This window comes from Cibotium barometz, chromosome 56 (genome assembly GCF_041138505.1).
Source record: "Cibotium barometz isolate CiBa-2024 chromosome 56, ASM4113850v1, whole genome shotgun sequence".
Taxonomy (NCBI): Eukaryota; Viridiplantae; Streptophyta; class Polypodiopsida; order Cyatheales; family Cibotiaceae; genus Cibotium; species Cibotium barometz.
In genome coordinates, this window is record NC_141101.1 from 36924676 (window position 1) to 36996764 (window position 72089).

The window sequence follows — 72089 nt, forward strand, 5'->3', positions numbered from 1 at the left end:
GGTGGCCATTCCAGTATATCCTTGACCTTGGCAGGATCTACTGATGTACTATCTTGGGACACAATGAATCCAAGATAATCTATCTAATGAGTAAAGAAGGTATATTTGCTCTTCTTGGCATAGAGTTTATGTTTACGCAACAATTGTAGAACTCTACGCACATGCTCCTCATGCTCTTCCACCAACTTGGAGTAGACCAAGATGTCATCAGAAGACATACAAATTCATCCAAGAAGGGACGGAATATATCTTGCATTAGGCGGTTTAAGGTTGCAGGAGAATTGGTTAACCTGAATGACATTACAATAAACTCATAGTGGCCATAACGGGTATTGAAAGCTGTTTTGGGTATATCTGCTTCCTTGACTTTGATATGGTAGTACCCAGACCTCAAGTCTATTTTTGAGAAAACTTTTGCCCCATGAGGCCTGTCAATAAGCTCGTCGATGCGAGGAATAGAATACTTATTCTTGATAGTGACCTAATTTAGCCCTTGATAATCTATGCAGAGACGAAGAGTGTCGTCCTTCTTCTTTTGGAAAAGAACAGGTGCTCCCCAAGGAGAGCTATTGGGGCGTACAAATCCTTGCTCAATGAGTTGGGAAAGTTTCTCCTTAATCTCAATGGCTTCAGGGGGGAGAGACATCTTATAGGGTGTTTTTGAGACAGGTTGAGCACCAGGGATCACCTCGATTTCATGATCAACTTCTCAAGAAGGCGGTAGCCCTATAAGCTCGTCAAGAAAGATGTCAAAGAATTCTTGGAGCCAAGAGGGCTCTGATTCTTTACTCAGTTCAGTAGCTATGTTGAGCTTAGCTAGGAAAACTTGTTGTCCCTTGCGTGCTCCCTTGAGAAGATGCTTTGACTTAACTACTCTAGACTTAGGTTTACTTGTCTTCCCCTGAATTGATACCACTTGGCCATGCTCATTTTTAAAAGTGATACTCCCCAAGTTACAATGAATACTAGCATTGTTTGTAATTAACTAGCCCATCCCAAGAATCCCATCATAAATTCCTAACAGCAAGACTCTAAAATGGCCATGAGTTTACTCACTAACCAATTCAAAATCAAGGTTTCCTACAAAGTGTTGAGATACTACTTCCTTCCCACTGAACTAGTTCTATAACCATTCTTCTAGTTGGTTTTTGACCCAAGTTTAATTTTTGTAAACACCTTGGAGAAAGAAATAAATGGGTACTACCTCAATCAATCAAAAGCTGGAATGGCTTACCGTGATGAGTGGTTGGGGTTTGAATAACACCAAATTGTTGATTTCGACCTTGATGTTCTACCATCGCATGCATGAACGGTGGCAAGTTCTTCTTCAGCCATCTCCACAGTTGGTTCTTTACTTATAGCATAGGCGGTGCGAGCAACTACCATGTCCACCACCTCTTGCACCTTGGTGCTTGACCACTTTGGGGAAAAGATGATACTAGCTTGGGGTAGTTGGCCCTAAGGTGTCTCGACTCATTGCATTTGAAACACAGAAGGGCTTCTCTAGAAGAAGTAGCATATGAGCGGGGAACAAAGGAGTTGGTTCTCCACTCGATTATAGTAGGGAGCATTTTGCTAGGGCTTTTTGTAAGACTGAGCTTTAGGGTTTACTCTGTGGCCTCTGCCACGTCCACCATCTCTTGCACCTTGGTGCTTGACCACTTTGGGGAAAAGATGATGCTAGCTTGGGGTAGTTGGCCCTAAAGTGTCTCGACTCATTGCATTGAAACACAAAAGGGCTTCTCTAGAAGAAGTAGCATATGAGCGGGGAACAAAGGAGTTGGTTTGCTCCACTCGATTGTAGTAGGGAGCATTCTACTAGGGCTTTTTGTAAGACTGAGCTTTGGGTTTGCTTCAGGGTAAGATCTCTTCTGAGGCTTAGCTTTACCAGACTTCAGCTCTTTCACAAGAGGCTTTGCTCGTATGAGAGCATCTTGCAATATGTTCGGCCTCATTACTTCGAGGCGGGAATCCAAGGGTTCATTCAAGCCTTGGCAGAAATAAGCCACTAGCTGGGGCATACTTCCGGAGAGTGATGAATTTAGAATAGTATTCTTCCAAGGTTAAACTGAGCTACTTGAGACTAAAAAACTCATTGATCTTGATGGATTCATGAGATGGGGGGAGATATCATTCCTTCAAAGTTTGCTTGATATCCTCCCATGTTTGGGCGTGTTCAGTGAGTCCCTTGTCAGGGCACCGTTGCTTCGACATCCTTTAAGGGGGAAGGTTCAAAGATTGAGAAGGATGTCGAGGTTTGGATTGAAGCAATGGATGATTATTTCTCAGCTGTCGGTACTAGAGCGGCAAGCCAGTCCATGCTTGCGCGCACGATTTCGTCTCACCGGGGATGCTAAACTTTGGTTACGCAAAGTTTAGCATCCCCGGTGAGACAAAATCGTGCACAAGCATGGACTGGCTTGCCGCTCCCGACAACTGAGAAATAATCATCCATTGCTTCAATCCAAACCTCGACATCCTTCTCAATCTTTGAACCTTCCCCCTTAAAGGAGGGAGGTTGCATTTATTTGAGTAGGAACTTCTTCTCCTAGACATCTGTATATAGTGCATTGGGGAGTGGAGGCTGATTGTCCTGGCCATCATCGTAAGATTAAATTTTAGGATTACGAGATTCATACTTTACACTATGCTCATGCTTTTAAAACTAAAACTTTGAAATCATTTTATTTCTCAAATATTTACAAGGACAAGTTTTATTACAAAGATTTGAGACTAATATAATTAGTCTTATTCATCATAAAAGAAAATCCTAGGCTCAACTAAGGCATGAGACTAGAGCGGTCCACATAGGTGAAATATGGGGGTTCTGTCATAGTTTCTAAGACACGCAAGATTGATGGTAAGGGTGGTAGACTCTGGATTGGGTTGTGTCCCATAAGGCGAGTAAGACCTACATTACTTGGTCATATACCCAGTGATCCTGTGGTATGTGATCCCCATCTATGGTTACAGAGTTGTCGGATTTGGGAGTACCCATGAACCAAAATAAATGGACCATCTTCAGCTTTTCGATCCAACAAATCTGCTTTAAATCGATGGTGAGGTTCCCAATTCAGTCCGCTCTAATGAAAAAGTACCCTGGCCCACAATTCCAAAGGTGATCTCTATCCCACTCTCTTTGGATACGAGAGGGATGAGGGAGAGACCACCTCTCAAGTATCCTCACCATAGTATCACGGAACTCAAAATTTGAAGAGTGACAAGCCATCTGGAAGATGCATTGGAAGACTAGGAATCTCGAGTAAGCGTCACCCTCTTCCTACAATCATTCAATCACCAATTTAAATTATTCTAGTAAGTTATTTTATCAATCAGCATTAGGTAAAACATACATTCCAAAACAACCTTAATTGACAAGTCCTAGGAACTAAGATCGGCTTTGATACCAATTGTAAGGTCTCTCCCTTTTTAAATAGAGGAAACCTTATAATAGTCTACTAAGTCTAACTTGGAAAAATTTCTTACTTGTCGACACCTTGACCATGTAAAGAAACAAGGATACGATTAGTAGGCTAGACCTAGTTCTATCCCACAAGGGGAGCGTGGTCTTTCTAAATGATTCCTAAAATCAAACCACTCATAGAGTGATCGACCTTAGTTCTATCCCACAGGGGGAGCGTGGTCTTTCTAAATGATTCCTAAAATCAAACCACTTATAGAGTGATCGACCTTAGTTCAAGCAACCTCTATTCTTGACTTCTGTAAAAACAACACTTTTTTCCTCATCTATGCAAGGCACAGCCGCGCTGACCTAATCCTCTAGAGTAGGGTTACCCAGGGACCTATTTATCTAACATGGAACTTAAAAAATTTGTTGAAAAGCTACCTGACTAATCAGGTCTACCTATCCATAGGATGTTGTCGTAGGGCATTCCATCCTCCCACTTTCCACCCATGTAAGATTCCTCCCTCCAGCTTTTGAATTGTAAAGGCGTAAGAACCTCCCCTTCTATTCTTGTAATCATCCCCTCTATGAAATGGAAGAAAGATCTTGTTTTACCCTGTTTTGGCCTAGAGAGAGAAAATATCTAGAGAGAGATAATTCAAACTTGAGATATCTTTGGATACAAAAATTCTCCTAATGTCTAAAATGGATTCCCCTGAATCAGAAGTTCAAAATGAACTTTCTAATGTGCATTAGGAATTAATTGAAAATGGTATAAGAGACCTTAGCCTAAGGGTCTACATTTTCAGAAATTTTTGGAATATGGTCCAATTAAGGTTCCAATGGGCCAATTGGATTAATCCAAGTGTTGGGATGAGATAAATCCAAAGAATAAAAGAAAATACCCAAAAATGAGTAAATGCTCACATAAGATGAAGAGTTGACTCAGTACAAGGTCTATTAGTTAAAAATTAAGAGATATTACTAAAAAATGAGATATTTTAAAGAAATGATGCATTTTTTACACCTTGGTAAGGAGAGGGAGACTCTTGAGGTAGGTGCTTTTTTCACATGTGTGGTTGGGTTTTTTAATTCAAAAAAATGTGATATTTTTATCTCTCCTGGAGCAAACTAGATCAAAAAGGGAGCCAAACTGATCCAAATCTTGTCCAAATTGAGTTAAATTGAAGCTGAAAAATTCTAGAACCCAGTTGGACTTGGTTAGTGGCCTCCCTCACCTATAAATAGACTCTCATTCCTTTGTATTTTCATATTGGAGCTATACCATGCCATTATTATCTTAGAATAGTCATATTTCTATTATCCCTTAAATTTTTCTCTCTCTTGGGAGCTTGGAGCTTCTCTCTCTCTCCAACAACTGTTGAAGTTTGCTCTTCTCCTCTTGGTGACCAATTGATTAGTTGGGGGCTTCACTGCTAATTAAGAATCAAGCCAAACTTGGAGGTAAAACTAATTTTTATGGTTTTTCAATTATCTCAATGACTTTCTTCTTCTCAACCCCTCTCAAGCTTGAGAAGCTTTCAAAATGTTGGTTTTTATTCAAATCAAGCTTTCCCAAAGATTCTTAATGTCTAATTAGAATTAAGTTAATCTTTATGCTTAATTTTAATGCTTTCCTTAAGTAAATCTCTCTTAAAAAGAGTAGTCATCTTTATGGCTAAATCTTTTGAAAAAGGATGCTTCCCAATGATAGTCTCTTGTTTTAAATCTAATCTCTAAGCTTGATGAGCTAGAGGATGGGAATTGATATTTTCATGATTTTGAGTAGTAAAAATATGGTTAATCCTTTTTAGATTGTTTATGAGTAGACAAGAATTACTTTAACTCATTCTAAAAGGGAAGTGGATTATTCTAAAAGGGAAGTGGATTATTCTAGTGATTTTGGAAAGGAGGAATGTTTAATCAAGGAGAATAATCATAATTATGCTTACAATTATGGATAAAATTATGATATGTATAATCATAATCATGCTTACAATTATTGATAAAATATTATATGTATACATAGTTTGATTTTAAGCTTAAAAGAAGAGCTTCTATCATATTTTCATTACAAGTTTTTATTTAAGTAAAAAAAAAGAGAATTATCAGTAATAGCAGCGAAGCTATGGTAAAATTTTTAAAAAATAATACATATCTTATTTTTATGCATAATGCTAAAAGAGGAATTCCTACCATATTCTAGGATTAGATATCTTATGCAAAAAGAATGATTTTCATCATATTCATGGAAAATATTTTTTAGTATTTATGCATAATTATTTGATTATGAGAAAAGAGTAATTTTTTATAAATTTATTTTTATGCAAAAAGAGGAATTCCCATGATATTCAAGATCCAAACAATTAAATGTAAAAAAATGAATTTTTGGCATAATTCAAAATATGAGTATTTATCAAAAGTGAAATTCTGAGTATTATCATTTTTATTGAGAAATATGGGTAGAATTGATTTTTGTAAATCACATGAATCTTTTATTCAAAAAGAAGAATATTGAATATATCTTATTTGAGAAATTTGAGAAAGAATGTGAAAATATCCATCGAGAAAACTTGGATAATTCTTAATTCAGAAAAAGGGAATCTGGAATCATGAGAGGATCAAGGATCCAATAAGTAAACGGAAGATTAGAATTAGTCCTCATCATTAATGAAGCTTAAGGAATGAAAACACAATACGTAAATGCTCTTTTTGAGTTTTTACTATATAATTCTGATAAGGTTTATTTTTCCTTTTTAAACCTTCAACAACACTCTGATACTTAGATTTAATGGGATCGAGAAAAAGTGCATTTAACTAAGCCAAGTAACTAGCAGAAACTTAGAAAAGTCCTATCAGTATCGAAAGTAGAGAAACCGTACAAAAAATGGATGTGATGATATGTGAATGGATGTGATAAGATGTGAATGGATGTGATGATATGTGAATGGATGTGATGAGATGTGAATGGATGTGATGACATGCAAACGGATGTGATGTGATGTAAATGGATGAGAATGAGATGTGATGAGAATGGATGTGATGATATGTGAATGGATGTGGATGTGATGCTATGTGAATGGATGTGATGATATGTGAGTGGATGTGATGAGATGCAAATGGATGTGATGTGATGTAAATGGATGAGAATAAGATGTGATGATATGTGAATGGATGTGATGAGTTGTGGATGGATGTAAATAGATGTAAATGTGATGTGAATGGATGTGATCCGGATGGATGTAAATAGATGTGAATGTGATGTGATGAGATGTGGATGGATGTAAATAGATGTGAATGGATGTGATGAGATATGAATGAATGTGATGAGATGTGGATGGATGTAAATAGATGTGAATTCACTGTGGTGAGATGTGGATGGATATAAATAGATGTAAATGTGATGTGATGAGATGTGGATGGATGTAAATAGATGTGAATTCACTGTGATGAGATGTGAATGGATGTGATGAGATGTGGATGGATATAAATAGATGTAAATGTGATGTGAATGGATGTGATGAGATGTGGATGGATAAATAGATGTAAATGTGATGTGATGAGATGTGGATGGATGTAAATAGATGTGAATGTGATGTAATGAGATGTGAATTGGATGTGATGAGATGTGAGTGGATGTGATGAGATATGAATGGGTGTGAATGTGATGTGATGAGATGTGAATGGATGAGATGTGATGTGGATGGATGTGATGAGATGTGGATGGATGTAAATAGATGTGAATGTGATGTAATGAGATGTGAATGGATGTGATAAGATGTGGATGGATGTAAATAGATGTGAATGGATGTGATGAGATGTGAGTGGATGTGATGAGATATGAATGGGTGTGAATGTGATGTGAATGGATGAGATGTGATGTGATGTGGATGGATGTGATGTGATGAGATGTGGATCTGAATGAATATAAATGGATCTGAATGAATATAAAGGGATGTGATGTGATGTGGATCTGAATGAATATAAATGGATGTGATGTGATGTGGATCTGAATGAATATAAATGGATGTGATGTGATGTGAATGGATGGATGAGATGTAATGTGGATGAATGTGATGTGATGTGATGTGGATCTGGTAGATGTGAATGGATGAGATGTGATGTGGACATATGTGATGTGGACCTGGATAGATGTGAATGGATGAGATTTGATGTGGATGGATGTGATGTGATGTGGATGGATGAGATGTGATGTGGATGAATGAGATGTGATGTGATGAGGATGTGACGTGATGTGATGAGGATAGATCTGGATATATGTGATGAGATGTAATATGATGTGATTGGATGAGAATGGATGAAGGACGATGGGAGTAGATATGACTGGATGTGGAGTAAGCAATGTGAATTGATGTAGAAGAATGTGGAATAACGAGAAATGATGTGGACAATGTGGAAAGATGAGAGTTCGTTAGAAACTATACTTATGAAACCTGTTTTTAAAAGACTATTTTATGTCAAGAATGCTGGGGAAGCATTTTGACCATCTTGTGAATGAGGTCGTGGAGACCTAAGTGAAAAAGTTACAACAGGTGACGGAGGCAAGGTCGACCGAGGTCTTGACCAGCCTTAGTTCGATTTAAATGGTGAGCTTCCGGTACAGCCTATGAGTGAAGCATTAGGTGACTTGCGAAGGAGCCTAGAGGGTGCTAACCATACGGTGCTCGGGCTCTAGGTCACCGAAGATACCCATGCGTGCGTCGAGGAAGAAAATGGAACAATGAGTTGGAGTTGTTTTCTGAACACAGGCATGGATCTAGTTGATTGGTCTTCTTGGTCTTTAACGGATGAGTCCATGGCTCTTTTATATGGATCTGTTGGTTGATCTTGTTGATCTTCAACAAAGAGTCCATTTGGATTTTCTTATGTGATTATTATTTCCGGGTACTATGAGCTAGGAACTATTGAACAGGCCCTTGAGTGAGTAGGTGGTGAGCGTTCTGGTTGCCAATGATGATGCCATAGGTACACCGATGAAGGAATGATTGGAAATTGGAATTCAAGCTAGATATTTTGGAGGATTATGATCAGTGATACTATGGTTTCATTAAAAGATTGTTTTAAAGATAGCTGAATATGTGAAAAAGACAATTTCATATTGGGTGTGTAAGTGTGGGTGTGTAAGTGGTGTGACTATCTTGAATTTTACTTGAAGCGCCGGCTAGGGGACCTGGGAACTCTTTTCCCTGGTACTCGAGGCAAAACATAACCAAAATTTCTAAATGGATCCTATCAATACAATGGTTGGGCAGTTGGCTAACCCATGGGATTGGATGGGATTAGGCTGGACTGATGGATCCCTAAAATAAGACTCAATTCTGTTATGTTATGATAGTTGAAGTAAAATCACAGATAATCCTTGTTCTATGGAAAAGAATCAACGGTTGTGCCACTTGAGGAGGAAAAAAGCGTCGGTCTCTATGATCCAAGTGCAAGTCTCTCCTTGATCTGACCATGTGACTTACGGGTTCGGTCAGATCAGTTTGGTTAGTTAAGAACTTGACTCGTTAGAATAATTTTTCCTAGAGAAATCGCATATGCTTTCTGGGCGAGGGAAGGTTTTTCGAGTTCGGTTTTGGAAAAACCAAGGGATTAGTCTCTTGTCCGGATATCCGTGGGCGAGGCCCCGAGTGAGAGGCTCTACCCTGCACAAGAAGTGCTACTTTCGTTGCTAGCACCCCTGAATTCGTTGCGCGGAGTGGGCAAGGATCTTTCAGCTGTGGTAGTATCAGAGCGAATTGGCTAAAGTGGATCAACCAAGAAGCAAGAAATGTCAAAAATTTATGAAGTACCAGTAAAAGATTGTAATTGTGTGATGAAATTCATACAAATTGATCTTCTGAATGAAGATTCATAAATTAGGAATTGGGTCTTCAGATGGAAGTACTGTAATTGTGTGGAATCCTTGACTTGCTTGAGGCCTAGATATGATGGTATTTACCTTATAGTTCCAAGGATCGTGATTACCCGTATATATACCATGGGTATAACTGCAACTCTTTACTGGCAATATATACCATAGGTATAACTGCAACTCTTTACTGGCAATATATACGAGTAAATTAAGACCTTGAAATTATAAGCAAAAGTGCTATTCAGATGATGAATTCAAATGCTAGTTGATATGATTTTAGAATTCTGGTTGAGAATTGATGAATTGATTTGGATTTTGAGAGATGATGATTTCTGAATTCTTGTTGAAAGAAGATAAATTGAATAAAGCCACAATGAGGATTAATAGTTAGCAACAAGACGGGCAACATCAGTAAGTCGATGATGGCCATGGGCATGCAACAACAGCCCCGATAGCAACAATTGAGAGCGCAGCAGGGCGATGAGCTGGGCACTAATGAGCAGGGCAGTAGGGCGATGAGCACGCTCCAACTGGGCACTAATGAGAGCAAACCAAGATTTGAATCACCATCCTAGGAGGTGTGAAATTGGGGAGCTCCCAATGTGAGGGAGGCGTGAAACTGGGGTGCTCCCTGGCTCCCACGTGGAGTGCCTCCGCATTTGCCACATGGCATGTCAAAAATAAGATATAGAAGATTGGATGTTCACATGGCACTCTACATTGACACAAACTACACTGACATACCCTTCTTCAAATGTGGCATATCAACATTTGGATCAACATTGATGGCAGCATCTTTGAGATCAACATCAAATTGGATGGGAGCGAGTTCTTCATCGAGTTTTCCCTTTGTGATTGTTGTAGCCTTTGTAAACGGTCATGTTGTGACCGCGTATGAACCATTATTTGGGGGACATGTGTAAAAAGCTAGTTTGGGCTCTCAGGTTCGCTATGTGCAAGTAAGTTATAAGGGGGTGGCTCCCACCTCTATTTATGTCTCGCTCTTGAAGTGTAAGATATGCCCATTGTCGTGTGCTAGTTAAGGTTTTGAAGAAGGTCTATAATCTAAGGCAACTCATGTAGACTACTCTAACCAATGAGTATGGAGTACATGGGAGAGCACGCATGAGTGCTAGGGGTATCCATCTCACTAAGGGGGAGTGTTGAGAATTATGGTGATAGATGTTGTGTCTTTGAGGGGGAGTGTGCACCTTGATTATTTGGTATGGTTCTTATGTGGTTTTAAGGATTATGGCAATGGATGTTGTGTCTTTGAGGGGGAGTGTGCACCTTAATTATTTGGTATGGCTCTTATGTGGTGTTGAGGATTATGACGGATGTTGTGTCTTTGAAGGGGAGTGTGCACCTTGATTATTTGGTATGGTTCTTATGGGGAAAAATATAAAAGGGTAAAAGGGTTGTCTAGAGAAATTGCCAAACAGGTGTGATTGTATAGAAAGCTCCTGAGTTAATATGGTCAACATGTGGATAGAGACAAGATGAGTATGACTCAATTTGGGCCGCTTGTGTGGCAAGTGAGGTGTCAACTTTATGTGGTGCCTATACAAGCTCACTTGAGCTATAAAGATAGGATGTACTTGTTTTTTAGCAATGCAATGAGATTATCTTTTGTGCAATTAGTTTCTTCATTTTGTAGAAGTCACGTTTATCTATTAACCTTTAATTAGATATTTGAATGATATAATTATTTACTTTCTATGAGCCTCCCTAGGTTCCTAAAATTTCCACATTGATGACATGAAGGGTGGTCTTGTTCACGTGGATCAAAAGTCATTAGGGAGTGGTCATGGATACGAAGTTGTGGTGGTGGTGGTGTTAATAGCAAAATGAGTGTATTATAGGTAATTGAAATGGGGGGTGTGGGTGTAAGAGTCTATGAAATAACAACAAGCAAGTTTATCCAACAATAGATTAAGGATAATATAAAGGTGTTTTATAAGATCAAATCATTTAACCTAAAAAGACATACTTTAAACATAATCGTATACTAAATACAATCACAAGTAAGGGTCAAATGCTGCAATCTCTCAAACCATGTTGAGAAATGTAAGAGATCTTGCCAGATTGAAAGAGATGTAATTAAAAAAGAAGTAACAAGCAACAATAGCATCCATCCTCTATTAGTCTAGATCTCATGTGACATTCAAAGTCCTTAGTGACTCCTCATGTGAGTGTGATAAATGACCACTATGCAGCAGTGGAGCATTAGCGACGACCACAATTAGCCCAAAATGGAGAAGTTGTATTAATTCTACTTCCTAGAGTGACTGACAAGTAGCCACGCCATTCTCACTACTAGAATCACTACTATTAGCCCCAAGTATAGGTTATTAAATTTCGTCAAAAACTTCATATCAACCTCAGGCATAAACTAAGAGTAGTGTGCTCACAAATAACAATGCACTACTCTTTCTATCATTCTTGTCATGCACTCTAATTATTGCACATGGGTTAAAGCCACTTTCAAGTTTTAGTGTCTATTTTTTTGCTCTTCAATTAAGCAAAGAACATTTTCTTTGTGAATTGATTTGCTAATAGTTGTGCACCTAAATTTTATCCCAATTATGCTCTTTTTTAGTCCCAAATTTATAGCTCAAAATAAACCCCAAATCTAAATATCTTTTTAAATGCTAAATCCTACTCTAAATTTCCTTAAATACTCAACTTTTCATTTTTCAACATGAATATCAATATAACACATAAGGTAATAATTAAAGTGAGCTACATATTGTGTGTGTCACCTTCTTGCTAGCTTCTCTTGAGTAATGGTTGGAATTAAATGAGGGAGTTGGTCATTAGGCTCTTAAATGGTGAATGGAACCTCTGACTATCTCCTCACTTTCATCATAGTCTGAATAGATTCCTGGATCTGTTCTGTAGTTTGCATCAATACCATGTCATCCTCCAAGATATCACTACTGAATCTGGCCCACCTATAATATGGCCCCAAGGAAAACTAGTAGCATAGAGCACAAGGGATTTACGAGCATGGTTAAGTGAAAGCTAGAAGCAAAAGGCAATATAAGTGAGTTGAAAGGAAGAGCAAGATGGAGTTGAAAGTAGAAGCAATGTCATCTAGAAAAGATGAAAATAACACAATTTTCAAACTTTGATTTCTTATAGGTACTTAAATCCTTGTGACACTGTAATGCGTGATGCGAGTGTCACTAAGAGTCCTTGTCTTGTGACACAAATAACGACACTCTAATCGTGGTTTGGAGTGTGGCAAAGAGGCACCCATAAGCTATACCTAGAAATAGATGTTTAGGGGTTATTGATAATAGGTTTGAATATATCATGTCGCCTATAACCCCATTTTGTTATAGTCACGGGAAGAGTAAAGACAACAAGGATGGTCTTGCAAGAATCTGTTGTATTTAATTTGATGGTATTATATTTAATGATAGAAACTAGGAAGAGGAAAAACAACGAGGATGACTTCTAAATATTGTTATATTTAATAAAGGGTATTCTATTTTCACTAACCTAAATTACACTTATGCCTTTGTTGATTTGAAAGTTTAGGTACATGCATTTTATGGGAGTGCAAAGCACTCAAGACACCATGTGTACTTCTTATGATTCATAATCCAATCACTAACTTCTATGATTTCTATAGATTGTCCAATGTGTTAACCCATTGAGTTATTTTGTCACTTGTCGGTGGGTGTTAGCTTTGTGTTGTGTTCTTTTTGTGATCCTCTGTATACATGTATATGAACACACACATATCTGTGTGTATATATAGTTATATGTGTGTGTATGTATAGTTGTATGTGTGTGTATGTATTCTCTCTCTCTCTCTCTCCCTCTCCCTCTCTCTCCCTCTCTCTCTCTCTCCCCTATCTATATGCATGTGTGTGTGTATATGAATATATATTCTCTCTTATCTACATGTATGTGTGTATGTATATATATTTGTATGTGTGTGTATATACATTCTCTCTCTCTTTTATATGTGTATATGTATAAACCACACATACACACATATTTATATTGTGTGTATGTATGTGTGTGTATATGTGTAAACCCCCCATACACATATTTATAGTGTGTATAGTGTGTATATCTATACTATATATTAACCATTGACACCTTTGGGACAAGGAGAAGAGAGAATTGAGAAATTGTGGAACATGGAGCTTTTAGGGTAAAAAATTTAATTTCGAATCCAAAGAGGGCATGTTAGCATGGGAGCGGAAGGGGAAGATATCGTCGTGGGGATCTGAATCGAGGTTGCGGCTCTGCCATATATTAGGGCATGTTAACTAAAGGTGTTAAATAGAAGAAATGGCGTGGGAGCAGAAGGGGAAGAGATCGTCTCGTGGGGATCTGAATCAAGGTTGTGGCTCTACCAAAGACTCAATGAAGAAGAAGCAGCATCAACCACCAAAGGCTGGACCTGGCTAGCTCACAACTAGGTATAGTGCTTCTCTTACATTGGGTCCAAGAAATAACTTGACCTCTCTCTACGCAGAGCCAAGTTTTTTTCTCTTCTCACCAACAAAGAACCATTCTTGTCTCTTCTCTTTTGTGTTGAACCAGTATATAGCCATAGCGAGCACCTCATCGTAGCTATGGTGGTTGGGGCACAAACCTCTCACATAGACATAGCATATCTCTTCCATTTGCATTCAATAGCCATAGCCAGACTCACTTGCTTGCTTCTTTTTGCAGGCTGTACATGACAGACACCCCCGCTAGGGCAAGATTTAGAAACTACGGCAAAGGGAGGAGGTAGAGGAATCGCATTGGAATCTTGAGGGGCAGATGAGGACAAAGCGACAGAAAACAGAAGCAAAGGGAGAAAAAAAACAAAGGGATACATGGTGAGGTTCATGAAAAAGCAATGTCTGGCTATGGCTATGATTATGACAATGAAAAATATTATTATTATATACAACACATATGCATATACACATATATAAAAGATATACACACACAATATACATATACACATATATACACACACAATATACATATACACACACATATAGACTATATATGTGTTTATTATTATATACACATATATAAAAGATATACAACAATGCTGCAGCATCGTGTGGGCCCGTACTAGTATATATATATATATATATATAGAGAGAGAGAGAGAGAGAGAGAGAGAGAGAGAGAGAGAGAGAGAGAGAGGGGGGGGACACAAATGCATGAATGTTGCTGAAGGTTTTGACATGATCATATACATACATATACACTTTTTTTTTTTTGGGGGGGTAAAATTCACTGTTTCATTATAATTATACCTTACATATACACAGACACACATAAATATAAATGGTCATATGCACACTCACGCCTTCGCTGTTATTAGGGTTTTCGGTGTATCAGACCAGTAGAAGAGGCAAAAGCAGCAGCAGGTGAAGACGAAACAATGGCTGGAGTTGGCCCTCTCAATCAAGACTGGGAGCCGGTGGTGATCAGGAAGAAAGCTCCCAACGCCGCGGCTAAGCGAGACGAGAAGGCCGTCAACGAAGCACGGCGCGCTGGAGGGCCCATCGAGACTGTCAAGAAGTGTGCGTCGCTAGCTTCCTCCTTCTCTTGTCCCGATTTATCAAGGATGCGTTTAAAGGCTTCTTTGTGTGCGACCCCTCTTTTGCGCACGCGCACAATTCACAGGGTGGGAAAAAATTGAACAAGGGTATGTTGTTGACCGATACATTATAACAAATAGTGTGGCGTTCCCTTGGTTTTTAGGTATGTAACGCCCTGATGTAGAGAAGCATTGTACAGTTGTGATAGCAGAGTAGGAAACGAGGGCAACCCTGAGAACTAGAAAACTAGAAGTACTGGCTGTCAGGTTTAGTTGTATGTATCATCTAGATTCTTGTCGTTAAAATATTGGAACTGTGTGTCTTTAGCTTGGATGACAACATCCAATGTTTTAATACATTCTTCTAGGTGGTGGGTATGCTGTAACTTGAATGAAAATTGCAGCTTGTTTACGTGAGAGACAGGTTGATTAGCTGCCTGTGAGGAGCTCGCACATGTATGCCAAGCACACTGTGGCATTTGTACCATGTCGCAGGAAAGAACAACACATTGATAGGATTCCAAAAGCAATCATTTGTGATGTTAAACACCTTAATAAGTGTCAATTTGTACCGTATGTTTTACATCTAGTGGTTCTCAAGTTACGCAGAGAGTCTGGCAACCAGTAGAGTAAATTTGGGAAGTTTTGGGGTGTACTTTAGCCTTGTGTTTCTTATAGCCCTTATCGGAGTCCGTTATGCTAGAGAGGTCAGGGTATGTTTGGATGCAGTCTGTACACAACTTTGGTTTCTGTGCGACAGTGTGACAGCCTTGTGCCTTGTGAATGTGCTCTTATTGCCATGAGATGAAAAGTTAGCATGTAGATGTTGAAGAGTTGTTTTGAGGCTACTGATCCACTTGCAAGTGCGAGGCATACATGGCCCGTGTGGCTGCAGCGTGGGAAGCCCACACTCAAGGCTTATGTCCGTAGTAGCACGGACTCAGTGCTGACAGCCCACAATGCAGTTTTTGTTGGCAGGATGAAGGTTAGGGTTACGTGTTAGCTGCTGCTGCTCAGTGATGAAGATGGAGAGAGAAAGTGAGCAAGAGGGAAAATGAGTGAGAGATTGAAAGGGAGATTGCACGATAGATTTGGCACAAACTCATATGCTCGTGGTTGATTGGAAGATGCAAGTACAATGTCTTTTTGTGTAATATGCAGAAGCTTCGGAGAAGGATCGGTACTTCAAAACTCAGAAATCAGCACTCTTTTCGCGACGGAATTAACGCACAAACTGAAAGGAGATGTGCAGAAAATAGAGAGAGAAGGGGAAGATGGAGAGGACACAGTATTGGGTCCCAATTACCCTCTGTAGGGTCCCCACCACGGATGGTGTATTTGCTTTATTAGAATGATGTAAATCTGAAAACAAATACAGAAAACTTGACCTTTTCTTGGCTGGAAAATCTTGCCCTTGACCTTCAGAAGTCCACCCCTTTGCTTGGCAATCTCCTTGGCTTGACTGGCCCTTGATTGGCTTGAGCACTTGGTGAAAACTGAGATGAATGATGGGATTTAGGCCTACCCTATTTATACTCCTCCTCAGGAGCAGTCGGCCAGCTGAAAAACAGCTTATTGTCCCACGACTGGTGAAATTCAGCAATAAATGCTGAATTAAATCCCAAAAAATACTGCCTTTTTTCCCTAACAAGTTGAAAGTGATGCGCCTGCTTCTGATTGGCTGGACACTACTTTTGTCCACAATCCCAAGGCTGGGCAGCCTGTATGGGCTGCCCCATACATGCCCTACAGCCATCTAAAGGCTGTAATCCCCTGGAGATTGCCTGATCTGTGCCCTAGGGCTGTCCCATAGCCCCTCCATGGCTGGTGGGTTCAGCCTGCGCCTTCCTGGCCCTCATGGGGGTGGTTCTACACCATTCCCGTGCCCACACTCAGATCCGGGGTAGCCCTATGGGCTGGCCCCTTGTCCTAATCCTAATCTACTCAGTGATCTGGCATCCGGTACCATACCAGATACACAGAACCACTGACATCATTCTAGAGGGAGACTCACAGCGCGGACTGGCCCTGTTTCATGTGCAGGACAGTGCACACCTGACCTTAGACTCCTGTGCAGGACAATGCACACCTGACCTCGGACATCTGAGATAGATCCCTGGCTGACTCGTCCCGGACTGGGCTCACATGGGACCAGTTCACTATTCGAGGTCCGGCACCTTCTGTACAGAAATGTCTACATGGCATCCAAGTGCGGGATGCACGTGACATCCCCTTCTGCTTAACTTGACGGAAGCTGCATAGCCTCCAAATAATCCGTCAATAATGCCGGATAGTCTTCGAAAAATTCTTTGTCGAGCCATATCGCTTCATGAGTTCCTCGGTCCTGAAACTTCGTGAGGAACTGTCGTAGTCTTCGGCCTGAGCCATGCTTGAAACGGTGCAGAAGGATCTGTTCTGGAACCATTACTTCTGCTTCTTCAACAATGTTTGGTTCCGCTTCGTCTTTGACCTCTGAAGGGGGTGGACCTGCATATGGCTTTAACCAACTGACATGAAATACATCGTGCATAGTCTAACTCGGAGGTAGCTTTAACTGCATAGACACCTCATTTATCTTTTTCCGGATGGGAAATGGTCCGAAGCTTCTGAAAGACAACTTTGGGCATCGCTTGCCCACCTGCTTCAATCTTTGCTTCATAATCCGAAGATACACCCAATCCCCTTCCGAAAACTTCATGTCCCTTCGGTCTTTATTGGCCTGTCGAGTGTAGGCCTCTTGCGCTTTAGCCAATCTGTCTTTAACGGACTCTAGGATCTCCTGGTAAGACTCCGTCACTCTGTTCGCGTCCGGTACTGAAGACGAAGTCCTGGTTAACAACGACTGGAAAGGCCTTCCAAACGCTGCCTCATATGGAGTCCTGCCAATAGCTGAAGAAAAAGAGTCATTCAAAACAGCTTGAACTAAAGGCAAAACGATTCCCACTTACCTTGTTGATCGTGGACATAACACTTCAGCACATCAAAGGCCAACTGGTTGTATATCTCTGTCTGGCCATCTGTCTGTGGGTGGAATGCACTGGAAAAATTCAACTTAGTACCAAAATTATCAAACAATGCCCTCCAAAAATGACTGGTAAACTTGGCATCTCGGTCTGACACTATGGTCCTAGGAATCCCGCCAATCGAGTACCAATGCCGAATGAATAGCTGGGCAACATCCTCGGCGGTCACATTGGCCCTGCAAGGAATAAGCATAACAAATTTGCTAAACCTATCAACACTAGTTAAACACTGCGTATTACGCTTACTCGGACTGGGAGGCAGATTCGTGACAAAGTCCATCGAAATGTCCTGGAAAGGACCCTCAGGAATTGGCAAAGGCTGTAACAACCCTATCTTCTTTCCACGAGGAGCTTTCACCTTTTGACAAATGTCACAGCGTTGAACATATGTAAACACATCACGCCTCATCTTTGGCAATAGTTTTGCCGTTCTAATTTCTCCAGAGTCGAATTCATGTCCCTATGACCACCTGTAATGGCGTCATGGGCATCATGGAGAAGAGCTGCCCGGAATGACTTCATGACACATAGTCGGCCTTTGTAGAAAAGCCAACCATCGCGTATCAGAAAATGGCATGGTCCTGTGGCATCCAATGCCTGTTCCCACTGTGTACCGAATTCCTCGGAATCCGCGTACGTGTGTTTCATGTCTTCTAGTCCTGTACCAACAAGGTCAAGTCTAGTGGTCTGAATCGCAGATACTTGTCCCTTCCTGCTCAAAGCATTGGCCACTGGATTGGCCTTTCCTGGAAGGTACTCAATCATGCCACCGAACTGCTGGAATATCTGACTCCAGCGGTGTTGTCGATCACTCCACTGTGCACTTGGCATCGTCTGAATCCAGCGCAATGCCTGATGGTCAGTGCGAACCTCGAAGTCACGGCCATACAGGAAATGTTTCCAATGTTTCAAGGCCTGTATAACTGCTAGGAGTTCACGATCATAGACTGAGTAGTTCTTTTCGGCGGGCAGTAACTTACGAGACATGTAAGCTACCGGATGACCATTCTGTTGCAATACACCCCCAATTGCGATGTTACTCGCATCGGTGATCACTTGAAATGGTTCGTCCCATGAGGCAAGGGCTAAACAAGGCGCTTCTGACAAAGCCACCTTGAGGTTTTGGAATGCCTCCAACGCTCGTGGAGTCATTCGAATCTTTTGCCTTCTTGTTTTCACTCCCTTTAGGAGATCGGTGAGATTTGCCGAGAGATCAGAAAACTTGTCAATGTGGGTGGAATATGCCTGGCATATACCCACAAATGATCTAATGTCATAAGCTGTCTGAGGTACTTCCGAGTTAACAATCTCGGCCACTTTAGCCGGATCAAGTCGAATGCCTTCGGCACTAATTATATATCCCAAGTAATGTACCTGGAACAGATAAAATTTTGACGTCTTTTCATTGACATAGAGCTTGTTGCTTTCGAGCAACTTAAGGACTTTCTCCACATCAATGTCATGTTGCTCAACTGTAGCTGAAAATATGAGTATGTCGTCCAGAAATATGAACACACACTCTTCGATCAACTCCCGGAAAATACGCATCATCATGCGGTTAAATGTAGCGGGGGCGTTCGTCAATCCAAATGGCATGACCACAAATTCATAGTGGGCCCGTTCGGTACGAAAGGTTGTCTTGGGGATGTCCCCCTCAACAATCCGTACCTGGTGGTACCCACTCTTTAAATCTAGTTTAGAGAACACCTTAGCTCCATTCAGCCTCTCGAGAGTATAGTCAATTCGAGGCATCGGGAATCTGCTCTTGATAGTTAGCTTGTTGAGTGCACGATAATCGACACACAACCGAGAAGACCCATCTTTCTTCTTGACAAACAAGATCGGTGCCGCAAATGGCGACACGCTGGGGCGGATGAAGCTAGCTTGCAACAATTCTTGGAGTTGGCGGTCCAACTCCGATTCCATTGCCTTAGAAAGGCGATACGGAAACTTGCTCGGGGGTTCCGAGCCTGGGAGGAGGTCAATCTTGTGATCCTCCGGTCTGGACGGGGGGAGCTGGGGAGGGAGACTGTCCCGAAGAAAAATCTTCTGGAACTTTTCATGGAGAACCGAGTACTTCTCGGAAGCACTGGCCATCGTCTGGGCTGTCTGGATGTAAATCATCGCACACTGTGCGCCTTTCCTGACTGCTCGCTTAGCCTGCAAGTGGCTTATGAGCGGAAAGTTTGGAATACCTGGCTCACACTTAATGGTCACCGGGGTGTTTGACACATTCCGATTGATCTGGAACGTGTGCTTGTCCCACTTGACATCAGGAAGAAACTTGTGAAACCACTGGATACCCAAAATTATGTCTGCTCCTACAAGAGAGGCAACCATAAAGTCATGCACAAACTCTATGCCCTGAATCACTAACTTAGCACCTAGAGCTTCATACTTGACGCTCGTTGTCATACCTGTGCTAAAACCCTCAACCTGTTTGTCCACCAGAGTCAGCTCAAAACGGGCACGCCTAGCGGCCTGTTCTGTGACCACATCCTCCGTGCTGCCGCTGACAAACAAGACAACGACTCTCTGGCCACCTATGTAGCCAAAGGACGTGAGCAATTCGTTGCGCTCATACTCCTGGTCATGGGCGCCCTTCTGCTTATCTTCGAGCTCCCGGCTAATAATTGCTCCAACTGAAGCACCGGGTGTTGAAGAACTAGGGGTAGCCGCTGGGGTCTGTGTGGGAGCTGTGCTCACCACGGAAGCTGTGGAGGCGGCAGCGGCCTTTGGAGGCTTCTTCGGACAATCCCGAGAAGTATGTCCTTTTGTGTGACAAAAGAAACATCTACCCTCCTTCTTGTACTGAGAAAGCTCCTCAGCACTCAACTTGCCACCTGTCTTGCCTGCCTCCGCTTTCTGGTCTGGAGTAAGCTTAGACGCATTGTTCGAGTTCTTGGAGCTAGAGGCTCCCGGGCTCTGTCCTGGGGAAGACCCCGTCTGGTTCTGGCTTTTGCCTCTCGAGGCGTTAGCCTTGGGAGAAGCCGGCTGGGAAGTTTTGGGCTTGCCACCATTGTGTTTCATTTCTGCACTCTGCGCAAGCGAGAGTGCGTCCTCAAAGGTGGCTGGCCTAAACATACGCACCTCCCATTGGATTTACGTGTCTAGGCCATACAGGTCGAAATTTTATTGGCAAATTGAAGGACTGGTTGCGCATTCTGACGCGCTCCCCTGAACTCGTCTTCGAGTCGCTCAAGGTAGTGGGGCGGTAGAAACCGCTGCTTAAGGTCGTGGACGAACTGGTCCCACACATAAGCTGCCATACCTGCTCTGGTGTGGGCATGAGCCCACTGAGTCCACCAAGGAATGGCCTCACCTTCCAAGTACCAACTAGCTAAGATCACTTTGTCAGTATCTGTTTTCCTAACTGCGGCAAAGTAAGCTTCAAATTGATGTAACCATGAATAAAGAGTTGTGGGATCGAGTTTACCATTATACTTATTGAAAGTCATTTTCTCGGGAAAATGATTCGAGGGCGCCGCCGGTGTCAATCTGGCGTCCAAAGCTCTGAGGTAACGCTCGTGTTCCACGCGTCGCATGGCGTCGTCTTCTCGTTGTCGAATCTCCAATGCACGCATCTGCATCTCAAGCAAGGAGCTTGGCTGCGGCTGTGACCCAGCGAGAGGGTCCCTGTGACGAGGATCTGGTATCTGGGATACGGAAGGAGAGGGAGGAGGAGATGGAAAACGCGACGCTGGAGAGCGAGAACGCTCCTCCAGAGCCAAGATCCGCGCCTTCTGCTCATCCAACTTGGTTGTCTGGTCTGCGATTGCTCGCATCATCTGCTGGAACATGTCTGTGACACTCGAGCCCTGGTGCCCTAGCTGGGCTGCTTGGTGCACTCTGGTCCCATGGTTCTGGTTCTCTCTCGTCGCCGAAGCTCGCCATAGCGGGAAAATGCAATTCCTTTCCGGAACGCAATCTAACCATCCACTATTTGTGTGGGAGACTTCCGGAGGCTTCCGGAGGCTAAAAACCAACCGTCCTTCGAGGGACAGGAGTCACTCCGAAAGGGGTAGTCCACCGGCGTCTAAAAACCAACCACACGAGCGAAAAAATTTTCTGGTTTTCTTTGCTGAATCTTTGTCCTTGAAGTAGGCTCTGATACCACTGTAATATGCGGAAGCTTCGGAGAAGGATCGGTACTTCAAAACTCAGAAATCAGCACTCTTTTCGCGACGGAATTAACGCACAAACTGAAAGGAGATGTGCAGAAAATAGAGAGAGAAGGGGAAGATGGAGAGGACACAGTATTGGGTCCCAATTACCCTCTGTAGGGCCCCCACCACCACGGATGGTGTATTTGCTTTATTAGAATGATGTAAATCTGAAAACAAATACAGAAAACTTGACCTTTTCTTGGCTGGAAAATCCTGCCCTTGACCTTCAGAAGTCCACCCCTTTGCTTGGCAATCTCCTTGGCTTGACTGGCCCTTGATTGGCTTGAGCACTTGGTGAAAACTGAGATGAATGATGGGATTTAGGCCTACCCTATTTATACTCCTCCTCTGGAGCAGTTGGCCAGCTGAAAAACAGCTTATTGTCCCACGACTGGTGAAATTCAGCAATAAATGCTGAATTAAATCCCAAAAAATACTGCCTTTTTTCCCTAACAGGCTGAAAGTGATGCGCCTACTTCTGATTGGCTGGACACCACTTTTGTCCACAATCCCAAGGCTGGGCAGCCTGTATGGGCTGCCCCATACATGCCCTACAGCCATCTAAAGGCTGTAATCCCCTGGAGATTGCCTGATCTGTGCCCTAGGGCTGTCCCACAGCCCCTCCATGGCTGGTGGGTTCAGCCTGGGCCTTCCTGGCCCTCATGGGGGTGGTTCTACACCATTCCCGTGCCCACACTCAGATCCGGGGTAGCCCTATGGGCTGGCCCCTTGTCCTAATCCTAATCTACTCAGTGATCTCAAGATCTGATGGAGCAAAGCAGGCTACTAAAGTTACAAATTCAACAGGTGAAAGAAGCAAAAAATCCTAAAGAGCACGCCCCCCCCCCAGATTTTGAATGCATGCTTCTTATAATGGAGTAGGCATCCGGTACCATACCAGATACACAGAACCACTGACATCATTCTAGAGGGAGACTCACAGCGCGGACTGGCACTGTTTCATGTGCAGGACAGTGCACACCTGACCTTAGACTCCTGTGCAGGACAATGCACACCTGACCTCGGACATCTGAGATGGATCCCTCGCTGACTCGTCCCGGACTGGGCTCACATGGGACCAGTTCACCATCCCAGGTCCTGCACCTTCTGTACAGAAATGTCTACGTGGCATCCAAGTGCGGGATGCACGTGACATTTTGTAGGTTCATAAGAACCTTATCTTTTGACTCATTACTATCTAGGATGATGCCATGGGTGACATCATTAGGGTGACGTCATGCATGGTATCATGGACTCGTGTCATCATGGATGACTTCATGTTGATATCATCATGCATGACATCACTGTTGACATCATCATGGATAATGGTTGGTTAGCGTCCCCCCCCCCTCCCCGCGGGCTTCTTAGCTGCACCTTCCTTGCCGCCGCCTCTCCTCCTGCGCTTGCCCCCTGTCCACTTGCCCCTCTTCGCCAGAGCCCCCCCCCCCCCTCTCCGTGTGCACACCCCCCCCCCTCCCTTAGCCCGCCCCCTTGCCCTTCGCCACGCCTTCCTTGCCGCCTTCTCTCCTCCTACGCGTGCCCCCCGCCCCCTCGCCCTATCGCTTGCCCCTCTTCGCCAGCCCTTCCCCCCCCCTCTCCGTGTGCACTCACCCCCCCTTACCCTTTGCCGCCTCTTTTTTTCTTTTTCTTTTTCTTTACTTTTTTACTTTTTTCTTTTTTCTTTTCTTTTCTTCTTTTCTTTTTTCCTTTTTTTTTCTTTTCTTCTTTTTTTCTTTTCCTTTCCTTTCCTTTTCCTTTTCCTTTTTTCTTTTCTTTCTTTCTTTCTTTCTTTTTTTTTTCTTCTTCTTTTCTTTTCTTTTCTCTTTCTTTTTTTCTTTTTTCTTTTTTCTTTTTCTTTTTCTTTTCCTTTCGGCGCCCATTGCCTCTTCCTTTCCTCTCTTCTCTGCCATCTCTAGCACATCCTTGTTCCTCTGGCGGTGCCCTCATGTTGTGGGTATTTTTCATTTTCTTGGCAAGTTTTGGCCTCTTTTGGTCTTCGCTCCCAAGAGGACTCCATGGTAGCCGCTCTATCTCCCCCGACTGAGGCCGCCGTTACTTGCCTTTCGTTGTCCAAAGTGGACTTGCAGCTTCTTGCTACGAATGTCGCATCCCTAAAGACCTCCACTCTGGTATGCAAGATTGTCGGTAGCCGCCCCGCGCGTGGTCAACTCAGAGATCTTCTTCAGGCTAGCCTCCTAGGTGCACCGGCAAAGATTGCAGATTTCATCCTTTGAGGCGTGGCTACTACCAGGTTTTACCTCCCTTTCTGGATTTCCCGAAAGCTCCATTATTGGGCACTGATGACGTTAGTGGGGATGTCGTAGTATCTAGTCCATACTATGCATGATGGAATTGATGGTTTATTGTCTTGTGGATGACTACCATAAGGCTATAAATTGCACTTTCTATGCGTTTTTAGATAGCATGGCGCTGTTTAAAAAGGACCAGGAAACATGCAGCCTGAGAATGAATTCTGGGTTTTATTTGTAAGTGTCAGTTTCAGGTCTAGAATTCAATCAATCTTAAGTATTTCCAGCAGCTTTTAATTTGTTTGTGCATCATTGCATTGCTTTTTTTTCTGAATCTTTTACTTCTATTTTAGCTTGTTTTCTAAGCTGATGCATTTCCATCGCAGATAATGCCGGATCTAACAAGGCCTCGTCAAGCACTCCTGGATTAAACACAAAGAAACTTGACGAGGAGACCGAAGTCCTTGCACGTAAGCAAACACTCTTTACACAGAACTTTGTTTGCTGAGTTCTTGAAATCTTGTGGAACATTTGTGGTAGTAAACTCAACTTTTCTACTTGTGCTCTTGTTTTTTATAACCTTTCACAGCATTCCGCGGGGTTATGGCAGAACCTAAACATGTCTTGATTTGATTGTGTGCGTTTTCCTCTCCATTTCTTTTCAGATGATAGAGTGTCTGCAGATCTTAAGAAAGCAATTATGCAAGCTCGCCTGGACAAAAAGCTCACTCAAGCCCAACTTGCACAGGTTTTTTGGGAGATTTCTTTTTTCTTGTAAGTTTTATTTTAGCTGTGCATATCTTTCAGTTACAATGATTGTTTTTTATGAATCTGGTGGCAGCAAATCAATGAGAAACCACAAATAATTCAAGAGTATGAATCTGGTAAAGCGATACCGAATCAACAAATCATCTCTAAACTTGAGAGAGTGCTGGGGGCTAAGCTAAGAGGAAAAAAGTAAAGTAGTGGTTATAAAACTGTATAGTTTTTGCCTTCTGTGCCTGGTTATTGCTGAACATATTTTGAGAAACAACCCTTCTAAAGCTGAGGGATGCATGTATCAGAACCCAGTAGTTTGACTGAAGTAATAATCATGCCACATGTCCTTTTCCAGCTTTTTCTGGATGACAAGTTCCATGTATTTATGCATAAATCTGTGGACATAATATCATGTAAGCATCAGTGTGTAAAGACATGACTTATTTCTACCTCATGTTTTCTATTCTCAGCATTTCAGCATCCTTTGTTAGTTTTTTTTTGGTGTCTGTAAATCTTTAGTTACCACTGCCCATAGACGTTTTTGCCTCCCATCCATAGGTGCATCTGCCATGGCTGCACCTAGCCACGCACCAATGTGCCTTCGGTGGGGTTTGAACACCTGACCTCTTGGTCAAGAGGCACAAACACATGCCGCTGGGCTACAAGCCCGTTGGTGCTATGTAAATCTTACCATGCCTTCAGTGGGGTTTGAACACCTGACCTCTAGGTCAAGAGGCAAAAATACATGCCACTAGGGTACAAGCCCGTTGGTGCTGTGTAAATCTTACCATGAATGTTGTGAAAAACCATCACATGCACATCAGGAGTGGAAATTAAGGGATTTGGCATTTAAAAAGTCCTTTATCTTGCCATCATAGTAGCTAATTATCACTCTCAGAGAACTAACGTGGTTTCTTGAAAAATACCCGTGTGACTGAGGTGTCAAACTGTTCTTGGTACTTATTAATATTTTGATCTAGTTGAATTTTTGCACCTTGGATTGCCATGCTTAGGTTAGTGTTGGTCTAATTTCTAGAGCATGCGTTTTGTGATGGTTTCTTATCGGAGCTGCAAGCTCATTGTGGTGCAAACTGCTTACATTTATACACTGGGAATTGATCGGACCTAAAAGGTCTGTAGTCTTCCTTTTTAGGGTTACGTATTGCTTCCGTGAAAAATATCCTTGTGATTGATGTTTACATACACACACACACACACACACACACACACACATATATACATACATACATACATACATACATGCATGCATGCAATACATACATACATACATACATACATACATACATGCATGCATGTATGTATGTATGTATGTATGTATAGTGTGTGTGTGTGTGTATACGATATGTATACGTATAATATATATTATACGTATACATATCGTATACACACACACACACACACTATACATACATACATACATACATACATACACATATATATATATATATATATATATATATATATATATATACGACATACACATATATATGTATATGTATACGTATGCGTATATATATATATGTGTGTGTGTGTGTGTGTGTGTGTGTGTGTATACGTATATGTATAAATACACACACACACAAACACTATATATATATATATATATATCGGGTATTCAGAAGTTAGTCTGGAGTCTAGTCAAGTGTCCTTCATGGTGTGAACACCCTCTTATTTAGGGTCAAAAGATAAGGCTCAACTCCTATTAAAGCATGTATTTAGGTCCTTCATTTAGTTCCTATTAAAGTTTGTACTTAGGTCATTCATTCATATATTATGAGTACCATTCAAGTTGTGTAATCTCTCTCTCTTGTACTTGAGAGCTCTACAGCTTCTCTCTCTCTCTCTCTCTCTCTCTCTATGTCTCTTCTACACACTCCACCATGATGATGATATTTCATGCTCCATAGTTTCATGAGTGATCTCATGTGATATCCAATATGGTATTAGAGCTCAAGCAAGCTATGAATCTTTCTCCTCATGTTGGCATCTTTGCAATTTTAGGGTTTTTACACTTAGGGTTTTTGCATTTCTAGGGTTTCATTGTTTTGTTCCTCATCAGAGCCTAGCATTCATCCATTCAGTCCATCATTTTTTCCTCATGCTAATTTGCATTCTTATGTGACTACCATCATGTTATGTTTTCTTTGTTGCCATCGTAGCCGCCTTTGAGGTAGCTTTTGCCACCCGTATATCTCCTCACAAGGCAACACTCTAGAACCCAAGTAAGTGCTGCCACGTAGTCATTTGCTTCACTTCATGTGTAGCCCGTTAGCAAACATCAGGATCATCTAACTAGTTGCATTATAAGCCAGTTCAGTGTAGTAGGCAACATAGTTAATGGCATCTCTCTTCGCTCCTAGTAGGAGCACCAATGTGGTAGCGTGAGCTAGGCTATAATATCATCATGAATTATTCATAAACTCAGATAATTATGTGATAATTTATTGATAATGAAGTAGTTCAATGGATCAAAAGTTTTTACAATGTTTTCCTTCTTAAAGGGAGACACACACTTAGCACAAAGAGGTGCTTCACACTATATTGCTATGGTATCTTGGTCATAGAAGAGAATATATTCTTTGCATTAGATGCTATGTTTGACTCTGTCGTGAGGATGTTTGATTTGATAGAAAGTTTGCTTCTCAACCATAGCACTCGCAAAGGTAAAGAAGGCTATTTGAAAGCGTTGGGTCTTCTTTATTGGGACCACCACAAGGTCTACATCCTATGCTTTGTCTATGGAGTTTTGTGTTTTTTTAGCATTGATGCCTAGCTCAAGGCATATATGTTCAACATTGACATTAACATCTTCATCGAACACATCCATTTCCAAGTACTATGCCTTGGCCCATGTGCCTAAAATGATGGCCTAAGCATTGATAGCTTGGAAACGACGTTGAAAAAAGGTTCTTCATCGACATCAAGGGGGGAATTTTTCCTCAATTTTTCTCAATCTTTAGTTTTTTTAAAATGTTTGAGTCTAGGGTTCTCTAGCCGGGTTGTCCCCCCAAAATCTAAGTTATTTTGGATCCTTTTGGATTTTGTAACGCCTTCTCTATAAATGGCTCCTCACCATCATTCCCTTTTTGCCCTTGCTTTAGGTCGTGTGAGGGAGGGAGTTGTTTTGGTATGCCAATGTAGGTTTGTCTTTGCCCCATGGGCAAGACTTGACCTTTGAGTCTTTCGCAAAGACCATGCTTGTTAAGCCTTTGAGCCATGCTTAAAGCGAGGGGGATTGTTTTGGTATGACAATGTAGGTTGTCTTTGTCCGTTGGGCAAGACAACCTCTGAGTCTTTGCAAGACCATGCTTGTTAAGCCTTTGAGTCTTTTAAGCCATGCTCACTTGCCTCTGAGCCATGCTCACTTGCCTGTGCGTTTGAAGCATGGACCATGTCTTGTTTCTTTGCTTGTTTTAGTGTGTGAGACTATTGAAATAGGGACCATGTCTTGTTTCTTTGCTGGTGTTAGTGTACAAGACTATTGAAGGTTATGCATGCAACTTTACCATCACTTCGAAGGGGGGGTTGTTGGGTATATCGGAGTTAGTCTGGAGTCTCATCAAGTGTTCTTAGTGGTGTGAACATACTTTTATTTAGGCTCGAAAGGTAAGACTTAATGTCTATAAAAGCATCTACTTGGATTCTCCATTCATATATTATGAGTATCATTAAAGTTGTGCAATCTCTCTCATACGTGAGCTCTACTGCTTCTCTCTCTCTCTCTCTCTCTCTCTCTCTCTCTCTCTCTCTCTCTCTCTCTCTCTCTCTTCTACACACTCCACCATGATGATGATATTTCATCCTCCATATCTCCATGAGTAATCTCCAAGTCGTTCAGTACAGCCCTTCTCCATGATGCCCATGACGCCATTACTGGTGGTCATAGGGGCATGAATTCAACTCTTGAGAAATTAGAACGGTAATATTATTGGCCAAAGATGAGGCAAGATGTGTTTACATATGTACAACACTGTGATATTTGTCAAAAGGTGAAAGCTTCTCGTGGAAAGAAGATAGGGTTGTTAGAAGCTTATCTCGAGAGATTAAGGGATTGTTTCAGTTGGTATCAGAGCCACTCGAGCACTTTTTGCGTGCAAGTTTCATGCTCAAGTTTGGTAATGCTTCTTGTTGAAAGTTAATGTTTGATGCATCCATAAACATGGGCTTTTTTATGTTCTTTATCAAACCCTTTTTGCCTAGAAGAAATCGGATATTTAGATAGTAGTCTCAAGTGCTTTGTGTGTGTGTGTGTGTGTGTGTGTGTGTGTGTGTGTGTATGCATGGATTCATGCATGCATGTATGTATGTATGTGTGTGTGTGTATGAATGTGTATACACACACACACACACACACACACACACACACACACAATATATATATATATATATATATATATATATATATATATATATATATATATATGCACATACATACATGTGTATAAATATATAAAAATATATTTATGTGTAGGTGTGCAAGTTGTATACACACACATACATACATACATACGTATGTATGTATGTATGTATGTATGTATGTATGTATTTATGTATATATATATATATCTATATATATGTATGTATATCTATATATATGTATGTATATATATATATATCTATATATATGTATGTATGTATATATATATATATATATCTATATCTATATATATGTATGTATATCTATATATATATATGTATATATATGTATGTATATATATATATATATATATATATATATATATATATATATGTATGTATGTATGTATACATACATGTATATGTATAATGAGAGAGAGAGAGAGAGAGAGATGTTATGTATATATATATGTGTGTGTGTGTATGTGTGCACACACACACACACACACACACACACACACACACATAGAGAGAGAATGATGCTATGTGTGTATATATATGTATGTTTCTTTTTGATGTATGTAATATATATATATATATATATGTATGTATGTATGTATGTATGTATGTATGTAGAGGGAGAGAGAGAGGAGAAGGAGAATGATGTTACTGTTGCCTATAGAAGGTAAAAATGACCTATGAGACAAATACATAATTGCAATTAGATAGAGAATCTACCTCTAACTACATATGAATTATTTGTGTATAATAAAAAAATTTAAAGCTAGGAAAAAAATTTCAATCTTTCTTCATAATGGAATCCATCCACGAATATGAGAGAGAGAGAGAGAGAGAGAGAGAGAGAGAGATCATCAAAGAAAGAAACACGTGTGGACATCAATGATGCCTTTTAAAAAAATTCATTGTTTTTTTAAAATGGAAGTTTAATTTTCTTAGAGGAAATCTTACTATGTTCGTCTCTCACCTATACTCATTAAGATAGTAAGGTTGTAAATATTTAAAAAAAATTATCTTCTTTAGAAGGAGCATTGCATGTTTCACTTGCAAGATATCCCATTCTCTCTCTCTCTCTCTCTCAAATAATAAAGAAAACTACACTCCAAAGATTGAGGTTCTAAATATCTAGAAAACTTATCTTATTTAGAAGGCAATATTACATGTTTCAAAGTGTACGAGAGATATTTCTTGTAAACTCAATGAAGTTAGGAATGGGCATTTTGACCCTTAATATCTCATAGGGATCCTCTCTCTCTTTCTCTCTCCTATCCACCTCTCTCAATAAGCATGTAAGTCTCTCTTTATGTGTGTGTGTGTGTGTGTGTGTGCGTGCACATAGCAGAGTAGGAGCTCTCTTCACCTCTCTAAACATGCATGCAAGTCTCTCTATGTGTGTGTGTGTGGACATAGCAGAGTAGGAGTTCTCTTTGCCTCTCTCTTTGTATCTTTTATCCACCTCTCTTGATAGGCATGCAAGTCTCTCTCTATGTGTGTGTGTGTGTGCGTGCACATAGCAGAGTAGGAGCTCTCTTCGCCTCTCTCAATAGGCACACAAGTCTCTCTATGTGTATGTGTGTGTGTGTACACATAGTAGAGTCGGAGCTCTCTTTGCCTCTCCTCTCAATTGGCATGCAAGAGTTTCTCTCTCTATTTGTGTGTGTGTCCAAAGTGCTTGTAGCAAGATGATTAAACTAAGAGGGCGAGGCCAAGTCAGGGGGATGTTCTCTTTCTCTGTGTTAGTAAGGGGATTAGGGAGGTGCATGGAGGAAGGAAAATGAGAGGTGGGTAGTGTTGAGAGATGTAATCGCGGTGATGTGTGTATATGTGAAAGCATCCTAGAAGTACAAGATATTGTGGTAAGATAAGAATGCCACATGTATGGTGTGTGAGTGTAGTCTAGAGTGGAAAAGGAGTTGCCACATGGATGATGATGTGTAAAGTGGGATAAGGCTAGAAAGCTTATATCATTGTATGGTTCATTCTCTCTCTCTCTCTCTCTCTTATATGGAGTTCTTAGTGTGGTTTAATCCACCCTAATTATGTTACTTTTTCTATGTCTATCACCATGATCAATCCCATTTTAGGATTGTTTAACATGGTATCAGAGCTTAGGTGGGCTCTTGGTCATGGTAAATATTTTTGTATAGATTTCTTGGTTATGTGTTCATTTGATTAAGCATTATTTTTAGTTTATTATGAAAAAAAATTAGCACACTCATTGTCATTAGTATTGCATTTGGAGAGAGATTATGCCCATGGAGATTTGGAGTTTATGGTGCTGCCCAAAGAAGCTGAAAATGGAGATTTCAACAGGTATGAAGGTTATGGAGGCTTTGGTGTCAACAAGGAAGTTGCCAAGAAAAGATTTATGAAGGTATTTTGGTGATTTTTGTTGGATATGATAACTAAGCTATGAAGATTGATCAAAACATACTTAAGGTGGATCAAAGATTGTACAAGACATCATGAATTTGAGGGACAAAAATCTGGTATATGCAAAAAATTGATATGAGATTAACACAAGAAGACACTAATTGTAATTAGACATGAACCAAACTTACATAATCACTTGATCACGACTTGTACCTTATTTAGAGACTCCTCCACCCCATTTTTAGTTGCATGAGTTGCATGAACAACATGCATCAACCATTTGTAGGCTTTACACACTAACCACTGACCACTAGCCTATCAACCATATTTAAATTGGACTAAGGAGTTGGAATTATATTTATCCAACAATCCCCCCTTAAGACCAACTTCTTACAAAACATGAATCAAGTCTAACAAACCTCCTTGACACAATGAGTAAGAGTCTCCCCTTAATAACAACATAGGGTAGTGTACTCTCCTCTACAACAACTCGTCAAGTTGGAACAACATAAGTCTTGACTCAACCACATACATGACATAATCTAAAAAGCATACTCCTCATCTACATCTTTTATACTAAGACTAGAACAAAGATTTGTTTCTTCTTGTTGGTTGACTTCTTCAACTACATGTGCCTTTGCTTGCTTTTGATCTTTTTGGTAGCACTTTGAGGATGGATGATTCGTCTTTCCACAATACTCACAAGGATGTTTGGAGAAACAATCCTTAGTAAGATGATTTGTACGACCACAAATAGTACACTTCTTCTTTGCCGATGTCGTAGTAACAGTATATGCATAAGGATCTATCACATCCTTTGTAATCTTCTTGTCTTCTTCCTGCAAAGAATTTATGATACTTTCCAAAGAAGGGACTGGCTCCTTCTCTTTAAGTACCGTCACAATTTGTCTAAAGCTTGAAGGTAAGCTTTTAAGCAGGATAGCAATAGCATCTTCTTCGGGAACAGGAGATTTAACATAAACCAACTGTGTCATTAAGCTCTTCAACCTGTTAATCAAAGCTGCTAAATTTTCATTACTCTTCATGGTTAGATCAAAGAGTTGCATCTTCAAAGTGATCTTGGAATGCTTTGCCTTTGCACCAAAAGTACGTTCTAATAATTCCCAAGCTTCCATAGCTAACTCAACATCATCAATATAATGAATAAAATCATCTTCTAAAGCAGTAATGAGATAATACCAAGTGCTTGTTTATCTTTTGCTTGAAGTGCAGCCGTTGTAGCTCTTGCAACAGAAATACCAGCTTCATCTTCAGTAAGTGGCTTGACCATACTCCACAGATTTTTCTTCATGAGGTAGCCCTTCACCTTGATTTGCCAGGTATAGAACCCAGTTCCGTTGAATTTGTCAGAAAATTTGAAACTCATGATGATGAAATATGATGATTGATGTTGAAAACTTGCTCACACAGATGATTTAAGCCCAAATAACAAAAATATTATCAATATAAATCAAACTTGGTATCACCATGTTGGAGGAGTAAAAATTGCAGAAAAGGAGTGACTGGAAATTTGCTCCGTACAGCAGCTACAGTGCACCAAATATCACAAGATTTGATATGCACAATCTTCACTTGATAGACTTGCTACACCTCAGAGGAATTGGCGCAATTCGAAGCGATGAAGACGAATTTCTGCACTAAACGGTCTACGCTGGTGGCGTTGACAAATTCGTGCTGCTGTGTTGAAATTGGGCGATGAGATTGGATTTGTAGCATGCGTGGGAGCTAATCTAAGAGCTTACATCAAAAGATTAGGGTATGATCAACTCAGGTGCACACATGGAATCAAACTACAACAAGGGGTTCAAACAGAAAAAACTGGCTATGGTGATTAAGAAATTGATTAGGGTTTTTTTGATAAACTAAGCCTAATTGAGTTAAGCTCTGATACCAAATGTTGGATATGATAACTAAGCTATCAAGATTGATCAAAACATACTCAAGGTGGATCAACTATTGTACAAGACATCATGAATTTGAGGGACAAAAATATGGTATATGCAGAAAATTGATATGACATTAACACAAGAAGACACTAATTGTAATTAGACATGAACCAAACTTACATAATCACTTGATCACGACTTGTACCTTATTTAGAGACTCCTCTACCCTATTTTTAGTTGCATGAGTTGCATGAACAACATGCACCAACCATTTATAGGCTTTACATACCAACCACCACTGACCACTAGCCTATCAACCACATTTAAATTGGACTAAGGAGTTGGAATTACATTTATCCAACAATTTTTGTCTCATTAATTTTTGGTTTGAGCATGAGAGATTGCTCATGAGAAGGGTTGTTGATTTATGGGATGAGACCCATGGTTCTTTGCACTTAGGCAAAGAGCATGAGAAGGTGCAAGCTTGTCTCCAAGGAAGGGGCAAGAGGTTATTGACTGAAATTGCAGCTTGCAAGTGCATTGAGCTCACCAAAAGGGGTGGAGCATGGTTAAGTTTGCTTATGAAGGTGAGCAAAATTGTGTGGAAGCCATTGAAGGCTTTTAAGACATTGTGCACCTGTGGTTTCTCTAAGGAAACCAATGAAGAGAAAGCACCCTTCAAGATTTGGCATGCAAATAGGAGAGCATGTGAGTTTTGGGACTCATTAAGGAGCTCATGGAAGCCATATTGATGGCTATTAGAAGCTTGAGAAGGTGCAGTAGCAGCGGACTGAAGGTAGTGATGCTGAGTTAAGAGCTGCAGCCTGCACGTCGAGATTTGTAGGTGACATTTGAAGTGTAGCCGAATTTGGTGCAGGCTAGGTGGTGCGATCACCTGTGCAAACACACAATTAAATCGATTAAAATAAAATAAAATCTATACCCTTATAATATGAAGGGTTCATTTGCACACAACCAAATTTTAGATGTTCACACACACATTCTTAATTTAATCCTTGGTTGCATGATGAGATAATGTAAACCAAAGATGATGTTCACATGAGGGTCCGCTGCCCAGCTTTGGCGAAAATGCTTTGTAATTTTTATATGGGAAAGTTGTCCCCAAGCTTACGTGCTCAAAACAAAAATATTTGTAATCACCCATGGTATGAGGGTTGCCATGCCCGAGCTCACCTAGAAGCTTGAAATGGTTGTTGCGTGATGTGTGCATGAGCGATGCACTTGTGAGGTGCATGCGCATGGGTTGGCTCCCACTCGAACTTCTATGTTCAAATCGGACTCAGTGCTTCCGCTATGAGCGAGTTGGCTCAAAATGGACTTGGTGTCTAAGATGGTAGACACCCGCACACATGTTTGGTTGATGAACACTCCAATGTATCATTGAGGGGGAGTATTGAGAGGTAGCGATTGCGGTTGTGCAATGCTACATTGATATGGGTGATGGGTGAAGTTGTGGAACACCTCGATTAAGAGGGGGTGTTGAGAGATGTAATCACGGTGATGTGTGTATGTGTGAAAGCACCCTAGAGGTGCAAGATATTGTGGTAAGATAAGAATGCCACATGTATGGTGTGTGAGTGCTGACCAAAAGAGTGGAAAAGGATTTGCCACATGGATGATGATGTGTAAAGTGGGATAAGGCTAGAAAGCCTATATCATTGTATGGTTCATTTGTGATATGAAATAGAATTGAGTGTTGAGTGTGCATTCTCTCTCTCTCTCTCTCTCTCTCTCTCTCTCTCTCTCTCTTATGGAGTTCTTAGTGTGGTTTAATCCACTCTATTTATGTTGCTTAATCTATCTCTATCACCATGATCAATCCCATTTTAGGATTGTTTAACAAGTAGGGGTGTGTGTGTGTGTGTGCAATAGCATAGGGAGCACATATTTTATGGAATCCTTTTCACTGTGGGTTGAATAAAGAATTATTGTAGTCAGAGTGCAAACTTTGAGGAGTTTTTTTTTCCTTTCCAACATTTTGAGGATTTTTTTGTTCCAAAATAAGAATTGGACCTTTTTCCTAAGGGTAAGAGGCATAGGGTGGAAAGGGTACCTTAGAGTAGGAGCCTTAGGGAACAGTACACTCGTTGTTGATTAGCAGCGTCGTGTCTAGGCCTACTCCAAGAGGGATTTTTACCTTAGCCCCGGTGCTAACTGGCACGGGGTCTTTAATACCCTTTTTAGGAGGGATCAATGGCCTTCATGGTCGTGACGCCCCAATGCCCCTTGTCACCTTTGGATGCGGATCATCTTGTGATATAGGGCCATTCTACTTTGAGAGCATTTTTTCCCTTTAAGCTCATTTCCTCCATGCTCCCACACAATGCTAGAAGAAACCAGTGAGCCCTCTGTTCTAGTTTTACTAATCTCTTATGATTATCATTCTCCTTTCTTAAATTCGTAATGTCATCCACCTATTTGGAGTCCAAACAAGGTTTCTTATGTGAGCAGGGGTTCTTGAGACTATTTACGTGTAATATTATTATGGACCAAGGTTATTGGAGGCTTGGTGAGTATTGGCATTGAGGGTGAAATGAACCTTGGAGAATTATCATATTTGTCTTCTAGCAATTTGCCTCATATAATCAAATGTGTTAACATTATTGCATTTATATGATTCAGGTTCCCCTAAGTTCTTTAAGCCTTATTACACCTAGTTTAGAAATTCTAATTTAAGACCGTAGTTTACCATATTATCATACTTTCCTTTGATTCTGTGAGGATTCTCAAGTACCCCCTACCTTGTGGGCCAAGTTTTGTGGGTATGAAAACATGTTTCATAATGTTGTGAATTGCATGAGAGAGAGAGAGAGAGAAGACAGAGACGATTGGATTAAGGGTATGAAAAGATTATTGTTTTAAACAAGGGATATGGACATACAAACATGGGTACACACACATATAACAGGACACGTGCACATACGAGACCCCAAAATACCCAATATAAATGAGGGAGGATCGCTTGTAAATGAGGGAAGTGATTCTTGATTATTAATACTATGCCATAGAGGTGTTTACAATCACTTGTCAAATCATGACAATAACAAAAAATAGATTACAAGCTCACATGGTACCAGTGATTTGGGATAGATGCACTTCTAATCTTGAATAATAATGTCATGTCATTTATAATCTACAATGAAGATGGATCACTCTCATAATGTTGCAAGAGTTTCTCCCCCTTTGACAATCTTGTAGTATGCCTCTCTGATGATCCACGGATGTTAATTAAACATCTAGAATAAACTGACACATGCAATAAATTTACTCAATTAGAAATATAATAGAAAATATAACATCGAGTATTCTAGATTTATGATATTGAAATCACCTATTTCTTGCTTTTTCTTAAAGAACTCAAGATGTTCCACCTATATGAGTACCAGTTTTGGAATCACCCAGAAGCACATGTAGAAGACCCAAAATAGATTACTAATTCATACATCCAAAAGAGTGTAGCTAATGTATTACCATAGCCTTTCCACCAAGTTGGTTGTATTAACATTTCCAAGATAGATCTTTTAATTCGTGCATCCAAGAGAGTGTACTTAATGTATTACCATAGCCTTTCCACCAAGTTGGTTGTATTATGAACATTTCCATAGTTGAATAGCCGACATCATCTCCGCCATCATATACAATCATGCCCACACCATCCATTTGTGACGTATTGTTGCACATTATCATGCGTTGAATACCGATATAGAAGATCTTGGTAAATTTGTTCAAAGTCAAAATTTGTAACACTATGCATAAGATTAGTCATTCATGTGTAGATATCATCTTGTATTTCCTTTGGGACTTGAATTACAACAATCCTGTAGAATGAGCATGCATGGAAATTATATAGTGATGAATCATATCTTCCTAGAAGTTTATAATTCCTTGCCTTTGGAAGAAGATTCTCCACCCAAGCTTTCTTTGTATGGAACTGGCACACTATCACATGATATGCAACTTGTCGATAATGTCGTTGGTCTTCATAACACCAACTATGAGAATCTTCATTGACCACCTTGAGATTTGCCTCTAATTCTTCTAGGGACTTATCAATTACAAGCAGTGGTGTTAGCGGTCACATACAAATGCATACACATTTACCTACGCACAATAATAATGCACATTCTGACATTAGTTTATAGGAATGCACAATAAAGTGTGACACTAATGGTATTTTAGTGACATTTATATATGCACTTAGGAGGTAGGTAGAAGGGATGTACCTTTTCATTTCTCATATATAGGTGTCACGTGGGGTTTTCTTCTTCATTCTCCCCCACACACAAGTAATGTATCTCTCATGCAATGTAATGGAGATTCAGATTCAGCAATGAATAAAGAAATAATGTACTTTTTTTTTTGGGGTGTGTTTTCTCTCTTAGAACACTTTGGGTGATCCTGCTTTTCACGAGATCCCACAATTTGTGGTGGTTGAATTAGTATGTTTGGGAGTTTGGCAGATGGCCGCTGAGTTCCTGCAGGCTGGGCAAAATATGGCCAATGAAGATGCTTCAAATTCTTGTGCTCCTTAATGGCATTACGTCGTGCCTACACAAGCGTTGATGGCCCTTCGGAATCGTGTCTTAACTTTGGTGCTGTTGTTGCCGCTTCTGTGGGTTTTGTTGGAAGCTGCTGCTCTGTAACCGATCAAACAAGATGGTGATGGTGGAGTTTGCTCATCATTGGCGGGTGGGTGCAGACATTCAATGTCATCGGGCTGTGTAAGTGTGTTGGCCAAGTTCAAGACGTCGTCACTGAAAACATCCCCCTCTGATCTCCTCCTTAGTCCATCGTCGTTGCTCCTCTGATGGACTGCTTTACGTTATCCGGCTTGTGTCTTTCTGTTTGATTCGTGAGAATCGGCATCCATATTCGGCACGAAGGCTGGTGATCCGGAGTTCGGACGTGTAGTCTGCGTGCGATCGTGATGGTGATCGTGTAGTCAAGCGTCATTTGCCTTCAAAGCTCGCTGGTCTCGTTCTGGATCGGCGGCCTCTGGTTCAGTGGGGGACTGATTCGAGCTGTAAGAGACAGCCCACCACCTTCATCATCATCGTCAAGCTCCCCGGATGCTCTACTCCAGCCTCTTGCGTATCCAACTAGTTCCAAAACCCCATTTAAAGAACCTTCTGCTGCAAAACAAGCATCCTTCAGGCGCCTTACATATTGTACAAGACCATAGCCTTTACTGTGGCCTGCTGTCTCGCGCTCTGTCGGCTCCACAGGACCACAAGGTTCAAACACCTGTCTCACCTGATCTTATGTGGGTGATCGGGCACGGAACCTGATTTGAGTTAATTTTACCATTGAAGGACTCAGAGTCCGAGAAGCCAAGCCGAGCCGAGCCGAGCCGGTCATCCCGCGCCGAGTAGGGGTTTGAGAAGTGCAAGCAGGTTAACAAATACCATTTTCTTCAAAGGTTTAATCACATAAGGGACTGTTTTTATGGTGCACATACATTACTAAAATTTTGATTTTGAAGTCATGAGGAGATAATTAATAGTACAACTATGATGCTTGCTTATTTGGTCATGATTATGAGAGGTGTGGCAGCCGTGTTGTGTTTGCATGGCATTGACCTTGGTATAGCACCAAGCTCTCCTCCTTGTGTCCATGCACGGTCTTGTGTCAACGTGGTGTATTGATGTAAGCACCTTGTTTCTCATTTTTGTGCTTGATGGGGGAAAAGAAGAAGAAAAATAAATGCTCCTATTGTGGGAGAGAGGGCATGACAAACTTGCACAAGACTGATGCCATGATGTGGTACAAGACCATGATGATATGGAGTATGTTGTCCATGATGATGGTGTGTTTTTTGGTTTTCCGAAGAAGGATAGTTCTGTGATTCCAGATCAGCCACATGTTCTAGATAGGGAGTGTTGGCTTGATGACAGTGCGGATGTGCAGATTCTTGATCCAGTTTCTAGTGGTGATGTAGTTGATGATTTCATCCAGATTCTTAATGACGATCAAGAGGAGTTAGCTTTGACTAGTATTGATATTGATGTAGATATGATGAGTATCTTTCACTCTATTTATGGTGATCCAGTTCTTCATGCGAGTGTGGAGACTCACATTGAGTCTACTACACATGATCCAGATTTGGAGGTTCCATTGATTGAGCCTATTATGCGTGATGGTGATGATCAAATTGATATGATCTTATTTGATGGTTCTCCATGTTCACACGATGTTTATCTTCATGATGATCCCTTATGTGATGATGGTTCACATCCTGATGTTTCTCATGATATTATTATTCATTATGTGTATTCCATGCATGATGGGATTCATGCATGTTGATGGATTTTTTCATGTGATGGAGGGTTTATTCTATTCTTTTATGAGGCATGATGGGGCTGATTTGCGTATCCATGCTATGGTTTCTTATGTTAGGCATGATGGAATTTCGATATCTTTCCATGCTTAGATTGATGGATGTTCATGCTTATGCTTATGGATTCTATGTTGCGGTGGGATAGCATGGATTTTCTTATGCTCATGGCATGTAGAGATGATACACTTATGGTTCTATGTGTTTATATTCTTTGATGAGGATACTCTTATGCTTGGAGAATATGTGTTTCTTGAAGGCCCTCCTTGTGCATGGCAGTGCACTGGGAAGAATGGAGCATATTTCTCTTATTCTTATGGATCATGCATTGTGCATGGATGATGTGCTTACTTGTGATGATTCTCTTCATCATGGTGATGATACTTCTATTGATGGGGCAAGCATAGTTATCCACTATGTGCTTGATTGGATGATATGATTCTAGTGCTTGGTGATCATGTGCATGATGTACATGATGAGGGTGTTCCAAATGCAGATTCTATTATGGTGGATCATGATGATTTCCTTGGTGGATGATCCGACCATCAATGCTTTCTTGATACATATGCTATTTGGCATGGTTTTATGGTTGGTGATCATCTTTCACCATGTGCTTCATCGGCTTATTATTTTGGTGTTGTGCCATCTTGGGCACATGTCCCAGCTGTTGGAGGATTGGCATGTTTTTATGTTTCAGATGCTGGTGATTCTTCATCGACATATCTTTGTGGTGATATGCTATTTTTGCCTATGATGTAGGTACTGAGCTTCATGCAGATTCTTATGTGGTAGTTTTACACGGTCCACACTCCATGCTCTTGGAATGTGGACATTATCATTGATGCATGGTTCCATATATTCATATTGTATGATATAGCATGGTATTGCATTTACCTCATGCAATTTTATTTCTAGCATACCACTATCATACTTGTGGGTTCAATCTTCGGATTGGGAGTCCAACCCACTGGGTGTGCCAGGTGTTAGTGGTCACATGCACATGCATACACATTTACCTGAGCACAACAATAATGAACATTATGACATTCGTTTATAGGAACAATAAAGTGTGAAAACTAAGGGTCTTTTAGTGACATTTATATATGCTTTTAGGAGGTAGTTAGAAGGGATGAACCTTTTTATTTCTCATATAGACACGTAGGGTTTTCTTCTTGATTCTCCCCTTGACACACAAGTAATGTATCTCTCATGCAATGTAATGTTGAATCAGATTCAACAATGAATAAAGAAATAATGTACTTTTTTGTGTTTTCTCTCTTGTTCTATTTTCCATAGAACAGGTGGGTTACGCATCATTTATCCTCAAGAGCACCATCTTCATTGTTGTTACCTCTAAGGCAATGCTTTCTTGGTTGCTCTCTGGATCATTGGTGTGCATATCATGAACCAAATAGGTATACCAATCCCATGTTGGTTTGGCAAGGTGACTGCACACAATGGAAGACCAAATAAAAATAAATTTGTCTTAAAAGTACTATTAATGTCCCATGAGTTATTTTTTATGAAGTGTACACAATGGAAGACCAAATAAAAATAAATTTGTCTTAAAAGTACTATTAATGTCCCATGAGTTATTTTTTATGAAGTGTAATGACATCTCATGAGTTATTTTTTATGAAGTGTACACAATGGAAGACCAAATAAAAATAAATTTGTCTTAAAAGTACTATTAATGTCCCATGAGTTATTTTTATGAAGTGCACACAATGGAAGACCAAATAAAAATAAATTTGTCTTAAAAGTACTATTAATGTCCCATGAGTTATTTTTTATGAAGTGTAATGACATCTCTAACATATATTAATCTTGAATATTAAGAATGAAGGGTTTATATTTGTCCTCCTTTTCACATGAGGGTTATAAGGTTGACAATGTAGCACCTATATTAGAACAATGTGCTAAGTAAGTATAGATAGGTCATACAACCTATATTAGAATAATATGCTAAGAAGTTTAGGTAAAATGAAAAAAAAACCCCAAAGGACACCTTTTTCAACAATAGAGCATACCTTATTTTGTGCCTTTAATGTTAAAAGAGTCCATGTACATCACCATCCAATCATCTTTTGAATGAAAGTTTACGTACAAAGGTTATAATGTCAATCTATATATGCATATACAACTTTGGTATACCAATAATAAATAAAATAAAGTAATTTTTAACATGTTACCTTGATAATGTATTTGCTATGACAACATGGAGACTTCCTTTGGGATCGTAAAGAATCTATAGATTGTATGATCAATTCTTAACATGTTACCTCGATAACGTATTTTCTATGACAACATGGGGACTTTATTTAGGATCACAAAGAATACATAGATTGTACAATCAAGAAGATAATATCGCTCCATATGTGACCTCTCTTTGGAGGTGGACATCTTTGCTATGTGTTGAGAGCTACCCACATTAGACAAAACGTTGTTGCGGGCAAACTAGGTAATATTTCCTAAAAATGAGAAACATTTAGCATCTTTTAAAGATTTCATAAAAAAAGGTCAAAATTTTATCCTTTTTTGGATAGTGGTCTATGCATGCGTACAATGCCACCCAAAAACGACACTATTTAGGACACTCTATGCATTTTTACCAAAAAAATAGAACGAAAAAAAAGACATGGTTTTGATTACTTTTTGAGATTACAACTTAAAATCTAAAAATAAGTATAAAAAATGTACCAAAATAGAGACCATTTGTCATTGACATCTTCAATCTAGAAAAGTAATTAATACAACTCTAAAAAAGGAGATGTTTTCTAGACATACAACTCATGGCATAGTTATGGCTCCTCATCATCACTGCTACCTATACCATCACCATCACTCGTTGGTGTGCCTTCCCCTGAGGAGGTAGATGAGGCATCCTCTTCATCACTATCCACAAAGATATTTTTTTCTTCTATGTGTACACTTGAAGCTAAGACTCCTTGGGTTCACTGCTGTGTTAGCACACCCGAGGATGTGCTACCAAGCTCAGAGTTAGTAAAGCAAGGGATATTCTCTTGTAAAATAGAAATGGTTGACTTTCTCAAGTAGCTTGCTTTTGTGAGAGTAAAGTCACACATCAAAATATCTACCTCATCAAGTGGTAGTACACTAGTGCTAGCAGTGTTCTTTCCCCTCTTGCCCTTGCCCTTTCCTTTTGTTGTATTTTCCATTTCCAAGCTATACTTTCCCTCAAATGCATTTGCATGAGTTGTTCTCATCTAGTGCACTGTTAGTGACAATGTATGCTCACCAATTTCATCTTTGTTGATAGCTATTACTTTGCCAATCCAAAACGGATGTTTTAAAGCATCCTCAGCTAGGGTAGCAAGGGTACCCTCCTTTATGTCTTGTGGATCACCACTCCACATCTCTTGAATTCTTTTTCGCCTTTCTTTCGATCGTCTGGGTCCTATGTACATCTCTCTTGCTTTCCCATGAAGAAGTTTATCGATCTCTCTTAGAATTGGTGCTGCAAAATAAGTGGTTTTTTTAGCAATAGTTGGCCACTGAAAAGAACTAGCTAGATTCCATGAGTTATTGATATTCCTTTCAAGTATTTCTTCTTGTTGTTCAAAAAACGTGTCCCACCATTTTACATCTTGCTCTCCTGCATACTGCTTTGCCTTCTCGATTAGCGATCTCTCTGCAATGCACCTTTGAAAGTCTCGAGAATAAATTTAAGAACTTTAAGGCCACCTGAAGGAAGCCACTCTGCATTAGTAGAGAAAATCTTTCCATACAATAAAGTTTATCTACTTTCTTCTACAGGTTTAATCAGAAAGGCATGCTGATAACTTGCTATTCTTTTTCCACACAGCGGGCAATATCTTTGGTTGAGTTCATCCTACACCACTTCTCTATGTTTTCTATACCACACTGTGACTACTAAAATTTGTTGACACAAATATGGTGGACAAAAGAGAATGCGACCTTCATCTAAGGTGAGATCTTCTCCATTCAAACTTTTTCAGTTTTTCTTTTATTTGATTCCGTTATAATGCATCCAATTCCCCATGAACTCGATGTAGTGCATCGAGTTTTCACATAAATTAAAGGTTGAGAACAATCTACACTCAAATCTTCTCCTAAAAGGATCGTGCATCTCGATAATTATTCTTATTCCTTCTCCTCTACCCTCAATGATCTGGCAACCATATCGCTGTGCCGCATCAAAATCTAGGCCGACAAGTTCATCCCTTCTCATCTCTCCGTTTGGTTTTCCATACCACTTTACAACAATGTAAGTCCTCTTTCAATGTTCTCTTGCTTGTTGCCATTTTTCTGTTAAAATTAGTTAATTTCTTAATTCATTCTTAAATTCTTCTTTTTTTATCATATAGAAGTAGAATAAATTTTGTTTTAGTTTTAATGTCTTGTAATTTCCTTTTCTTGTCTTATAGAAGCTTGTTTTGCTCTATTTCCTGCATAATTTTGTTTTTGATATACTTATGATAGCCTTGTTGTTTCTCACTTTAATGGTTAGCTCCATCTTATTGATTTTTTTTGGATTTGATTGATTGAACCAACTAATAATTATTTTACTAAATTTATTTCTTTTTATCTATAAAGTAGGGGTGACAAGATGAAGAAGTCCTCTAAGAGGCCCGCCATTGAGGCTTCAGAATTTGATTCACCTCCTTAAACACAAGCTGCAAAGAAGGCAAGAAAGGAACATTCTAAAAAAACTGCAAAGGAAGCCCAAGCTCCTACTTTACATGGGATCCCTCTTCCAACAAGTGGAGGCTTCACACAACAACATGAGAAGAGAGATGGTGTTGCAGGCGTCAAGCATACCAACACAATGTTAGATGCTATTGTAGAGAAAGAAGTACAAACTCAAACTCGACCAGGTTTAGGGACCATTGCCACTTTTCCTCCTCGGGGTATTGCAAGACGACTGAAGCCTTCACCCAAAATAGATTTATAACTTCATCACTATCATCTGTTGATGAAGATGAAGAAGAGAATCAAAAGGAGGACGAACCTATGTCTATTCCAGTGCAAACTAGGACAAAGATAACAACTTATTATGAAGAATTCATGGTTTTATAAATGCACCAAAAGATAGACCTCAACTCTCAGTAGGTACATTAATTAAAACTCTTGCTTATCTTCAACATGAGTGGAGTCTTTTTGGGGTCGATGGTGGTCTTTTTTTCATCATTGCTAGGCACTTTGGCAAGGGTAATCTTCTCAAAGGTCAAAAGTCTTGTGGCAAAGTGTTAAAGGTGGATTATACAAGGGAAGAGAGAGATGATGTTGTTTCTTTTATTGTTGATGATACGAACAACATTAGAGAGTTTCTAGTGAGCCAAAATAATCTTCAAGTGGGTATTTGTAGTCCTGTGCAACTAACTTGTGCATTGGAAAAAAAATGACAATTTGTTAGTGAGCTTAGGACCTTTCTTGACTCCGACTACTGCAGCCTCTAATGTTGCTAGCTTAGAGGTCACCCCTCAAGAGCCTCCAAGGTCTTCTACACTTGACTCTCATGGGAAAGGAGGGAAAGAGAGAGAAGTTAAAAGGACTTCTATGTCTACAAGCTCTCGAGATGAGAGGACATCTCATAAAAACATCAATTTGTCAAGCGAGGAGGATTTTATATCTTTAGATGACAACGAGGAGCTTGACATCATCACTCATGGTGGTGAACTTGGCACAGGTGCACTCTCAACTCAACATGATAAAATAAGGGAGATAATTAAACAGCAGAAACTTGTGCTCATCAATGGTAGGATTTTAAACTTGCCAATGGAAAAGATACATCGACCACCTGTTGATACACAATCTGGAAGAAGATCAATGGAGATTAGAGAACCTCACACAGTACATGTCAATAATCTTAAGAAGAAAATGAAGGTAAATCTCCATGCCACAGTGGTTCCATTTATTGTTTTGGTAGACCCCCAAGATTGTCCCAATAAAAATAGCTTTAAAAACGGTAGAATGTCAGAATTATAACTATTATGTCATTAGGGGCTCACACTCTACTGAAGCTAGGAGAGAACTATTAAAGGAAAATCCAAATAGTCCTTACTACAGCACTATAGATTGCAAAATCTATGCTGCTCTCACAGTTGAAGAGGCAAAACCTCTTGCATGGGATCATAATAATGATAATGACTACCGTGCAAAGATGTCCCAGATTAGGTTTTTTTCAACATGAGTATGAGGAATATGTCACACGACACCAAAAGGTTAATGGCATATTACACGAAGACAATGTCTTTTGGAGGTTGGGATTCTTATGGAGAAAGAGGAGCTCTCTTATGGACTCATAAAGTATGATCTTGTATTTCAGCTTGCTTTTCGTATAGGACAGATTTGGAATCTTTAGAATAGAATCTTTTCAATGTGGGAGAATAAAGCTTTGAAAGGGCAAAAGACTGGTGGTAAAAAGGTGGACACATCAATTGAAGACCTTGCAGAAGATATGAAGCTTAATCCATGGCGAGCACTTCAAGGAGTGAAGGATCAAACACTGCTAGTTTTTGTCTTATCGTGTGTCATTTCGAAGGATCTCACTTGATGAAATGTCTTTAGAGCTACAAAAGTAAGTAAAGTTTTTAGTTATTCATTTTTTATCTTCTTGATGTAAATGAAGTATTTATATTGTCTTTGAATGTGTCTTATAGCCATAAAGTTTATATGAAGATGCAAGAGGTCATGATAAAAAAATTAAACTGCACCACTTGGGACGACGTACGTGCAGAGTATCCCCAATCTATCTCTTAGGCAGTTTTGAAAGATTTTTTCTTGTCCTTCAGAGATTGGGTAATATTCTTTTGTTTTTGTATTAAAGATTCAAATGTGATGGTATGCTAGTATTGTTGTTATGTCTTAAGAAACCAGCCACTAAATATTATATTCTTGTATATTAACTTTCTACTAACAACAAAAACCTCCAACTAAAAAGGGCAAAAAGTCACTCTTTCAAGAAGAATCAGAGTGTCCACAAAACTTTCTTTTGCACCTTGAAAGAGCTCGTCAAGAGAAAGCAAGACACCTTCTACAAAATGCTGCTCCAACTGAAGGAGATGAACTAGAAGAGTTTTTTCTTCCTAGATAGGAAAGTAAATCAACATCCTATAAAGTGATTTGTGGGAATGTAAATAATCTTCAGAATATCATTCCAAAGAAAGATTACAGTCTTGTTATTGCTGATATCCCATATGGTTTTAATATGAGTGGTTCTACGAATGATGAGAGAACATGTACCTATTAAGAAATTCAAAAGATGTTACAAAAGTTTAAAGTGGTAACTACATCAAATATGTGGAGATTTGTGATCTTTCATAGCACTAGCCAAGCTGCATCAATAACTGCAGCTCTGAGAAAAGAAGCACATGGTCTGGAGTCTCTTGTTTGGTATGGTTTCAAGAACTTATGTTTTTAGTTTCTTTTCATTATTATCCAAACACTTTAAATTTATGTTTTACTAAATTTAATTGTAGGGTCAAAATAAATATAGATCATGTTCCTAGTTTTCGTTTCAAAAGTTTCTTATAAATGATCACGGTTGGCTATCAGGATGACATTGAGCAAAGACATGTTAAAGCACATGTTAATGAGTCTGGATGCTCCAATATGCTTCCTTTTCCCACAAAAACTAGAAAACTAAGGCATGTGACTGAGTCCAAAGCCTTGTGAATCCCTACCAGAAGCCTTTGCGCTTGATTAATCGTTTGATCATCCTATTTTCTACACCAGATGATTGGATACTTGACTTGTTTTCTAGAACTGGTATATACTTATTTTTGCTTTAAAAAATCATATTTAAATATATTTTTTCTTATTATTGATTGTATGTTAGTTCTTATATTCATTTTTTTAAAACTGCAAGTACAATTGTGACATGTGCAGTTTAAGAGAAAGAGAAACTGCATTGCAGTTGAAAAGGATGAGATCCAAGCAGCCTTTATTCCTATGCGTATAAAGGGTGCTATGGAATTGCTAGATGAAGATCAAGAGGTGGGAGCAATCTCCATTGGCACTAATTAGAAGTTCCAGTCAGCATCAAAAGAACCTATGCCTCCCCTCTCTCTCTGATGAGCCTGGGGAATTAGCATCTCTAATAGAAAATGAAAATCTTACTTTGATGCTTCCTGATCCCCAAGGAGAAGAAAATGATCACCAATCCAATAAAGAAGAAGAGGAATATCCAGATCAAGTCCTCGATGTTTAGATTTTTGAGTCTACTACTTTACATAATTTAGTTTATCATGACTCTCCTACTTTACATACTTTAGTTTGTTGCTCTAGAAACCTTCAAGAAGTTTCATATCATCTTTGTATATGAAGTACTTTTATTTCATATTATTTGTATTGGCTTTGCTATTTGGGTGTAGAAATACATTCAAGCTTGATTGTAGGGTTTTTTGTAAACTATAGAGCTTATGATGTTATCTATTCTAATCTTTTTTAATCACTTGTCAAATAATGTGTATATTTATGTATAGTGGTAAACTTTGTTCCAAGAAAGTTCATTAAAAAAGGTCTATTCATTCATGAAATTTATAAAATAATTTTTAATTTAAAATTTTTTGGTATTTCTTTAAGTTGTGGGGACTTCTTCTATCCCATTTAAAAGTCAAGTTGTTTTCATGTCAAGCATTATTAGTTTATAAATCTATGGAGGTCACCACGTGTTCTCTCTTGAAAAAAGTGTCAAAATTCATGTAGTTTTTTAATCTACACATGGAATTCTAGATGTGCTTTTAAAAAAAGTGTGTTTTTAAGCTATTTTAAAGCTTTCATGTATTTTTGGAGGGAATATTTTTAGGTAACCCTCGTTAGTTACCTATTTTGCTCGACAGTGTTACAAGTCTTCCATGTAACATTCAATGACATTTGGATGGACCGATAGATGATACAAATAATTGCATGATCCAAGGACATTTCCTTTATGAGTATAACATAATGCAATGGATGCTTTATTTGTAACATCAAAGTTGTCCACATTACATTCTACTCATAAAGGACATCATGATGTCCTTTATGAGTAGAATGTAATGTAATGGATTCTTTATTTATATCATCAAAGTACTCCACCGGTACCTTGAAGGACAACCACATTTTTTGAGCTCCTCAATCTCTCATATTAGGCAAAAATGGGACTCATTCTTGGGCCTTTTAGCTGAAAAGAAAAATAGACGCCCAACCAATGAGCAACAAGCCTATGTAACATATAAATTCAACAAAAATGAGAAAAAAGAAGAAGAAAATAGGCGGATTTCTTTGCTCTAAAAAAAGAACTAAAATGGACATTCGCTCTCTCTCTTTCCCTTTCATATTTCAGATGTTGTTAGCATTTAACATTTTTGTAAGGCCTAAATCTACATTTCCCACCTGGGTCTAAGCATGATAAAGTGTCTTGAATAGTACCCTTTTGGCAAAAAAAAGAATGAGTACTTTAGAGGTGAAAGTACTATGTTTTACTATACAAGGGTTTTTGAACATGGGTCAAGAGTATATGAGTTATATACTCCATAACTTTTTTTGGTATGAGTTTTAATTAGGTGTAAGTGAATGGATCTTTTTTTATTATATATTTTTAACTAGGTGTAGGCGCTCATTACATGCCCACATTCGAAATTTTGGAAGATAGCTTTTAATTTGTTGTCTCCCAGTGCACGCGCCATAGCCAGTGCTTTCTGGTTTCCCTCTCTCTCTTTCTGTGCGTAAACTCGAGGACACCATAGCCACACTGCCATAGCCACAATGCTCTCTCTCTCTCTCTCTCTCTCTCTCTCTCTCTCTCTCTCTATCTATCTATCTATCTATCTATCTCTCCCTCCCTCCCTCCCTCCCCCCCTCCCTCCCTCTCTTCTTGCTCTCTCTCTTCTGGTCACTATGGCTATACTATAATGGATTTATCTTCCCCTTTCAATCTGACCACCTGCAACAATAACATAGATATTTTGGTTATATAGGGATTCATCGATTTATCAATTGGATTCATCGATTATCAATTGGATCGCAAGTAACATTCATAAAGATATTGAACAATTGGTTGATGGCTGCAACAACAGCCGATGAAGGAATAGTTGCTAGTGTCAGCACATGTGAGACCCTTCAGTTGCCGGTGGTGGGCAATGCAAGTACAAGATCTGGAGTCTCCGAGTGGAATCTACGACACCTAGCCTTGCAATTGGTTTAATATTTCCAATGCAAAACTCATGGTATAGATTTAGAAGTAAGGAGTGACATCCTTTCAAGGTTTTTACAGCACCCGCACTTGAGAGAAGTGACGACTACATCTTCCATTAATGAGGGTGTGTCTGTAGTAGTCATTGTCAAAAACCTTAGGCAATCTTTGACACATATCAAAGGAGGATAGAGCAAAGACAAATTGGCTGCTAGAAGAACAACACTTCTTATGATTGCAAACTTGGACAACACAGGCAATAAGAGGCACAGTGATAGGAAAATTGCAGATGCTCTGCGTTCATCCATGCAATATGAAGAAGCATAGAGTGGACATCCATGACTCGGCATTTTGATGGGCTTATGAAGTGCGAAAACCTAGAAGTGATTGTCTGAGCCCAGAAGTTGAGGAGTGTGTCCTTCAGTTTTGGAAGTTCAACACTCGCGTGTCACCCAACAAGAAGGATATATGCCGAAGGAGAGTCAGAGTGCGAAAATACGAAACCCACCCTTTGCATTTGCTAGAGATGACAGAGGTAATTTCTTTTCAAGTTTTGGTATTATGCATCTAGTATTAGATCTGTGCATTAGTGTTATTAGACAATGAAATAACAAAAGTACTAAACTGTACCTTCTTTATAGGACTATAATAGTATAGCACTACAATATTGTATTGCAAGCTATAATACTCCACTATGCTCAATTTTATCCCAAGAAATGTAGTCCCAGAACTACTCTTTGCTTTGTTATCCAAGTTATGTGTACTTCGTACTCCAAGAACTATCTTATACTGGGTTTTTTTCGATGTTTCTCTTACACAGTACTATACTTGATAGTATTGCAGTACTATACTATATTTTAGACTATTACCTTTGCACAGTACTATATTGTACTTTAATATTTTCCCACTGCACAGTACTGTCTCAAGTATCTATGTCCATGCAGTGCTCACATAACCCGGTTCGTAGTGTAATTTTCTCGATTGAAATTTAGAAATCTCGGTTGAAATTCGAAGTTGCCTTTAATTTTAAGGGTTGAAATTTGTACATTTTAGTTATACATCCCAGAATTTGTACAATTTCTAGTGATTTTCAAGCGTAAATCTCAGTTAAGCCTACGCATTGTCTTCAATTTTAAGGGTTGAAAAAAAAACATTTTTTTCGAGCAATGTGTCCATGTACTATATTATGCTATGTTCTCTACCTTGTAGTGTACCTTATACACAATACTATAAATATAGTACTACAATACTATAGTACTGTAATGTATAGTATTATAGTACTATACTGTAGTGCAAAATGTTCCCTTTGCACAATACAATCCCAAGGATTGTTGTCCATTTATTTCATTCTGCTATACATTGTGAAATTTTCCCTACCTTATGTATGGCTGATGAACATGTTATGTATAGTTCTATGTTCTGTAGCTAGACTTTAACATATGGTTGTCGATTTTATGCAGAAGGAGTTTTTTGGGCGTTTCAAGGAGAAGCATCCTCAATGTGAAATTGAGCTTCGTGCTTTTCAAAAGTTGAAGCTATTCTTTATGAGGAAGCTTAAGGAGAGAAATACATGTTCTTGTGTCTATCATGTACGCATTGATTTGTTGTTGGCTTGCATAAATTAGATGCGGTGTGATAATCTATCATGTACGCATTGATTTGTTGCATAAATTAGATGCGGTGTGATAATCTAATTTTGCATACGAAGGATTGCAATTATGCATGTAGGGTTTGTCGACCTAGTTAAGAAACATATTGTGATGCGCAAAGAGCAGTACGTTTAAATCGGTGAAAGAGTTATGGACTTCTACAGTATGTCCAAAGGAAGGTGAATGTCAGTGGTATCGGTTGCCATGCTTGTTAGGTAAGTGCAAACAATGTGGTCCATCCCTAGTGCCTCTTTGTCCTAGTGAGCAATCAGATTCCAATGGAGCACTTGTCAAATGGAGGACTCATGAGTATGTTGCCCTTCCACTAAAGAAGAAAGGAGGTGATAAGAAGAGAATCAACATGGTGTACAAAAAAACAAGTCCGTCCACACTACTACAAAATAGTTTCAACATCATTTGAAGATCTTTATTGCACACAACTTTAGAGCTCAGTGTGGCAGCACAACCACTACAAAGAATGCATGGCAAACATCCCGGATGATGTAGTGGTCTCATTCCTGGATTTTGCCAATAATTAAACCTTCAAGGTCCAGAATGAAATTCAATCCATGCATTGGCATAGCAAGCAATGTAGAATATTTTTCCACATTTGGTATTGGCACACGAAGGAGGTGAAACAAAAAACCAGTTAGTGTTCTACATATCTAATGACAAGAATCATGATACTCTATTTGTGCAACATTGCTTTCTCCTACATCATAGATGGATTGAAGAGATGGGATTGAATGTCAAGCATCACTGGGTTTGGTTCGACGGTGCCGCATCCCAATTCAAAGCCGCACGACCTTTCTACTTTGTGGTCAGGTTTGTCAAATTCTTTCTCACCATAATATAAGACGAGGTTGTTGCATTCAAGGTATTGGGTGAAGGTATTGTAAGGTTGCTGCATATAAACTATATCCATAGTACTCACACAGTACTTACTCATATAGTACTTATCTAGTACTCTTACAGTTCTCACACAGTACTTACTCTTATAGTACTACTACACTTATCTTATAGTTCTCTTACAGTAATGAATAATCATTCAGTACTCCTACAGTACCCACACAGTTCTCCTATAGTAATCATATAGTACTTTAATGGTGCTCTATATAAACTGTATCCATAGGGGCACAGTACCCATAGAGTATTTAGTTATACAATACATTCAGTACGCTTACAGTACTCATACACTTATCCTAAATTGTATCCATAGCTAGTACTCATGGACTTATCCTAGAGAACTCCTATAGTACTCATACAATTTGCTTACAGTACTGATTATAATACTCCCACAGTACAGTTCTCCTACAGTACTCATATAGTAATGTAATGGTGCTCCATGTATACTGTATCCATAGGTGCATAGTACCCATAGATTACTTAGTCATATAATACATTTAGTACTCTTATAGTACTCATGCACTTATCCTAGAGTACTCCTATAGTTTCCTTACAATACTGGATCAATACTCCTACAGTACTCACACAGTTCTCCTACAATACTCATATAATATTGTAATGGTGCTCCATATATACCATATCCATAGGTGCATAGTACCCATAGAGTACTTAGTCATACAATACATTCAATACTCTTATAGTACTCATGCAGTTATCCTAGAGACCTCATATAGTACTCATACAGCTTGCTTACATTACTGAATAATCATTTAGTACTCCTATAATAATACTCACACAGTTCTCTTACAGTACTCATATAGTACTTTAATGGTGCTCCATGTATACTGTATCCATAGGTGCATAGTACCCATAGATTACTTAGTCATACAATACATTCAGTACTCTTATAGTACTCATACACTTATCCTAGAGTACTCTTATAGTACTCATACAGTTCGCTTACAGTACTAAATAATCATCCAGTACTCACACAGTTTTCCTACAGTACATATAGTACTGTAATGGTAGTACTCATATAGTAAAACACTGCTTTTTTATGCTCTGATGTTATACCATAGTGTTCTCTGTTAGTTGCAAAACCCTAAACCCTAAAGTAGTATTTCATATCTAATGATGTAGGTACTTTTCATTGATGAAGATCCGCATGATCATGATGGTGTGGGTGCCGTGATTAAGAGAGCCCTCAATGCAGAGCAGCTCAAAGAGAAAGGTTGAATCGCATAAACCCAACAGAGTAGCAAAAAGAAAATGCGACGAGTAGAAGCGCACGACGAGGGGGCATGATGCATATAAACTGCTTTGTAAGTATAAATTGCTTCGTAAGAAGCAACGCAGTTTGTCTAAAACACAACACAACAGAGAACAAAGAGAGAAATGACCTGAAGAGCAAACGAGCAGCTTCCATCAAGCGGCTGAGACAGGAAGAAGCAGAGGTAGACGAGCAGCTTCCATCGGGCGCAGACAACGGATAAAGTTTTTTTTCATTTAAAAAAACATAAATAATTAAAGATAAGGATTCCTTGGTGCAAAAGAGCTCCCTTGTAAGAGGTTGTTCACACGCAAAAAAAAATGTGAGACTCAACTATACCGTCGTCTTGGGTCTTGTCCATCAACATGTGCAGTTTGGGCATCATCACATGTGTCAAAATCTTCATATTGTAAAACTTATAATGTGCTTGCATCAAATACATCTTCATCAAAGTGTGCATAATCTTCATCAAAGTGTGCATTGACACATAAGTTCTTAACCGGATCATTATGAAAGAACGTATCATTGAAAAAATTTATCGTCAAATATTGTGACCAGCTTGAGTAAAAACCTTTATAAAAGTGGCCAAATAAGCACGCAGTGTGTGTGAAAGAGAAGAGTACAACCTTGGTAAAAATGTTGTAACCAAATGAGTATGCAAGCGTAAGTATGCACAAACAAAGCATAATTTGCAACAAAAATAAAAGTAACAAGAAAAGGTACAATGAAGAAGAAAGATGATCCCCAAAAAAAAGAGTCGCAAAAAAAAGAGTCACATCAAAAACTCATCTCACTACCAATCTCTTTTTTTTAAAAAGAGTCGCATCAAAAACTCATCTCACTACCAATCTCTTTAAAAAAAAAATTATTGGTAAAAAATCCTACTTCCTACAAAAAGTGCTTGTAAAAACTAGCCTTTGGGACCAATGATGTACCCAAGCTAAAAATTCATCCCTCACCTAAGAGCCAAAGTAGCATTAAGGGGGAGAAGTGCCAAAGTAGCACATGGGCCAAAGTTGCTCACAGCACATAGGGGAATGTAGAAAGTAAAAGGTCAAAGAAGACTTTGTAAACCGACATCCAACCACCTTAAGTAGCCCAAAGATTTGGCACCAAGGGGGGGTGTTGAGAAATATGGTACCAAAGAACACAAGGAAAATATGGAGTGAGTGTGAGAAGCCACATCACCTAGTGAGAATTATCCCACATGCAAGAGAAAGGCCAAGTTGTATACTCCTCATATAAAGGAGGACATTTTAAATAATGGAATACAAGCACAACATCTCAAGTCTTTTTATGAGTACATGTTTCCATCATGTAACATAACTGAACTTGAGTCTAAACTTAATTAGCACACACTCATTCACAATGAGTCTTCTTTATTTTTATCCACCTTAGATTAGTGTTGTCATTAGTGTAGGATTAGTTTATGATTAGGTAAATGTCTTGTTATTAGGATGTGTAGTTAGGAGAGCTCGATCCATGATTTCAACATACTGCTCCCATGGATGACGCTGCACAAAGTCAGGAACGATCCCACCGAACTCTACAAGCCTTTTCAGATATGGCAATAGTGCTGCAACAAGGTAGTGTTCCCTGGATCACCTTCCCATGGCACGGGCGAAATACATGTGTTCGGTGGATTCAAAGCTGCATTTGAAAAGGATCAAAATCTGAAAAAGTGATCCTACTTAAGGGCTTCAGGAAAATTGGTTTAGACTGCAACCCCTGTGGCAGCCTCTGCACACATGCCTCCTCTGAATAAAGAAAAGCAAATGGAGGGACACCTAAACCTCCCTCGTGTTCATATTCTCTGGCTATCAATTGAATCACATGATAGAGATTTCTTGCTATTACTAAGGACAATATGGCTACACGGAACAAGCCAAATAGCTCCCTCAGGAATGTGCACAATCCGGGTCTCAACGCAACTCTATACTTGCCCAAATTATGCACAACATAGCCAAAGAATGACACCTTGTTGATATGGAAATGCCATCGCTTAATAAACAGGCCGTTCAAATCCAAAACTACCAGTTTAATGACTGGTATGACATCTTTTGCAACACCTACTAAAAAAGGCACTAAGTCTGAGTTTGCAAGAAAAGGTACTAAGTCTAAGTTTGCAAAAAAGGCACTAAGTCTTAGTTTGCAAAACAAAAGGTCTGAATACAGGAGACAACCCACACAACTCTGCTCATAGAAAAAAAGACAATTGGATAGAAGTCATGCTCGCAAGTGCATGAAAAGAATTAAAATTCATTCAGAAAATTGGATTACAACAAAAGACTAACTGCATCGTTGGTTGGCAAACGGTTACAAAAAGCATTAAAGCTTTGGTTTTTTATGGGGCTTATTGGATTGGGGTCTTTTCCCTCTCCTCTTCGATGTTGCCAAAAAATCTTGCACTGGGGCATTGACATTCTCTTCCACCAAAACTGCACATGACATGGACCATTAAGATAACACACACATGCAAAATGATAGTGCACATTCCCTAAACCCTAGTATGGTATCGAGGACCCCACTTCCTATGATTGACTAAGATAGAGTTACATTGCAATTCCTATCTCCTATTACCTATTCCCAAGTCTGTGGATCGCTGCACACAAGAGAGACATACCACCGACCGCATGGTCCCCCGCAGAAGGGCCCTCCATGTCCTTGTCAACAACATCCGCCAGCAGGGCCCTCCATGTCCTTGTCAGCGTCATCCATAGCAGGGCCCTCCATGTCCTTGTCAACATCATCCACAGCAGGGCCCTCCATGTCCTTGTTAGCAACATCTCCCCCCTCCAAGCTTCATAATGTCACGGACAACAGTCGCAATGCCCTCGCCAAGATCCTCATCCACAACAGGCTTGCTGCTAGCAATGTTAGACAATTTACCTTCCCCTTCTGCGTGACCTGCAATGCACATACTGGTTTCACACTTGCAACCTAGACTACCAAACACAAACATGTCAATCTGAATAACAGAGCCATACCTTTGCTAGGCTCCTCATTATCTACAAAAGTAACCTTCTCAGTAGCAGCAGAGCAGGCGCTACGAATCGGTGCTTAGACCTCGAAGTACTCAGGTCTTCTGAGCACAATCAAAGAAAACACATGTGGAAATCAGAGACCAAACACTCAAGTAAAGGTGACTCATAGTAAAGCAAATACTCAAGTAAAGGTGACTCATAATAAAGCAAATACTCAAGTAAAGGTGACTCATAGTAAAGCAAATACTCAAGTAAAGGTGACTCATACCTAGAGTTTGCAACTCTGGTTCCCCACTCAACCGTCGAGACCTCCAGGTCGGGGTAGCTTCACCCTTTGAAGGGGTGCCTTCAACCTTGTTCATTCTTCTTGTTGTTGCAGGTCTCGGCTTGCTTCTTGACCTACTCCAATAGGGCATCTTCATCAAAGTCATCGACTTGTAAAGCCCATATTTTCTTTGCAGACTGCCTTAAATCAACTGTGCCATCAACGGACACATCCTCCCCACCATCCACCTTCACTGCTTCTTAATAGCTATCTCTCCTTTCAGTCAATACCTTGCTTGTAGATCGTTCCACACAACCCGCATTAGTCCATTACCCCCCACACAACAGTCAGTCAGTACTCATATTGTACTATGTATAGTACTCACACAGTACTGTGTACAGTATTAATAAAATAGTCATTACTCCATTTCCTTCAAAGACCCTGCCTTGGTTGTAGATCCCCCCACACAACACACAGTGCTTACCCATGACTCACACAATAGTCATACAGTACTCAGACAGTACTGTACATAGTGTACATAATACTCACATAGTACACATAGTATAGAACATACTTGAGCTAAGGACATGCAAGTACTACACCACACTACGGCCATTGGCATACCAGTACTGCCCCAAAGAACAAAGAGCTTAAAGTATAGAAAGGACATAGTATTGACATATCATAGGACATAGAACCATAGTATTCCAAGTACTTCCTGTAGTTGTGTGACAGTACACATAGTACTAAACATACTAGAGCTAAGTACATGCCAATACTACAACATACTAGTACTACCAAAGTACAAAAGAATTACTTCACAAAGTACATGTTAGTGACATAGCACAAGACATACAACCATAGTATCCAAGTACTTCCTGTAGTAGACTATAGTAGATCAAAGAATGTCCAAGTACTTCCTATACTTTACTTCAAGACACATAGTACTCAATACTACAAAAGTTCCAAGAGTGCAAAGTACACAAACTACATGCTATTGACATAAGGTAGGACATAGAACCATAGTATCCAAGTACTTCCTATATGATTGACTGATACTACAAAAGTACCAAGAGTGCAAAGTACACAAACTACATGCTATTGACATAGAGTAGGACATAGAACCATAGTATCCAAGAAGCATCCCAATATTGCAAAAGTACCAAAAGTGCAAAGTACACAAACTACATGCTATTGACATAGAGTAGGACATAGAACCATAGTATCCAAGAAGCATCCCAATACTGCAAATTGGTCAAGAGTGCAAAGTACACAAACTACATGCTATTGATATACAGTAGGACATAGAACCATAGTATCCAAGTAGACTGATACGGCAACATAGTTCTAAACATATCTTAGGGGAGGACATGCTACTACTTGTGCCAAACCAAAAACAAAAGCAAACTAGTAGTTCCAAAGTTAAATAACATAAAGTACAGAAAGCATTGAGGACATAACTAACAGATAGTGGAGGGTAAAGGGAGTACTTGTCTTCAAGGGAGGATGGCTGCATGGTTTACCAAAGCCTATGGCTGCCAACCATGCCTCTGACACCTCATTATCTCCACTCGAGAAACCATGGCAAGCTTTGCTTTTGCTGAATTCAGCACATACATGCGCAAAACATGTGGTAAGTGTGATAGCACGGAGTGGTCACAAAATCTAGCAAATTCTTCTCAATACCCAGTCCACAATAAGCGCATCTACATAGGCAAAGGCAGCACACTAGTGTTAGAGGAATAAACAACAGCACACTAGTGTTAGAGGAATAAACAACTTGGATATAAAAAAAACCAAACATAATTCAAGAATAAGGATGTTGCTGCACATACCTCTCCATGGTCAAAGTGATGAGCTCCACTACTTTAGGATGCTTGGTAGGAGTGGGGTCGAAGCACCTCATGCTGGCTGAAGATATGCATTGGTGTACTTGCTGAAGATTGGCCATGCATGAATTGAGCTTTAACAACACCTCTTCCTTGTGTCTCCTTGCAGCGATGCATGAATTGAGCTTTAACAACACCTCTTCCTTGTGTCTCCTTGCAGAGCGATGCATTCGTGGCACCTTGCAGAGCTCTCGGCAAATGGACCCTTGATTTCCAGTAGATCTTCGGCCAAGCTTCGCCGCAAAGAATCATCCTGTGAAATGATGATGGAGACCTCCATGGGGTCGGGTTTTCCGGACACTTTATGAGCTCTCAAAATATCCTGTTGCTTCACTTCCAATTGAGAAATCTTCCCAAGAATGTAAGCTTGACTGCCCTCTAGTGTACTAAGAACCTTCTTGGCCTCTTTCTCCTCCACAAAAGAAGAAACCAGCTAAGTTCCCTTAGCTCTTGCTATGCCCTCCTCCAATGCAACTATCCATGTTGCAACCGTGGCCATGTCTTCTAAACTGCAAGGGATGATTTCGATGCCATTCCTCCTTGCACCATGAGAGGCTTCACATCCTCCATAACTGTGCTTGCCTCCTCACTCTTTGACGTATGGACCTTACTTTCCTAGTGGTCAAAAAAGGATGACCAATTGTTGGAATTAGGGTTGCAGGAATGCACACACAACTTCAAGAAGATGAGGAAGCTTGAGCACAACACAGTAGTGTATTATGAGTGCCAAAAATGAAAGATACAAGCCCTAGAAGATAATGGGCGTATATACAATGCACGGGGGAAAAAACCTCCTAGTGAGGGAAAAAGTGCCCCGGCGGTCCTAAGTGTGTTCACACACATCACTACTATAATATGGTAACAAATCCCCCCTGGAGTGATGCGGTGAACAAGAGCTAGCACTCATGTATAGGGAAGTGTCTAGCTATGTGGACGAATCCACAAAAGGGAGTAAGCCCAAAGCTTTGCGAAAAGCTTCGAACTTCTCACGAGGCAGAGCCTTTGTGAAAAGGTCTGCAAGGTTATCCTGTGTTGGCACATAAGCCAAACTGATCTCTCCTGCAGAGAGTCTCTCCCTGACATAATGGTAGTGCACCTCAATGTGCTTCGTACGAGCATGGAACACTGGGTTCCGCGCAACTGCCAATGCGCTCTGACTGTCAGTGAAGATGGTGGTGGCAGATGGCTGCCCAACACCCAAATCAGCCATAAGGCGTCTGAGCCACACACACTCAACCGTAGCTGTGAAAGCTGCCCTGTACTCAGCTTCACAACTAGAAGTGGCCACAGTAGGCTGCTTCTTGCTCAACCATGATATGCATGAGCTTCCAAGCATGAAGCAAAAACCACTCGTGGACACGCGTGTGTCATAACAACCAGCCCAGTCAGAATCTGAAAAAGCATGTAAATCTGGCGGCAATGATCCCCCCTTGGGATAAAACAACCCAAGATGCCGAGTACCACTCAAATAGCGAAAGATACGCTTCACTGCCTGCCAATGCTTAATGCCTGGGCTATGCATAAATCTGCTCACCTGTGAGACTGCAAACTGAATGTCTGGCCTCGTAATGCATACATAAATGAGGCAACCAACAGCTGTCTGATAGAGTGTGACATCAAAGTGATCTCCAGCATCATGAAGACTCAACTTCAAACCTGTCTCCATTGGAGTAGCAATAGGCTTGCAGTCTTCAAGGCCAAATCTCCGCAACAATGTTTCAATATACTTTGTCTGACACAAAGCAATACCTCCATCACACTGCTTAAATTGTATCCCCAAATAATGATGCAAATGCCCCAAATCTGACATCTCAAAAGAGGCATTCAAATCAGCCTTAAAATCAGCAATATGACTCTCATTTGGTCCTGTGAGCAGCATGTCATCGACATAGAGAGCAATGATTAGATGTACACCATCCACACGTTTAACATACAAAGTGCTTTCTGTTGGACTATTCTGAAACCCATGTGCAGTCAAATATGCATGTATTTTTTCATACCAAGCTCGTGGAGCTTGCTTTAAACCATATAAAGCCTTTTTTAACCTGCACACTTTGTTTTCCTGCCCTCTTTGAACAAAACCACGAGGCTGCGATACATACACCTCCTCATGCAAATCTCCATTTAAGAACGCAGTCTTTATGTCCAGCTGATGTACATTCCAACCATTATGAGCTGCTAATGCACAGATGCTACGAACAGTGGTCATACGACATGTGGGAGCAAAAGTCTCATCAAAATCAATGCCCTTCTCTTGAGCATAACCTTTTGCAACAAGCCTAGCCTTATGGCGATCCACTGTGCCATCAGGCTTACGCTTCAATTTGTATACCCACTTAGTGCCAATGGCCTTCTTGCCAGGGGGCAAGTCACATAAAGACCATGTACCATTCTTCATAATAGCATCGTATTCTGCTTGCATAGCAGCCATCCAATTTTCTGAACTTTGTGCCTCATCAAATGAAACAGGCTCACTTTCATCGCACATACTAGAAACAGCCAATGCATAACAATCTGACGCATAAGAGGCACCATGAGAGCCAGAACGAGTGCGACTAGACAAAGGGGCATCCAACTTGCTGTCACGCAAAGTCTGCACCAGCCATCTAGGCATATTCCTAGAGCCCTCAATCTCTTGTCTCTCATCCTCAAGTGCATCATGCACATCTGCATCAGATATAGGCTGATCTGTGCCATCATTTAAAACCTGCATAGGCTGAAAAACTGCCTCATGAGGTATTGCACTTGACTGTGCACCACTGAAAAGAGGCAACAATGTATCATAGACATCACGTGAGCTGATATCTGTCTCCTTAGTACATGAAACCAAGGGCTGAACTGCATCTTCCACAAATACAACATCACGGCTAACCAAAATGCGCTTTGTCTGTGGATGATACAAACGATAGCCTTTGCTCTCAGCACTATATCCAACAAAAATACATTTGACAGCTTTGTCATCCAATTTTCTGCGATGTTGCACAGGCACTAATGCATATGCCAGGCAACCAAAAACACGTAAATGGCCAACAGATGGCTTGCGGCTATGCCAAGCCTCATATGGAGTGACAACCTGTAATGCTTTGGTGGGACACCTGTTTAGTACATAAGTGGCACACATGACAGCCTCAAGCCAAAAACCATGTGGTAGACTTTGACTCTTAACCATACATCTTGCCATTTCCATGAGAGACCTGTTTTTTCTCTCAGCCACACCATTTTGCTGTGGTGTATACGGCACTGTACATTGGTGTTTTATCCCACGCTCAACCAGAAATGCATTAAATTCTGAAGACATATACTCCCCCCCTCGATCTGAACGGAGGGTGCCCATCTTACTTTCTGACACATTTTCAGCCATAACCAAAAACTGTTTGAAGCACAAAAACACTTCGGACTTTGCTTTCAAAGGATATACCCATGCATGCCTGGTAAAATCATCAATGAAAGTCACGAAGTAAAGGTAGTTTCCAAATGATGGAGTTTGCATGGGACCACAAACATCACTGTGAACAAGCTGCAATCTGCGTTCAGCTCTCACTGATCCATCTTTGGGAAAGGAAGCACGCTGCATTTTACCCAATATGCAGCCCTCACAAACATGCTTGACAGGTGCCTCAAGCTTAGGCAAAGAAGACACCATTTCAGATTTCTGCAGGCGCAGCAAACTTGCAAAATTCAGATGACCAAAACGTGCATGCCACAGTTTTGCATTTGAAATAGCCTGCGTATCCATAATAGCACATGCTGAATCCTCTACACATTTGCCATCCATATTGAGCTTATACAGCCCTCGACATAGTGAACCAGATGCTACAATGATGTCACCACAAGAGAGATCATGAACAGTACATCTGTCATCCACAAATTTTACAACCAAACCTGTTTTGGCAAATGCGGAGACTGACAGCAGATTCTTTTTGATCCCTGGCACATACAATGCATCAAAAAGTGTAAAGGTGTTGCCATTTGCAACATTCAGCACAATCTGTCCAACTCCTTCAACGGGATAAGAGGAGTTATTGGCACAAGTGACAGTATTCCCTGTGGGAGCAGACTCAAGGAAAGTGAATAAACTGCGCTGCGAGGTGATATGCTTAGTGGCACCACTGTCAAAGTACCATACATCTGAATCTACTGCAGACATACATGTGTCATGCAAAGATGGGTCATAACTGCACTGCGCATTGAATGCCCATTCTGTATCTAGCACAACATTAGCAGATTCATTGTTAGAAGGAGAGGCATCTGCAACAGCCATACCAGCCTCTTTCTTCTTAGCCTCTTTCGCAGCCAGCTTAGGACACGCTTTGATGACATGATCATTTCCCTTACAGTACTTGCAAAATGTCTTCTGTTTGTCACCCTTCTTCTCATCTTTGTCTTCCTTCTTTGGTTGCGCAGCATTTGCAGATTTCTGCTTACTAGAAGAAAAGCCAGCTTTACCTTTCCCGCTTCTCTGACTAGCAACGAAAGCTTGATCTGCGACACGCATAATATTCCTGTTTTGCCTTGACTGGTCTTCTTGCAGCAAAACAGAAACTAACTCCTCAAATGATAAGGCATTGGGATTGCCTTTCATCATCAAGCGAAGAGTGGAAGCAAAACCCTGATAAGAATCTGGTAGACCATTCAAAACAGTCTGCACAAGTGAACTGTCTGACAGGATTTCATCTGCAGAAATGAGCTGCTCTTTGAAATCCTTGATCTTTGTCAAAAAGCTATCCATAGAATCACCTTCGTTCATATGCTCACTCTCCAACTGTTTTCGGAGATAAGCAACACGAGCCTCATTTCTTGCCTGATACAATGTGGCAAGTACATCCCAAGCATCCTTAGAAGTCCTGCAGGAGCGAATATGTGGGATAATGGTACGTTTGACAGACAGCGCAATCAAGGCATGAGCCTGCGCATCTCTACCATCCCAACGAATCTGCTCTGCTGAAAGTGGTGGTTCTCGAACAGCTGCTACAGCACTTGTGCCTGCACCATCATCAACAGTACCTGTTTCTGATGTGTTTGCAGCATTCCCAGCCACAATAGGACGTGCATCAATACCCTGCACAATGTTCCATAACCCCTTTGCTACCAATACATGTCGCATCATATATGCCCACAATGGATAGTTGGTGCCATCCAACTTATCCTCAGCAGCCAACATGCGGAATACATCATTGTTGTCAGCCATGGCCAATGACTGTACTACTAGATGTAAATGCTGTCTGTAAGAGGTAAACCTGTATAAAATCGACCTGTGCTATGTAGCACAGCCCAAAACAGACGAATGGGCACCTGTCCTGCAGATTTTAATCTTGACAGAAAATCTGCACAGCAGGACGATTTTGCCTGCGCAGTACTTGGAATGCAAAAACGGAGGGCGAAATGACTTCAGATCAAAATTCTGAAACGAACGAGCCCTACGGGCTTCCCCACGGCATATACTAACCTGCAGACGCTCGTGAAACCTCGTTGCAATCGGAGGAGATGAAGCGGCAGGTGTCGGTGATGCTGCCCGGGAGGAGGAAGCCTGCTCTGATACCAATTGTTGGAATTAGGGTTGCAGGAATGCACACACAACTTCAAGAAGATGAGGAAGCTTGAGCACAACACAGTAGTGTATTATGAGTGCCAAAAATGAAAGATACAAGCCCTAGAAGATAATGGGCGTATATACAATGCACGGGGGAAAAAACCTCCTAGTGAGGGAAAAAGTGCCCCGGCGGTCCTAAGTGTGTTCACACACATCACTACTATAATATGGTAACACCAATCGATTCAAACCCTGTGCTTGTGACCTATAAATGCACGCGCCAAGGCAGCCTCGACCTCCTTGTTCATGATGGAATGTGTGTGGTAGATGCTGAAGTAGATTTCCAAAAGCTCTTCTCTCCACTCACAGGCGGCAAAGACTCTACACTATAGCCCCTTCTACTATGCTTCTAGACCTAGCCCCAGGTTTCGACCATCCACTTGCTGAGTTTTATATTCGATTCTGGATTCTCCTTCAGCCAGTATGCAAAGTCCTTTGCCACTTTGCCCAAGTCAGATTCCTTCCCCTACTTGGGTGCCATTGAACCTGCAAAAGTACAACTTAGCAGGGTTATATAAAGGGAAATTGCACGTGGAGAGAGGGAGTTAGGCCCAACAAAGGAGTATAAACAAGCATAGAGAAGCTCTAGCGAGTATTGCACTGTGGGCGATGGTGCACCATACCTGAGGTAACTCTGTGCGTACTTGTTTGGGAGGCGTTGGGGAGAGGCTAAGAAAACATGCAATAGAGGATACCTGTGAGTGAAACTCTAGTTGAGCTAAGGTCATTGATCCTTGGCGAGCGACTGACCCTTGGCGGGCAGGTAGGTGCATGAGTCCGCAAAGAAATTTAAAAATTTTATATAAACGGCCAGTAGGCACTAAATGCCTTTCCCACCATTTCTTTAACCACAACAGGCATGTCATTTAAGTGTTTATAGAGATAAAGGTTGCAATATCAAAGATGGATAAAAGTGAAAAAGTATAGTAAAAGTATGTGCACTTTATCATGCTTAGACCTGCCTATACTTTTCAACTCATGTTTCCCACATTTAACAACACACGCTTAACAACACACACACGATTTTATCACTTTTTTGCACTCTCATCATCACTACTAAATGCCATTTCCCATTTGCACTCTTGAATTCCTTGATATGGCAACATGATCTAGAAGGCCATCTTCAAATGTCCAAATGATTACAATCTATAACATACTTGATGTAGAAAATACATGGAATCCCTTGACAATGTCGAAGGGGTGGTTGATTTTTCTATAGCCATTATAGAAAAGAAAGCAAAGATGATCAGCCACCAACGATTTTATATCACGTTGGAAAGAAAGAATCCAAGGATTCAGACATGGGATCAACAAAACATGTATCGAAGAGATTCTTGTCCATAAGATCTTCCTCGACACAAACCAAATTGTAAGCTTATTTCATTTTTTTGCAAAGTCAATAATAAGAGTCATGAAGATAATGGTTGTATGTGAAAACATGTAGGAGAGAGATATGATTGAAATCCTTGGTAAAGGATGGGATAGAAAGGAAGAGAAAAATGTAATTTTCTCTTGTGATTGGAATTGCAGTCAATTCAATGATAGAGTAATTTCAACAATCACTATTGGCGAGAGAACGACATTCTTCGACAATTAAGAGAAGGTACCATTGACGAGAGCCAAACAGATTTACCCTTTGATTTTAATTTAAAGTACAAAACAAGTATGTAAATTAATGAGCCAACAATGAATCTCAAAATGCATAACATGCTAGTTTCTGACATGATTCTCTTTGGTGTATATGTATCATCAAGGTGTGCATTGTGCAAAGAGCTAGAAGAAGAAAAGTGACTCTAGCATGTAAGTGGCCTCTATCAAGTAAACCTTGAAAAATTATAGTTAGTTATTAAAGTTTGCAAGATTTTATCATGTGAGAAACAATCATAACAAAGCGATTTGGGACATTCTGTATTAGTTTATGTCTCATATCACATTATTGTGGTCTTTCCTTGATTGATTTGATTTTGTGATATTTTACAACATTAGTTCAGTTTCACAGTTCTAAGATTAATGCCAATTGAACGTTTCGGCTTGGAAGATACACTTAAAGCAAAAAAATGACCACAACAACGTGATATGGGATAGCCTATGCTAGATTATGTCCCATTTTGTGTTGTTTTGGTCATTTTGGGTGCCTAGTGCAAGATAGCATTAAAGTAAAAAATGACCACAACAATGCGATAAGGGACATCCTATGTTGGCATATGTCCCATATCGCGTTATTTTGATCATTATGGGTGCTTGGTGCAAGATACTCTTAAAGCAAAAAACGACCACAACAATGCGATATGGGACATCCTATGTTAGCTTATGCCCCATATCGTGTTGTTCTGGTCATTTTGGGTGCCTGATGCAAAATATTCTCAATGCAAAAAATGACCACAACAACGCGATATGGGACATCTTATGCTGACTTTTGTTCTAGATTGCGTTGTTCTGGTCCTTTTGGGTGGGTCATTTTTATCCATGTCTATTTTCACCATATTTATTCTTTACTTGGTCATTAAAAGCATTATGATCCACTGCTCCTTCACTAAACATTATGAGATGGATTTGCTTTAATAAAAAAAATTATTTAAAGAAAAATCCATCACATGTAGAGAGCACATGTGTTGAAGCATAAATTATAGCAATTTGATAAGATTAATATTATGAATCATGTTATTATGATTCAATTTTGATTTCTACTCATGGTCTGTCCTTAATGCAATATGATATGATTTTTAAGACTCTAAGATTGTATGATGTTGCTCCAATGGTTTTTGTGATTGAAATTTGGTGTTTTTGACATCACAGACGCGTCTGACATGCCTCAAAACCCTAATAAACGACTCTTACGCAATATGGGGCATTCTTATTTAAGAATGCCCCATATTGCGTTGTCGTGGTCATTCTTGCTTCATGTCTATTTTTGCCATATGTCCTCGTTTCCGGCATCGGAATGCGGTGATCCAAGAGTCGTTCTTGGGGTTTTGAGGCGTGCGGACGCATCTGTGATGTCAAAAACACCTAATTTTAATTTAAAAAAACTATTGGATCAACATCATACAATCTTAGAGTCTATTATACTCTTATGAAATCCTTCACATAAGAGATAGGAATTCCATGTTTTCTAATGTCAATACACACCATGTAGACTTGATTGTTTCAAGAGTTTCATCTTTCCCTTTGGGATACTCAACATTCTTGTTATTATTACATGCTTTGACAATGCTTTCCTACTCTTCAATGCATGAAATTCTCAAATTTGGTGAGAACTTCAAGAAAGTGCAAACAGAATGAGCCTTATTCTCTCTCCAAACAAAGATGATCTTTCATTCTTCTCTGCTTCTTCAAATCTAGCATCCCTCTAGTGCCACAAGACTTTAAAGTCTCCAATTCCATTGAAATATTCTCTTGGATTGCTTCTTTCATTAATTTATAACTCTTTCTATTAAAAGAAAAAAACTTTGGCGATACATAATGGAATGGATTGATTGAAATAATGATACTATTATTACCTTCTATTTTATTAAGGGTGTGTTGAAAATGTTTATCTACATTTTCATCATTGCTTATTGTGTAGCAACTTGTATCACAATTAGAGCACTCCTTAAAGTCAAAGTCAATTGGGCTATCTTCAGTCCAATCCATCACTCTACACAAGAACACAGACACAAACCACATGATATTGAAAATAAAAATGCAATTGCTATAAATTAAAACGATTGAAATTAATAAAAAGCTATAAAAATATTAGTGCTATAAATTAAAATGATTAAAATTAATATAAAGCTATAAAAATATCATTGCTACAAATTAAAATGATTGAAATCAATATAAAGCTATATCTACATGTGTGTGTGTGTGTGTGTGTGTGTGTGTGAGAGAGAGAGAGAGAGAGAGAGAGAGAGAGAGAGAATAATACCAAACATGTAAAAGAGAACACCAAGCTCCGATTTCAATCCTCCTTGATTGATTTCTATCTTGTTTGATAAGGTCTATGCAACCGTCGACTGTGTGTGTTGTGTGTGTGTGTGTGTGTGTGTGTGTGTGTGTGTGTGAGAGAGTGAGTGAGAGAGAGAGAGAGAGAGAGAGAGAGAGAGAGAGAGAGAGACATAAGCAAGATGAAGATCCAAGAGAAAAAGAGAGAGGAGAGAACACAATAGAATAAATTAAAAGTATTATCCCCATTGCTCCTCATGCTACGCAATCCCCAATTTACTTTTTATCCCTAGTTTACCTTAAATACCTAGTTTTCTTTTGATGTGTAAACATTCCCAAGTTTACCTTTGTAGTTTACTATAAAGGAGGTTTCTTCCATTCTTGTTACCTTCCTTTTTTCACCCTATGCCATGTAACCTATTTTAGAAAAACTAGTTTACCGTGAGGGTTTAGCTTGCTTTGAGTGCCATTTTCCTAGGTTACTTGAAGTGCCATTCCTAGTTTAAGTTCCATCGTTTCACACAAATGTTATAATTTGGTCCCAATTTCTCATATATGATTTTTTTTAACCAATAATATTTATTTATATTAACTGTTCCAAATCTGTCATACAAGAAAACCTCTATCTAGACTAAAGTACTATCTTAATAACCTCATAATAGTCTCTTCTTAATTGAAATAAGCCTTTAAAAATAACCTTGAAACGAGACGCCGGGAAACTTTAGATCCCAGGGCTTTATCCCGCTTGGCTTTAGAACGGTGGGCGCTCTCGTGTTGATCCAATCGATGAGGGGCCCTGTGCTATAGTGCCGCGAAGCTGAGGCAGTGAGATCGAACATATGCGGGATGGGATGCGTGCACGCTCCCTAGGTAGCGAAGAAGCGCACACGATGATGGACGGCGGCGGCGGCTACAGGATGAGCTGGGTGTGTCTGGATTCGCTGCAAGCGAAAGAGGGGTGGGCGTTGGCTTCGCTGTCTGCGAAGGGGTGGGGTGGGGTAGGCAAGAAGCAGAAGCAGCAGCAGCAGGTGACGCTGATGGAGAGGGTGGGCATCGGAGCCCTGGCGGGAGGGATTGCGGGGGGGTTCACCAACGTCGTCCTGCACCCCATCGACACCGTCAAGACCAAATTGCAAACGCGAGGCGCTGCCACCATGTACTCTGGGCCCTTAGATGTCATTTCCAAGGTAAGAGTTCTTTTTCTCGCAAATCCTGTGACCAAACCACATACCTTTCTTTGGACTAACCAACTAGTAGTGCCATAGGTACTTGCCAGTCAGGGCATCTGGGGCCTCTACAGTGGAGTTCAAGCTGCATTTGTAGGATCTGTCATGTCGTCAGCCATTTACTTTGGAACCTACGAGCTAGCCAAATGCAGCTTTTCCAGTGTCATTACCATCCCCAAAACAGTCGTACCACCTCTGGCCGCTGCTTTGGGCAATGTTGCATCCTCGGCCCTCTTGGTACCTAAAGAAGTAGTGAAGCAGCGCATGCAAGCAGGAGCTGTTGGATCTGCCCGCAATGTTCTCTTACACACCATCAAATCCGAAGGGGTTGCTGGCCTATACTCTGGGTATTCTGCAGCCCTTCTGAGGAACCTCCCCTCCAACATGATCAGCTTTTCAACCTTTGTAAGTGCTATTGTGCCATGGTTCTTAGATTAAAGGCACACATGTGGAATCCATGCTCTGGTCTTTGAAAGATTTCGTAGATCAGGATTATAAATGGGATCAATGGACTCACATATATTTCCTGTGTTGTCTTCAGGAGTATCTTAAGTTGGCTTGGCTTAGGATGAACAATGCATCGGTTCTTGCCCCTTGGCAAAGTGTTATATCTGGTGCTTTAGCTGGGGCACTCTCAGCTGCAGTCACAACTCCGTTGGATGTTGTTAAAACGCGCCTGATGACTCAGGCACGTTCTGTTGTCATGTCATCTGGCATGACTGGTGTGAGGGCAGAGGCCGTGGCGCGAGCTCAAGCCATTGCTGCTTACACATATACAGGGGTTTTCTCCACTATGCAGCAGATTTGTAAGGAAGAAGGTTTCAGATCATTGATGAAAGGGATGACTCCAAGGGTTTTCTACAGTGCTTGCTTTTCGGCTCTAGGCTTCTGCGTGTTTGAGTCTACACGAACTTTTTTTTTGTTGAAACACATTGAGCAGAAGAGTAAAATCGTAGTGACGTCCAATTCTTGACAGTTACCTAAAATGTATGTGCCGTAGCTGTCATGTGCAATTCTGCAATAATAGTACATATGCTTTGACAATGGTTGCTCAATCTCTGTTTTGTTTGGTACTTTCCTCTTGTTTGAACCTTGAATTAGCAGACTGTCAGTTTTAGTTTTCTTTCTTTTTCCTTTGATGTTTTGATGAACTGGTCTCTCTACCTTGCAGAACTTTGTAGGGCAGTGCAAGTGGAAAAATAGAAGCATGCTTTCTAAATATTAGTGAGAACTTTTTGAAGGGAGTTTCAAGTAAGGAGTTCATGAGGAGGATTTGCTGCAGATGCTTGAAGGTGGGCTTGTAGCTCGTATTTTTGAAGCACACAGTGGTTTAAACTGCAAGAATCATGTCTAAAGTAGGAAGTGTACGGCACAAGCATGGTGAAGCCTCAAAGTTTCTTGGGCACATTCAAGGGCTATGCTTGGAAAAGTTAGTGGTGCATAAGGATGTCCTTCACAAAGTGATGGATTTTAGATGTCAGGCTCACTTGAGCCTGTAGCTTTGGGAAAATAGGGAGCACAGAACGCTTCAACAAGCTCTATGCTCGTGTCAGGATATCTAACAAATTGAATATGCATCAGATGGTTGAAGGATGGAATATTCACAGGATGCAGTGATTTTTATTTAGCTTGTTTACTAAAAATGCTTTGGTAAGGGAAGTCTTCTTCTGTCTTCAGAAAAGTTTGACTTGGATATTCTCTTGTTTACTGAAAATGTTTTGGTAAGGGCAGTCTTCTTCTGTCTTCAGTAAAGTGTGACTTGGATATTCTCTCTGCAGCATCTCATTGACACAATTGTTGGATCCCTGCCATCAATCAGACAGATCAGATGTGTGACTAAAGTTTTATTTGGACAATGCACCAGGGCAGACTTGTGAACCTCAGTTGAGACTCTTCTTGATTTGTGTCCACTGACTCTCTTCATGCCATCATTGCGAGGATGAAAGGAGTATGATTTGTGTGGACACGCATTGTGCAGTTGCAAGACTGACATCTCTGCACGACTGTTGGGGTGGCAATGAATGAGTGTTAGCTGTGTGTTCCGTTGAAAATGTACTCTGTAGTGGTTTGGTATGTATGTTGACATTTCTTTTTGTTGGACATTAATTTTCTTAGAGCTTCTCTTAAGATTATTTAATTGCTTCATATAAGGA

General features: G+C 40.1%; 2 protein-coding genes across 7 annotated transcripts; both read left to right on the forward strand.

Moving 5' to 3' along the window:
• Positions 1–14595: 14595 nt before the first annotated feature.
• On the forward strand, positions 14596–25499 carry LOC147607177 (multiprotein-bridging factor 1b-like). The gene is made up of 4 exons (XM_086791141.1): positions 14596–14833; positions 24675–24758; positions 24954–25036; positions 25130–25499. Exons 1-4 carry the CDS (start codon positions 14692–14694, stop codon positions 25247–25249), a joined length of 429 nt encoding a protein of 142 aa, XP_086647267.1. The 5' UTR covers positions 14596–14691; the 3' UTR covers positions 25250–25499.
• Positions 25500–69414: 43915 nt separating this feature from the next.
• Positions 69415–71831, forward strand: LOC147607178 (protein MITOFERRINLIKE 1, chloroplastic-like). 6 transcript variants are annotated; one of them, XR_015264863.1, is made up of 6 exons: positions 69415–69897; positions 69976–70341; positions 70478–70923; positions 71108–71228; positions 71518–71586; positions 71715–71831. XR_015264863.1 is itself a non-coding variant. In XM_086791285.1 (4 exons), the coding sequence occupies exons 1-3, from the start codon at positions 69550–69552 to the stop codon at positions 70907–70909; spliced, it is 1146 nt and encodes a 381-aa protein (XP_086647411.1). In that variant the 5' UTR covers positions 69415–69549; the 3' UTR covers positions 70910–70923; positions 71108–71827. The 6 variants fall into 6 exon arrangements, 2 of the variants coding, with proteins under 2 accessions (XP_086647411.1, XP_086647413.1); XR_015264861.1 differs by having other exon boundaries at positions 71108–71586; XR_015264864.1 differs by lacking the exon at positions 71518–71586.
• Positions 71832–72089: the final 258 nt, after the last annotated feature.

Bases quoted from the DNA above. Each gene is read 5' to 3' on its own strand.
- LOC147607177 (XM_086791141.1), top strand. From the start codon at position 14,692: ATGGCTGGAGTTGGCCCTCTCAATCAAGACTGGGAGCCGGTGGTGATC. The intron at 14,834-24,674 runs GTGCGTCGCTAG...TTTCCATCGCAG, and splicing joins CATCGAGACTGTCAAGAAGT to ATAATGCCGGATCTAACAAG. The intron at 25,037-25,129 runs GTTTTTTGGGAG...ATCTGGTGGCAG, and splicing joins CTCAAGCCCAACTTGCACAG to CAAATCAATGAGAAACCACA.
- LOC147607178 (XM_086791285.1), top strand. From the start codon at position 69,550: ATGCGGGATGGGATGCGTGCACGCTCCCTAGGTAGCGAAGAAGCGCAC. The intron at 69,898-69,975 runs GTAAGAGTTCTT...GTAGTGCCATAG, and splicing joins CCTTAGATGTCATTTCCAAG to GTACTTGCCAGTCAGGGCAT. The intron at 70,342-70,477 runs GTAAGTGCTATT...TGTTGTCTTCAG, and splicing joins TGATCAGCTTTTCAACCTTT to GAGTATCTTAAGTTGGCTTG.